At 42.2% G+C, this 72089-nt stretch overlaps 1 protein-coding gene across 4 annotated transcripts; it reads right to left on the reverse strand.

Annotated features, from left to right (window-relative positions):
* Window positions 1-1459: 1459 nt before the first annotated feature.
* Window positions 1460-56523, reverse strand: Cd47 (CD47 molecule). Of its 4 annotated transcripts, XM_041672886.1 has the most exons (12): window positions 55980-56523; window positions 44587-44934; window positions 43480-43563; window positions 28528-28617; window positions 18787-18894; window positions 17592-17684; window positions 16594-16686; window positions 15029-15121; window positions 5452-5483; window positions 4171-4195; window positions 3510-3542; window positions 1460-1670 (listed from the first exon to the last, which is right to left on the reverse strand). In XM_041672886.1, exons 1-12 carry the CDS (start codon window positions 56023-56025, stop codon window positions 1666-1668), a joined length of 1050 nt encoding a protein of 349 aa, XP_041528820.1. In that variant the 5' UTR covers window positions 56026-56523; the 3' UTR covers window positions 1460-1665. The 4 variants fall into 4 exon arrangements, with proteins under 4 accessions (XP_041528820.1, XP_041528823.1, XP_041528821.1 ...); XM_041672889.1 differs by lacking the exon at window positions 43480-43563; XM_041672887.1 differs by lacking the exon at window positions 3510-3542.
* Window positions 56524-72089: the final 15566 nt, after the last annotated feature.

Consider the following 72089-nt stretch of genomic DNA (forward strand, 5'->3'; position numbering starts at 1 on the left):
CAGCGTGGTCAGTTTTCTGAGAGGCCTCAGCAGGTCATAGGTTTAGGTTTGCCATGGACAAACCACTTGGTCCCCACATGAAAGATGACAGGAAGTTTGGCATACAAGAGGCACACGGAAACATTCAGTGGACTAAGAAGAAATAACCATTAGTAATGCAAACACAAAATACAAATGCCTTCGTACACAAACAGGAAAAATTACTGGTGGTTTTTTTTTTTCTTTTTAGAGGGCATTGGTCAGCAGTCAAAAAAGCTTGGCACATTACCTAGTTTTAAAGTGATCAAACATTTGCATCAAATATAATTCCACCGAATAAGGACCTTTGTTTTTAAATGTATTTACTAAAAGCACAAAGTTAGCATTTGCTCTTCTGTAGATGCTTCCCTTTTGTTGGTACAGAAGATGCATGTGCCTACCTTATACATGTGCACATACAAACACGCCCACAAACGGGATAAAAAACAAGTGCTAATAATCTAAAAGTACTCCATGCGATCACAACTGTCAGGACGTTGGTTTCTTCTAAACCGGGTAGGGAATGTGGTGGTTTTGTTTTACTTTTCAAACTTAGGGGAAGAGGAGGAGGCAGAGGCGGGATACAGGAGGAAGGTGATGAGTGTTCATCATGCAACAAAGAGACAACAGGCGTAAAACCTCCTCCCCCTGGCCTTGCTAGGGCCTCATGGAGACACGTGTTGCCATGCAGGAGACGCATAGTTCAGATCTCAGTCTTGCTTGGTCATGCCTCCGATCAGAAAACACGGCAAGAAACACTGTAGATTTTTTTTTTTTTTTGCCTTCAAACCAGAGGTCGTGAATACATATGTTACAGCCATAGCTATTTTTTGCTGAAGAGTGTGAGTGAGCACAGTGCTTTGAGAATAAGTCTGGCTCCTTTCTGTGACTGACACTACTGTGTCACAGGACCCTGTCTGAAGAGGAGAAAAGGTACTGCATCTTGTACCGCAAACTCAAGTAGCAAGACAGGACAGGGTGCAAAGAAATCCACATTTATAAAGAAAAAAAAAGAATCCAAAATCTGGGTGCGCATTATGTCAAGGGGGGGGACTGTGGATGGAGGCAAGCCCCAAGAATGAAGACACTAGTGCTACTGATATCATAGCACACATAGCGGGCGTACAGGATTTGCGCCGCCAAATTCATTATTCTACTTTAGTCTCTGTCCCTATGATCTGGAAGTGGCAGTCACATTATACAGCTAGCAGTATGAATGACAAAGCTGCTGGGAACCTGAGTTTACTAAGGCTTGCTGGATACCACTGTTTGTCATGGGTATCTCTGTGTAACCATCAGGTTAATGCTAGGCAAGTCTGATACAGAATTGATTTAAACCCAGTGTCCAGAGACTCGAGGATCTAGCCAGCATCATTCTTGGAAGTTGCCCCTGATTCTTTTGCCCCTCGTTGAGTAGAAACAATAGAAAAATGGATTTCAATTGGTTACACAACACAATCATGATTCATTTATTGAGTAAATTACAGCTGCGTTGATCATCATCTATGGGCCAACACATCTTCCATAGATGAAAGTCAGTTACTGCTGTTTATGTTTTCTTCTCAGAGTCAGCAGGGCCAGGGTGCTTAGACACACTGTGTTCCTTCGCATCTGACTCTCCAGACACAGTCCATCAGTGCCCCTCACTTATTCTGGAAAATAGAAACATTGATATGTTGTCACCGCTCATGTCTACTTCCTACGCATTAAGACATGTTCTGTTTCTAAACGTGAAACTCTTTCAGATATATTATATCAAAAATAATGAGAATGGATCTGTAAAGGTCACAGGGAGAAATCAGGCAAATCACTCCTCTTTTCAGTTTGCTAAGCAAAATGCCAATGACAAATGAAAATACAGTGAACACAGACTGATCATCTCGGCTTGCTGGGTTGGCGCCACAAAAGGCGAGCGCGGGATGTTGGTTTTTCAAAGCAGAACTTACTGATCCAAGAATAGTATTCTATCTCATTCACGTTCGATTTACACCTTTCAGTTAAGAGAAATGAAACAGACTTGTGATCTGGCGTAGGTAAAGGGATGGCACCTCGAACCTCATCCAGTGTGACAAGGCACCCAGAGAGGACGTTAGAAGACTGGATCCATCAACAGACATTTGAAAAACAAATTGTCATCAGCTCAATGTGGCCAAAATTCAGGGCATTTCCAAGGTCCTCACAGATCGCATGTGCTACACAAACAAACAAAAAATCAAAACAGCGATTCTTTAAGCTATCTCCTGATGAAGTGACTTAAAAAAAAAGTCACATTTTAAAGAAAATTAACCAAGAGGCCCCGGAGGATTTTGCACTGGTTCTGTGAAAATGGGGAAAGGTTTATTTCTTTACTTTTTAGTCCACTTACAGAAAAATGACTCCATGGTAGGTAAAAGCCAGATTAGAATATTTGAAAACAAGACACCGAGGGTAAACATGATAAAAAGCAGGCCTAGCATTCTTTACACTTACTCCCACTAAAAGCACCATATTTAGGTAGCAGTGGCTTGTGTAACAAAACACACATTGAAAAGCTACGACAAAAGCCTGTAACTAGGGGACCATTCTGGACTTCCCGTTAAACACACGCCTGAGCACCATTTTAAATTTAGCTCATCCAACACGATGGAAGTATTTTTTTAAAATCTTACTCCGAAGTTAATTGTGCTCTGGGGAAGATGGCCTCCTGTGTTACTGCACCTCTTTGTTGTGGAGGTTAACTGGAAGGTCACAGGCTTTACAATAGCAACGTCTGGAGCATGGAATGGTTTCAAGGACCAATGGTGTGAAGACATTTTTTAAAAATAGGATAAATACAAATGTAGTCCCCAAATACCCATGGAGCTAGAGAACCACAGTATATGAAGGATAAGAATGCGTACATTAGGGGCAAGAGTCAGACTTCTTTGGTTAGAATAAACAAGTACATGTGTTGGTCATATTCAGGAAACATTTTGCTATTGAACTGATGTTCAGAGAAAAGGGAAAGGCTTGGAAGAGTAAGGAAGTCTTTCTCTTTCTCTTTGGTTCTTTCCCACAAGGTTGGAGTTAAGTTCTTGCTTAGGAAAGCAGATATATCACCCCCAGTGTCACACACATGCAACAAAATCATCTCCATGAATGTAGGAGAAACCTTGCCAGAGTATCTATCTGCACACCTCATAAAAACATGTTAAAAGTTCAACAAAGGGACGCATGACCTGAAACGTGCTTATCAAAGGTGGCAACTGCTCTGTGAGGGACCACGAGGTTCCAATTTGTGAGACCCCACAGGGTTTTGTTCTTACCCACCTACAGAAAAATGACACCATGGTAGGCAGAAGAAAAGAATCTAAAACTAGATCTAAGTTTTAAACATCAAGACATGTGGGCATTCATGAGAGACAGTGCCCTTTTTATTTTCTAAAGAAGTTGTCATTTCAAGGAGCTCTTTGCTTTCTTTTTAAGGTCCATGAATCAATCAGCATACAACGACAAGTGAATTTCATACTTACCATCATTCATCATTCCTTTTGATTCTTTAAATGCTAAGGATTAGTAACAAGCAGGCAATTAGTAAAAAGTTAGTATGGCTTCATAGAAATAATCTTAAGATAAACAAATATGCAAGAACACAACTATCCCCCGGCTAGACAGCTAGACTCATGTGAGACTATCATTCTTTGGGATGCATTTCTTGGGCTCACACCCACAGCATCCACAAAAAGCAACAGACTTACTGGAGAATCCCAGGTCTAGATTTACACAGGAAGTAAGTGAAACATTTTGGTATTAAGCCAGGTGGCAACCTGTATATTTGTTTCTAAAATTGACAAATTAGAAATTGGAAGCCACCGAGATTTTTCTCTACTGAGGGTGAAACACTTGACATTGACAAAGGTCAATGGTTCCCTTGCCCAGTGTCACTTTGCAAAAGGAAGCAACTACTATAGCACAGGACAGTGAGAACGTTACAAAAGCAACACTAAGAATTTCTGACGAAGAATCAAGAGATTAAGGCAAGAGAGCATACGAACCAAAAAACAAGCAAACAAACAATACTCCCAAACCAGATTCTTCCCAAGGCATGCATGGGTATTCTAATGCCTTTAATAATCAGTTCAGATTATGATCTGCTAATGGACCAAGACTACTAAGTTTATAATAAACACATACCGTTAAGGGGTTCCTCTACAGCTTTCTGGAAAATATTTAAAATATATTTATACAAAATACATGTTATTTTATGGCTTTTATGTTAAAACTTACACTATCATTGAACCTGTATTATAAGTGGAGACTCCTAGGGTCTAATAGCAAAATAAGACAGCAAAAGCTAATGAAACAAGGCTTCCCAAGGCTAGTTAATAGTTTAATAACAACCATATTATTCTCTTAGTATTTTTTTCTGTGCAAAATTTCCCGCTCCACCCATCATTCTCAGTTCAAGAAATCCCATGGAAGTATTAATGTACAAACACGCAAATTGCAGCAAGAGATAGGAAATACAGTTAAATAAGAGATGGCAGCGAAGCAGCATCATCTTCACATCATGCAAATTGAACTTAGTAGCAGCAAGAAATTGTTAGGATTTAACGGTCCATTGATCAGGTTATCTCCATGAGGCACTAGGAAAGCTGCGGGCTGCTTGTGAGGAACATAGCTAGGACACTACTCTCATCAGAGTAAAGCGCTGAGGTAAATTAACACATTCCATCCCTGACTGCCCTTTGGGTGTGTTCTGTGAGGAGGCCAGATTTATCTGTCAGCCGTTATTTACAGGAAGCTGAGTACAACTTGTGAGAACTCTCAGGCCTGTCACTATGCTGACTCAATACGGTAGTTTGTATTTCCTTTCCCCCTAGTAATCTTCTCCTGAATTTGCTCATTTTCTTAGAACCCCCTTCCCCCACAAAGAGCTTATGAAAGCAGGAAAACGCAATGAGGCCTCTAGCACACTTCGGGGGAGAAGAGTGCTGATAAAACGGGGAATCGTTATTTGGAACAGATTTCTTTTCCAACAGCATACACTTTATATCTTTAAATGAAGTCAGCTTAGCACAACTTCTCTTCCTTAAGATCATGCTTGAAACTGTCGCCTATGAACTCACGTCAAGCAACGCCAACAGTTGGGGAGACATATTGCAATCAGCTTCCTTCTGATGGAAGCTATGACCACATTCCTTCTCAGAGACTGTCCAATTCTGGATGTATAAACTAAGCACAGTCTTACAGGGTCATTTCTCCTACATCTCAGGTATATAAAGGTGTCAAGAGAAGTCTTACAATAGAATCAGCCCCGCTCACTCATGCACAGGCCCTGAAATGACTTCAGCATTGTCTTAATTGGATGTCACATTAAACAGAAAGCAAAACAGTTCAATATTCCAATTATCAACCTCTCATTTGAATTCATCAAGCAATCATTCTTAATTCATTTAATAAACTTGAACTTACCCTAGGAGGCTGTATAGTCCTCTGGTTGGAAGCTGGTATAAATAAAAATATTAATTTAATAAATAAAATAAATGAAGTAATGCAATACTTAATTTTAAGCTAACAAGTCCAGGGCTAAAACTAGAAGGTGCTAGATGCTCCAGTGAAGGCGTCCGCTAGGTGTCTGTTCGGAAACTAGAGGACTCTTGATTATATACATTAACAGGAGAAAGGGAAGCAAATAAGAGCCTACAGCAACTAATAAACACAGACTCGCTCATGTGCATGATCTCTCTCTTGTCAGTTACCCGCTACACATCATGGTGGAAGATCTTGTCAACTACTCTCTCCTACCAGGGTCCCATCTCTGCCTACTACTCAGCCGGGATGGACAGAACATGACAACGAGTAACTTCCCCGGGAGACTATCTCCCACAGCACACTGTTCTTGTGCCCAGTCTAGGAGCTTTCTCTTCCTTTCTCTCCTTTCCAGTCTTCAAAGCTCTAGAAAGCTAACAAACGACAAAAGAAAACATGATCCTGCCAAGCTTAGAGCTATCCCTGACAGTTAGTGTCAGGCCAACCAGGTCCTCTTCTGTGTATTCCTCCTTGGCATTCTGAGTTGTTCCCTTGGCTGCTTCTGACCAGATTAGCTAAAGAAGGTACAAGACTAGGGGGCAAGACAAGAGGGAAAAGAACAACTCTGGATTGATGGGAAAGAAAACGTCCTTATAAAATCAGGCAAGGGAACCCCAGAACAACTACAGCTATCCTGTCACACACTCCTGTGTCCCCAAGACAGGAGAACATGACCAGCATCAGTCTTTCAACGACTCAATATTCTTTTACTAGCCATAATTTCCTACCATACCCCTCTATGTCAGTTCAAGAAATCCAAACTTCTCAAGATAATTTTTACAGTACAAGCATTCAAGAACAACAGCAGAATGAAAAATATACTTTTAAGATGGGGGTGAAGCAGAATCATTTCCAAGTCATGTGGCCTGCTGGAAAACAGGTTCTACTGATACCCTACTGGCTAGCAGACAAAGGCGAGCCCAGGAAAGCGGAGATCCCCCCACCCTGCCCATGCTGACTGGGACCAGGCTTTCTCAAACAGAGAAACTGCAGCTGACAGGCCACTAAATATTACATTACTGCTAGAATTAGAGAAGGATAAATAAGACTAACTAGAAACTTGGTGATGGGAAGGAGAGGTAAAAATAAACAAGTAAACAAGGAAGAGCTTGGAATACAGAGCTCCGGGTAGGAAAAGTACCTACAGGAAGAGAGTAGCTATGGAATGCATCACAAAGCAGGGAATGGGAGCAAAACATAATCATCCTTAAATTATATAAACTGAACTCAGTCACAGGGATAAGTAAGTGTTCAGCTATAAAAGGCATTTTATACACCCTCCACTGAGGATCAGGGAACCCTGGGAGGAGAGGCAGACAGAATATAGGAGCTGGAAGACAGGAGGCAGGGCTACAGAATGCTGTCTTCTGGACATGATATACACATTTTGATCCGGAACTCAATACAACTACACTTGGCTGCAATGTACTTAAACAAGAACGAGCCTATCTGAAGCCAGGCACGGGTGGCGGAGGGACCCAAGAGCCTAAGTTTCCACCATCAAACCAATGACCAATATTAGATTCTAAGAACTGGAGAATTACTTCCTCAATTTAGTAAATACACATGAACCCACCAGGCTCCAACAGAGAGTTCCAAAATCATGGTCAGACAGAGGGCCCTGGTTAAACTCACTGGGTCTTCCAACAAAACAGTAACTCATGAATATGGCAAAGAGACTTTCAGGGGGGTGAGTGGCCTAATGGGGGCAGGAGATAGGAATGAGAATGTGTGTGCAGTTGTGTGTGTGCACGTGTGAAAATGTCAAAAGACACATTTAATAATAAAATGTAAAAGAGATTGAGATAGCACTCTAGTGTGCACATATATTGAAAAACAATAGAAAAAGGATGTATAACAGAGAGTATGTGTGGAAGGCAGATTTGTGCTACTCTGGACCTTGGTCAGAGAAGATTCTTTCTGCAGCTGTTTGGTTCACACAGACTCATAACTAGTCAGAGAACTGAGAATCGGAGACTGCGAATGTCCAGCCACAGATGGATCTCTACATCAGCCTCTCTGCTCACTGAACAGACTGGAAGAGAGACTAGGAAGAATTTAAGAGCTGGAGGATGGGGAGGAGGGCTTTGAAATGCTGCCTTCTGGACATGACGTCACTGACAGACACACCAACTCACAGCACAGGCAGTTGCTTACACAAGAACTGAGCAAAGCTCAGGCCAACCAGAATTCCAGCATGGTTGGGCAGGGGCTCATAGGACCTCCACCCCTAGATGAAGAGTTACTGGAAAGTATGGTCACCGAGGGACAGGGAAACCAGTTTTCTCTGGGGACATGGCTCCACTAATTGGACTCAGGAGACTATGATTATCATCATTATTATTATTGGCAAAAATACTGCCCATGCATGTGGTCAGCACTAACTGGACTTGGGAGACTACTACTACTACTAATAATAATAATAAATTTTAAAATGATTTAAAAAGAAAGACATGAGACAGGAAGAAAATAGGTTAATAGGTCCCAGGGACAGTAGGAGGGAGATAGTTGGGGGTTTATATGATCAACATACATTGAATACATATATGAAAATTTCAAAGAATATATAGTGATCAATAACCATAAAGACTTTTGGAAAAGTCATAGGGAATTATTATTTTATGTTTATTACAATTATGTGTGTGTATGCACACATATAGTTTAAATGAAGCCATGCCAGTTGGGGTAACAATGTCCCCCTAGAGCCATACTATGTACTCAAAACACCACTACCAGGCATAGGAAACATCTTTCCAAGTTGCTCATCAGGGGAGTTCAAGGACTCCCAAAACATTATAGGCTGTTGAGGTTACGTCCTCAAAAATGAAGTTAAGATGTTATAGCTGAAGACAGACACACTTTGGATAGAGGACTTGGAGAAATCAAGCTCGACCAACCTAGTAGCCTCTTTCTTATGAACCACAACAATGACCATAACAGCGAGATATACTCGCAGGTGTGATACTGGTACTTATGTACTGGGGATAACCAACAGCTTTATCATATTGACTTTCAGGCCTGCTCAATAGGAGGGAATTCATGCTTTACATTGTTAAACCTAGTCAATGACTTGTAGCTGGGGAGGTGGAGGACCCAGAAGTGAACCGACTATTGCCACTTCCCCTAAAGCAAAACAGTGTTCTAAATGATCATCCTTGTACTCAAAGATAAATGAGGCTCCCACCCCCTCATTAAAAAACCTTTGTTCTGAAGCAAATTGAGGTGATTTCAGAAATATCTGGTCAATATGCAGAGAACAACTAACCATTGGCTCAACTACTCAACCTCAACTACCTCATCTACAACATAATCCTTATGCCTACAATTTAGCAGAGAACAATTTAGCTTACTCTCTATACCTATATCATAATCCCTATACCTACATCTTAGCAGAGAGCATTGGGTGCTCAAAAACCCTATGCCTACAGCTTAGTATACAGTTCAGCAAACATTGAAGAGGAGGGAGCAGAAAGACTGTGAAAGCCAGGTGACTGGGATGTTTTCTGCAACATTTTGTATAATGGCACTTTATAGAGTGTCTTTCACATGATAGGGAAGCAGCAAACCATGAAATCTCAACAATATGGTTGCCTAAACAGGAACTGCAGAATGACAGCTATCAGTTGACATGACAACATAGAAGAGGAAAAATATCACAAGGCTCTGCCCCTAAATTAAGAGCAATAGGCAACTCATGACTTCTGAGAGAAGGCAGATCAATCTTCTCTGGGGATAAGGCTTGTGGTAGATGATCGAATCCCAAGGAGTCAGTCATAAACACATAGACGTATGAGCACCACTTAATGAATTCAGTAGGTTGTGCTTATAAATTTACATTTACATGAATGTGTGTGTGTGTGTGTAACAATAATAATTAAAGAGTATAAGGCTATGAATTTGAGGAGGGGCACCAGAAGAGCTTGAGGGAGGAGAGGTAGGGCAGGAATGATGTGAATATAGTACTCATATAAAATAAAAGAGTACTACTTAAAGACAGAGATTAACGGGCTGCATCCTAACGATAACTCTTCGGCTTTTGCTGATGTGTACTGTTAAGATGATAATGCTAAAATATTCGGACCTGAGGATGACTAAATAGCAATGAATCTTTCCTACTAGTAAGTAAACATCTTTGAGAATGAAATCAATTAAAACTTCCGTTTCTTAAAAAGAAGTCACTGGCACCTGCAAGATTTTGGAGTAACAGTCAATTCTCAAGAAGAAATTTGTTTGTTGATTTAAGAAGGACCTGAATTAAAGCTCACTATTTAGAAAAAGGAAGAGAAGCTACACACACACAGACACACACACACCACACAAGTACATACATACTGCATACACACTTCACACACAGTAAACACACACATCACACACACATACTACATACACACTCCACACACAGTAAACACACACACCACACAAGTACATACATACTGCATACACACTTCACACACAGTAAACACACACACCACACAAGTACACACATACTACATACACACTCCACACACAGTAAACACACACACCACACAAGTACACACATACTACATACACACTCCACGCACAGTAAACACACACACCACACAAGTACACACATACTGCATACACACTCCACACACAGTAAACACACACATCACACACACATACTACATACACACTCCACACACAGTAAACACACACACCACACACACATACTACATACACACTCCACACACAGTAAACACACACACCACACAAGTACACACATACTGCATACACACTTCACACACAGTAAACACACACATCACACAAGTACACACATACTACATACACACTCCACACACAGTAAACACACACACCACACAAGTACACACATACTGCATACACACTCCACACACAGTAAACACACACACTACACAAGTACACACATACTACATACACACTCCACACACAGTAAACACACACACCACACAAGTACACACATACTGCATACACACTCCACACACAGTAAACACACACACCACACAAGTACACACATACTGCATACACACTCCACACACAGTAAACACACACATCACACACACATACTACATACACACTCCACACACAGTAAACACACACACCACACAAGTACACACATACTGCATACACACTTCACACACAGTAAACACACACATCACACACACACATACTACATACACACTTCACACACATTAAACACACACATCACACACACACATACTACATACACACTTCACACACATTAAACACAAACATCACACACACACACCACACAAGTACACACATACTGCATACACACTTCACACACAGTAAACACACATATCACACACACATACTACATACACACATCACACACCCATACTACATACACACTTCACACACATTAAACACACACATCACACACACACATACTACATACACACTTCACACACAGTAAACACATACATCACACACACACGCGTGCGCATGCGCAGTGTTTCGCTCTGGAAACCATATAAATATCTCAGTAGAGAGTCTTCCCAAGCTGCTCTAACTTAATGCACTCACCACGAGCAATGGATACCATAAATTACTGCTGAGTTCTAAGTTTTGTGTAATGCACATGCCCGACTACTAAAAGTGAAACATAAATCAAATTTTGAAAAACAAAACAGGGACCTTTAATGGTGAAGATAAGATAGCTGCTAACAATGAAGAATGCAGGGCAGGGTGCCAGTGACCGTAAAGGACAAAGGAGCAGCCCCCACTGCTATCTGCTGAGAGCAATGGGGAGGGGCAACTGCACTGCCAATACCGAAGCCACGTTCTAGCCTACTCCATGAAAGCATCTATGCACCTGCCCTCATGAGCTCTGCATCTCTGTGAGAGCCATGGGTGGCTTTAAATGAAAGACCCTCATTGTGGCGGTCCTCGGGGAATGCTTATTCCTCACATTCAAGCAAAAAGGTAACCTCATTTCTAAGTGGTAGAGAGTGAAGCAGCCGCCCCAGCAAACTAAACTGAGTTAGAACATTGTGAAGGGCCATCAAGACACTGAATCTACAACGCCAAGTAGCAACCCCTATATTTACACTTTATAAAGCAAAGGTGCTATCTACATTTCTGGTTGGTAATATGAAGGATTGTTGCTTAGAAGTTTTCTCTGAGATGAAAACCTCCACCACCCTGAGGAGTAAAGAATCAAAATTGCTTCTGGAAGTCCATGAAACTGGCCAGATTCATGAGGCGTCTTCCTCTGCACACTTATATGAGCAGTAAAGATTACAGCAAGTCACTCTCAGAGAGGCTGACCTGGAAGAAGAAGCTCAGACCCACTGAGCTCTCTCATAGGACTCCCCAACCCACCATGCTGCCTGAGGGTTGAGTAGGGTTTCAGCTTTCATGGGCTATTTGTCACCCATGCTGGGGGGGGGGTTGGTTTTGAGACATTCATTCCTGCTCCTGAAAGTAACCCCAATAAACTCACTGGTTCACCAAATTTGATTTTGGGGTTATTCATGTTTTGACCTGTCACGTTTTTCTAATTGGGAAGAGGAGATTTTTCATCTCCCCAAGTATACTGCAAACTATTTTAAAGTTACAGCTCATAAACATGTTCACCATAAGTAATACCAAGAAGAGTTTTTCTGTGCTTCCACCGTCCTTAGCAGCAAAACATGGCTGCTAAGTTCTCACTGCCCAGTCTGACTTGCCCAGCTCATTCTGAAACAAAACTACAAGACCACCGCACACTATGAAGGACACTAGCCAGTCACGTCCTCAGGCTTTATAGAACTAGCTGCATGGGAGTTAATTTTTCCTGACTTAATTCTCTCCAGTGGGGATATAAGCCACGTGAAGGAGAATGGAGAGATGACTGGTCAGTCGTTGTCGTGTGTCATGAGCCTGGGCAATGGTACTCATCTTTTTTTTTTTTTTTTAAATCAAAATCCATACTTGCAACGATTCTTGCTATGTTACTCACTATGAAATACCTGACCATATGCCATTAATATATTTTTAGGCTTTCAACTCCTCAGGAATGATTTTTCTAGCGATTTGTATATAGCCCATACACAATGGACAAGAAAATATATCTGAATAAACACACACACAATATATGTGTGTTTCTGTATCATTTCAGAATCCTGAGATGTTGTGTCAGGCCTGGTTCTGACCACTACCAAGTATCTGCTCTAACACTGCACTAACAGGTAATGGCTTTAAAAACAACTCTTGTGCCACATAAAATAATGACATCATGCGCCCTACACAAAACCAGGCTCTGCTGTAGGGGTATAGTTAGTTCCCTTTCATCTTTCTTACGTGCTCATATTAAGCTATTATAATTTTTTGACTTCATAAAATTAAAATACTTCTCATAAGAAAAAAATATAATTCAAAAACTATATTTGCCATAGAAAGCAAAAGTTAAAATCACATTCCTTAAAACCGCAATTAAGGTTACAAATTTAAACTCAGAAATAATGAAAAATATAAATGTTATCATTCTCACAGGGATATTAACTCCTTTAGAAAGAGAGCTTTTTTTTTTTTTTTTTTTTTAAAGTAAGGATTTTACTGCATTAAAATCAAAAGTCACCCATTTCTACAACGGTGTCTGCAATGAGCAGAAATTATTTTGGAAACACAACTTTCACTTCCTGGCAGAAATGCTCAAATTTGCAACCTTAATGCTACATATGTTCAGATTTACGCAGCCAGACCACATAAGCAAAACATTCATTGTCCTAGTCTACCACAGTATCTAGAAAGCAGCCATCCTGTACCTTTTCTTCTTGCCCTTCAACTGAGCGAAGGTGTCTCTCTCCACTCTGGGGTCAGACAAGTTGATGTAAAAAGTTAATTTAGGATAGTCTCAAAGTGTCAATAAAACTGGGAGAAATTCTTAACTTATATACAGTGTATTTGTCTCGTAAATCACCACCAAGAAAGAATCTTTGGGTGCTCTGATTTCACTTTTACCACAACAGTGAGCAACTAGAGTGGCTTTACCGGCTCCATGAGGACATGGGCCATGGAGAAAGGGCGGGAGCAGAGGCACAAATCTCAGGACAGATATACTGAGCATCACTCATGACCAGTTATGAAAGCCTGGGAACAAGGATGCAGTCTAGATAGAGAGGGGGAAAGAAGAGCGGAGAGCTGACCGTCAGCAGAGAAACCTATCCCACTGCATCCTTATGTGAATCCTGCAGGTCACATACTGGTCTTAGCATTCACGGGAGCAACCAAATCAGCACTGTCAGCCTTCAAGTCCAGACACAGGCTGATTGGAAGACTAACAAAAATAGACTATGCATCAGAATTCATGGCGTCAGAGTCAGCTCCTGAGCGCCAGCCTGCTACAGATGTCTTAGTTGGGTTTTATGGGTTTATGTGGCATAGTGTCAGGAAAATTCAGTAAGCAACAACTAATACTTCTCAACATAAAAACTAAAAGCAAGTAGACTTTGGAGTATTTTAGTTGTTTACATTAAAACACTAACTAAAGAGAAAAGAATATGTATATGCAATAGATCAATTTTCATGGTCAGAAGTTAAACAATGAAGTTCAAAATTAAAGACAAAATTTCTTTGAGTCTTAGGTAAATAGTAGGAAAATTTTATTGACTATAATAACTAACTTTTGTATTAATTTTCAGAAAATGTCCACCTGATACCACATTGAAAATACTGATTTGTTTCGATGAGTTTTAACTTTGGATTTTCTTATTATGCAGTGAGGAGTTCGAACTGCTTCCTTTAAGGGAGACCGTCATAGATCAGGTGGCTGGGGACAGGTGTGGCTTAAGTAAGGCACACTCTAGTTTAGACACCGTGAAAAACACCTATCTTTGTATACACGTACACAATAAAAATGCAGAAACCACAGAGTTGAGACTGGCAGGTTAAACACCAAATGGCAAGAGCAAGTACCAAAAACCAACCAAAAACTGACTTTAAAGGCTGAAACATGTAGAATTTAAAGATCTCTCTAATAAATTCCACTGGTTTAGCACTCTTAGAAGTGTCTTAAAGTAGTGCACTGGAAGTCACTGCGCATTAAGTTACAGAGGTGACACGTTTCATTTTCAGTTTCTGTCTCCTCATGGCTGTCTGTACATACAAGCAGCGTACACAAAGAGCAGAGGGACCAAGAGCTCCACAAGAGGACCCTGGAACAAGGAATGAACCTTTTATAGCAATTCAAAATGGAACCTTCAAAGCTGTCTTCTTCTGCTTAGAAAATACAGTCTATACTTTCTAATACACAAAGCCATTCTCTTCCTTAATTTGCAATTCAAACCGCGTGAGCGCACATGCCTCCTCCCTCGCTAACTGCCATCTCTCCAATTGTATTTTCTCGTTTTTGGAGACACCAGTCGATTTCCACCCTCACCTGGAGGAACTGACTAAGCTACTTTTCTAAGTTATGTATGTGAAAATCTTTGCAGAGCCTTAAGAAGTAAGATCAACTTACCAACAAATTTCATATAAACTAGGCCAAGTAGTTCTGCTAGAGCTATGATACCCAGACCTGAAATCAAAAGGGGGCCGTGCACTGGCTCACAAGCTGTAAAACAGACAAAATTTTGTTAGAAATGCATATAAAGTAAACAGATTTTAATTTCAAAGAATCAATAATAACTAGTAATATAAGATTTTTTTTAGTGTATTTGGTGGATCTAGGTTCCCGACTCTGTAGATTTATATACTAGGCAAATAGTGCTACCACTGAGCTATACCCCAGCCTATGCCAGCTTTAAAGATAGCATTTCTGTTCTAATGATTAGTAGAAACATTATCTACATGCATACAGTTAAAGAATGTCTTCATGAATAACTCAGTAAAATAGCTTCATTATTAAAAAACCATTTTTACATAGTGTGCTGTTATATCAAGATTAGTGAAAAACAGCGTGTAAAGGCCAAGGTCACTTAAGTACACCTGGTTATTTGACAAGTTCTCCCACAGATATGGGCACTATAGTTGGACTATTAGAACAGTCATGCCACAAGCCATATACAGGCAACCTTCTTTTAGCAAAAGGGAAATGCTATTTACACTGGTGTGGGAGCATATTTGTGTGTGTGGGGGGGGGGGTGTTGAAAAAGAATGGCTCACAACTCCAAACGCTGAAAAATGGGCCGAGACACAAAATCACCGCTCCCTGATGGTGTTACCAAACAGAGTTTGCCAGTTTGCTACAAAAATTAGCTGTACCTTAACCACACAATGCAAAAATTACAGCCCTTGGTATTTAGCCAACTAGAGCTGAAAATTTACATCCACACAAACACATGCTCATTGATGTTTACAGTAGCTCTTTGCGTCTGTCACAAATAGAGGAAAGAACCAGGATGGCCCCTCAGTAGGTGAATGCAAAATACTAAACACATTATGGCAACAATATTTTTCCAGCACTAATGAGCTATCAAGCTATAAAAAAAGACATGGATGAAACTTAAGACATAGTTAAAAAGGAAGGAAGCCCGCAAGAGAAGGCACAATGTAAGCTCTGTGTTGTGTGTGGACACGATCTGTGCTTTTCGCACAGCATAAATCTAGCTCCAAGGCATTTCGGAAAATGCGAAGCTGTGTGGAAAGTTAAAAGGTCAGGGATGACAGGGGTTAGGAAGAGGGACAGATGAACAAGTGGAACATGGGGATTATTCCATGTGATACCACAATGGGCATACGTGTCGCTGCACATCCGTCACAGCCACAGAATGTCCTGTGCAGCACCAGCGACCAACCATGATGCAAGCTGTTAATTTGGGTTGGTAAGGATGCCATGTTGGTTCACCCACTGTATGGGTGTGAAATGCTGAGGGAAGCTGTGGGTGGATGGGAATAGAAAAGGGTGGGGTATATGGTAAGTCTCTGTACTTTCCACTAGGTTTTTCTATGAATCCACAATTGTTATAAGAAAAGTCCATACAGTTTCAAAAAGAAGAAGAAGATAAAAGACGACAAAAGGGAAGAGAAAGTAAGAGCTCTAACCTGACTGAAACAAAACCAGACACACAAAAGAATATGACTCACCCATGATGCAGAGACACAGTCCAACCAGAGCAAGGACGTAGCCCAGTACTTGAGTGATCAATATGGCAATGGTGAAAGAGGCCATACCAAATGCTGAGGGAGGAAAAGGACACAATAGGAACGTGTTGAGAACACACAAGAAGCAATTACTCCTACTGGCATTTGACACACTCAAAGATGGACTGCCGTTCCTCATCGGATGTCACGTTTTCCAGCTAACCTTTCTACAGGAGCGCCAGCTCCAGAATCACACACTCTGAAAGCCTATATTGTCGGTCATCTGAGAGGGACTGGCAGTTTTTTACCAAATTCTCAAAACAATGTTGCTGTTACATTTATAAACTGTAGAGTCTGAATGACTTGTTATGCATGGCTTATCCACATGCATACAACGGTTGTGGGGATAAATTGTGTGTATGTGCGTGTGTGGAAGATTTGTGTTTTCCTAACTAACCTTTAAATATAGCCTAAGGACCTAAGACTCAGTGCTACATAAGACTCCTAACAATAACAAAAGTATAACCTAAATGCACAAAAATTGTACTGATTATAGTTGGAATAGCCATACCTTCCAGGGTCACCAACAATAAGAAACTACGTTTCTAAAATCTGTGACTTATAGCCCCATCTGATAGAACCTGTCTTCTTATTGCAAAGGGTTAGTAAAAGAGGAAAAAGAATGCTTTGAATACTGACTTATAGCTACAAAAAACTAAAATTAGAATATGCAAATAACCATTAAAAATTATACAGCGCACTTTAAATTTACAACAATTCCATCAAATATGCAAAAAAAATTCTTTTCGTAAAATAATTGTTGAGAAGACCTAGCAACCTGAAAAATCAATCTGTATAAGAAATGTCACTAAGCATACAATGGACAATCTAATAAGCCAATTTCTATTGAACTTTTAAAACCACACAAGAGTATTTTCACTGAAGTATTGTTTTTTTTTAAGGGAAATGGCAAAAATCAGACTGTAAAAATAAACACTCACCTGTCATAAACACATTGTACTGAAGCGGTATTAATATTCCTATAGAGATGACAATGAGGCCAAGTCCAGAAGCGCTTTTTACAGGATTTTCTCCTGTTATAAATAAATACATTTTTAAAATACTTTCTTATATACTTCTGTGTGAAGTTATATACTTATTCTACTAAATGTTTTAATCTTAATACTACCTTATACACTGCATAAGGCTTAAAGATGTTTTTTCCAAGTTCACACAAAATAAGTAGTTCTTATTTTAACATTGAAGGCCAAGCCAAAGGATTTGTATCTCAACATGATGAATCCTTTATTTAGTTTTAACTCTTTAGCTGACTTAAATCTTCCAGATGATGAACTTGCCCTTGCCGTCCACCGTCCATTCATTCTCAGTATTCAGCCTGTCCCCAAGCAAATCACCTGCTCTTTCACATCGTCTTCTGAGTCCTCAGGCCCTCACCAGCCCTGGATGCAAACCCGGCTGCCAAATATGTGTTCTAAAGATCTGCCTGTACCTCAGCCTCCCTAAGAGATGTAGTGGTGTTCTGCAGTCTGCTGTGGTGAATCCTAGCCTTTGCTTTTCTTCCCATCTGCCCCCTGTCACAATTTCCTATTTGTATTTCCACCTCTCAGCGACAATGCCCACTTCAGAAAGACATGTGTATTTCCACATCTCAGCCAGTGAAGTCTACCTCCATAGTGGATTTAATAGGTGCCCTAGTTATAGTCCACCTTCCTGATCCTAGAAACTGAGTGCTACCCCATGTGGCAGAATAAATACTGAATGGGAAAAAATATGCTACTAAGTCGAGGATGTAGAAGGAAGACCTTACCCAAACTGAGTGAGTACCTGAATACCTTCTTCCTGATGAGTGTCAGGGCAGAGAGTAGAAGGGAGAGGGACCTCTCACAGACACAGTGGACACAGGGCAGGAGGAGGCAGTGATGGGGCTGTTCTACAAGCTGGGCAGTTCCAAGCACTGCCTGCGAACAGGAAAGCTAGAAGAGGTACGGCAAGGGTTCTTCCCCAGAGGGAACTACAGCCCTTGCGAGAGACTTCAAGTCCTCCAGAGAATTTCTATTGCTTGAGACCACATCATTTGCCACAATCGGTCACAAGAGCCCTTAAACCAATACACGACCTTTGGGATGCCTCTCCCATCAGTCCCACAGCCCTGATCCTGGTACCCACGCAGGCTACCTGGTATGAGAAGAATGGCTCCAACAATGACGATGACAGTGAGCACCGTCCCGGCGACGAGCAGCAGAATGATTCTTTTATTCGTTCGAGTGGACTTATATTTAAGCGCTTGAAAGAAAAACAAAGAATTGCATAAGTCAGTCACAAGTGATGCCATTTTGGTAATACATGAGTGAGGGAAACTGCCAACTCCGCATATGCGAGTAGCCTCAGAAGCATAACTCCTCACCAAGTCACCTCCTACCCCCTGCGTTTCTGTAAGCTATGGCCATGTAAATGTGCATTCTAAAGGTGGAGGTGACATTTATTCCCTGTGCTTGATACAATAAAACTACATATAATAGGCTTTCTAAATTGGAGCATCATTAAGTCTTTTTCACATTTTCCCCTTAGCACTGGATCTCTGCAAAGAAAATTGCAGAATCTCTGCACCCCACATACTAGATGCCAGTAAGGGTTCCCCACTTCCCTAGCCATCAATAAAAATGTTTTCAGACATTTTCAGTGTCCCCAGAGGAGCAAAATCATCCCAAATAACAGAGAAGAGGACACACAAGGCTGATAAGACAGAACTACTTAAAAAGCAACACTGAGAAAACGAATACACATTTTTAAAACTTAGTAGGACATCTAGAAGTTGGAGTCATTAACTTGAAAATGGAGATAAAAGAACATTAAGCAAATCACATCCTTGCAAAACTCCTACGGAATTAAATGCCTAAAACTTTCAACTAAGATACTGAAATAGAAATAAGATGCCAGGGTTCAAGAGGATTCGTGGCAGACATCACTGGTCCTGATGCAGGTTCATCCTCAGGTGCCACTACCCTCCCTGAGACCACAGGCTGTGATAGAGCATCACAACATTTTCTTTTGATCTCTGTTGGCCTTTTTATTTGGTTAATGTTGAAATTATTTTTTCACCAGAGAGATAGATACGAGAGACGGGGGGGGCGGGGGGAGATCATTCAAGGCCACCTGAGATGAGGCTGAAGAGAACAGAGCCCCAAGAGGTGAGACTGGAACACTGCTGCCACCTACACACTGGTGTCCTGCTTGCTGGCATCCTGCGGTTTGTGCTGGTTTGAATGAGAAATGCCTCCTGTAAGCGCATACATCTGAGCACTTAGTGGTGCTGTTTGGGGGAGGTAATGGAACTTTTGGGGTATGGAGCCTTGTTGGAGGAAACAGGTCATTAAAAGCAGGCTTTGGGCATTTATCTCCCTATTTCCAGTTCTCTCTCTCTCTCTGCCTTGCGTTGAACACTGAAGATAGGATCTCTCGGCTTCATGGCTGCCATATATTTCTGCCATTGTGGACTTTCCCTTTAGAACCATAAGCCAAGATAAACATCTCTTCTTTAAATTGCTTTTGGTCATGATATTTTATCACGGCAACAGAAAAGTAGCTAATACAGTGGGGAATTATTTTTAAATGTTGTATTTGCTTTTAATTTTCTTCTACTGAGATGATGAACAGATTAAACATAGTGAAATTGGAAAAGTACTTAATGACCATAATAAAAATCTATCACGAAGACACCTGAAGACTTTTATTGCTCTCATGTTCTAGCTTATTTTCTGGGGTGATATAACACTCTTTCCAAAAACACAGCTTAGGAGAGGGAAGGGCTTATTTTACCTTACTGATCACAGCCTTTCACTGGGGAACCTCAGGGCAGGAACTCAAGCAGGAACTCAAGCAGGAACCATGGAGGAACACTGCTTGCCAGCTCATGCTTGGCTAGATTTCTTCCAAAGCCCAGGAACACCTATCTGTACAGGGAATAGGGCTGCCCGCAGTGGGCTGGGCCCTCCTAAATGAATTATCAATCAAGACAATTCACCACAGGCCAATCTGATCTGGGAACCCTTCAAGTGTCCCTTCTCAGATGTCTCTAGGCTGTGTGTCCAGCTGACAGTTAAAGCTAACAAGGACAACCTCCTACCCACTCTTTTGATGACAACCTCAGTTCTAGTCACTTTGGGAGAAGACAGCGGTCTAAACAATGACGAGTCACAAAGCTGAGTGGCTGACACTCCTAGGACACAGAGTGTATGGTATAGCAAGATCTCGGGCTTTGGTTTGGTTGGTTACCTCTATCCAGCCTTAGAGCTCACATAATGACTATTCAGTCCCACCCTGGCCTCCTCAGAAGGAGGAGTTTTTACAGCTTCCCTACTTTCAAATCTCGACTATCAGCTAGGAAGAAAGCAAGTGTTTGGGTCACAGAAGACAAAGACGTATTTCAGAAAGGCAGAAACACGTATTTCTCTAGGCATATGGTTAATTTTCTACTTAATCCCATATATGCTGCTCTCTAAATAAAGCATGAAAAGTCTGCAAAAGTCAGAACATAAAAGCTGCTTCAAATGTATCACACAATCAATCAAGCATTCATTAGAGACACTTCCAGGTTTAATAAAAAAAAAAAACATGAGAGAGAGAGTCATTAAAAGTAAAAATAAGAGTTTGAACAATACATAAATTCCATCCTGTTCAGGCTGAGCAGGCAGAGCTGCTGAAAGGGAAATAAAGTCAACAATAGCAACAAAAATAAAACACAAAATATTACATCAAAAGGTCTTGTACGTGTTGAAGGTAGCCTCAGTTCTTGGTGGCTGGTTGAGCTACTATTTTCCAGGCTACCTATTTTGTTCTTAAACAGCTACTGTAGCAAATAGATTAATGGGTCTTAAGTAATCCCAGGCAATGGAAGAACATCTGTGTGTTCCTGAGCAGACATGCAGAGGGAATCTTTTCTGGCTCACATTCTTTGCTCACAATGGCTGCATTCAGCCAGGCCCCACAGCAGGGAGAGAAGGTATCTGGCTGGTCCAGTTATCAGTGTTCTCAGCGACAATGAGATTCCACAGAAATCTCATGTTTTGTTTTTTTTTTTTTTTTTTTTTTTTTTTTTTTGCTGGTGATTTCTTCTTGTTCCTTAATAAGTGGATTTACTCTTAATTTCCCAATTTATCAAGTCATTAAACACAACAAAGACAACATGGATGCAAGTAATTTCCAGAACACTTGGGATGAAATTAAATAATTTTAGGATTTCCTTCCTTCCTTCCTTCCTTCCTTCCTTCCTTCCTTCATTGAGACAGAGTCTCACTATTTAGCTCTGGCTGTCCTGGAATTCTCTGCGTAGACCAAGTTGGCCTTATATTCACTAAGATTCACCTGTCTCTGCCTCCTGAGTACTAAGATTAAAGGCCTGCACCACTACACCCAGGTTAATTTAATATATTTTTTAAAACAGACTTTTTTTTTTATCAAACTTCGTAGTATAATTTTATAGCTTAGCAAAATAATCCACATGATTTTAATAACGTGCATGCTTTAAAAGACTCCCCTCAGCTAAAATAATGAAAACAATACTTACAACACAAAAGAAATAAAACACATTCTTTTGTTTTGATCTTGGAGACAGAGTCTCACCATATAGGCCTGGATGGTCTGGAACTCACTTTGCAGACCAGTCTGGGAGTAGTATGTGCTGCCATGCACCACCCAGAATTTACAGTTTTACCAAAAACTTTCTAACTTTACTGCTACTGGATACAGGAAAACCAAGCATGGGGGAAACCATATGGCAGGATTTTTTTTTTTTTTTTTTTTTTTTTTGTGATACAGTCTTACTATGTAGCCTACAATGTCCTTGAATCTGCATCCCTCCTGCCCCTACCTCTCAAGTGTTGGCATTGCAGGAGTGCACCACAGTGTCTGGTACAACGTGACAGTATTAATCATGATATTAGGTATTCTTCTAATTCAAATATATATTGTATAATTTCACGTCATATGTAATATAACACTATTGACTCTATCAGGTTATCAAGTGTTAGATGGGCTTATTCACACATTTTTGGCATGAGTGTATTCTGCAACATTCCCTTTTAAGAGTCCAAATCAAAGAATAACTAGCGGATAGCTTTATTTGACAAGAATTGAGTGACTCCAACCCAACCAACCCATGGAAGGTAGAGGTCTAGCCTAGTCTTAGTTTCCTGTGTACTAAACCTTCCAGTGAGCAGAGAGACTGCATGCTCTTCCAGAGACCTGAACAAGGAGCTAATGTTATGAACAGACACAGTTTTTCTGGTCTCTGCCACTGACACAGAGCTCATATTAAGATGGCATCTGAGTTGTGGCTGATGAAACCTCGTAAAATAATCAGGCCAATTTGGTCTGAAACATAAAATCAATCATGTTAAACGTTTATGATCCTCTAAAAATTAGATACAGAACACCCACAAAAGCCCACACAGACTGTATGTTAAGTAGAAAAACCCAACGCTTGCTCAGACGTGGCATTCAGACAGTCCCTAGCCACAAGACTACGGTGAAGAGACAGAAGGTAGACTATCGAGATAGAATTGATATCAGATTAAGAGTAAATGATAAAGGGAGATAAAACCATCAATTCAATTTTTATAGTGTTTTTATTCTGATAACTCTGGCAAAGTAATTTAGAATCCTTTGGCGTCTGTTGGGCTCTAAACCAATATTATTTTCAACATAATCTGATAAAGTACATATGATAACTTTTAAAAATCAAAGCAAAATTTGATTTTTAAAACACACAGGCACAGATGAAGACCTTGTGGAAATGGTGCTGGAGAAAAACCAACAGCCAAGTATAAAGTCTTTTACTGGCTATGAGTGCGGAAGATAACTGTTACAGAGTCCATGTCCTAGCCATGTTCTCTGAGGAAGTAAGTTTACCAAGATGAATACCACCAAAGAGCACACTCCCTGTCCATAGGGCACAACAGAGGGGAATGCCCAGCAGGCATCTACTGACGACAAATTACTCTGGTACAATGGAAGGCTCCAGAATTCCAGAATATATTCAAGAGCAGTGATGTCTGGTGTTTGACACCAGAAAGGAACTGGTGCCTCTACCCCTGTAAGAGTAAAATGCTGTGCCAAAGTTTGGCCCGATTGCTCTTCCAGTAAAGCCATTGAACAACATGCAATCATAGGAGCTCTACCGGAAAAGACTCAAGCGCAACACTATTGAATACAATTACACTTAGCATTTGTGATTAGGGCCACCGGCCAGGTCAAGGCTGACTTTCTGCAATAATATTTATCAGGATGATATTTTGTTTTCTTGCTTGAATAGAACATAGTGCTTGTCCTCATTTCTTCAGAATGATTTTTCCTATTCACTGAGAAAAATCCCTGTACCATCACATCTTTTCCATGTGCGTCCAAGGCCTTGTTGCTTTCATTAAGCTAGGCTCCAGGGACTCAGTGAGACCTCGAGGTTCTTGTGAATGACAACAGTTTTCTTTGAATTTCCCAACTATGACCTTCATAGCAACATTTGCCCAAATACCACTAAGTAATAACCAAAATATCCATGAGGGAATCTTAAATGGAGATGAGAAAGAAACGGAAATGAAGATGCTTAGAATACACAGAAATAAATCCCAGAAGCCCTCACTTTACACAGTTCTGACATGCATGGATTCCATGGTTTACCTATATACCTCAAGTCCTCCAAACACAGGTGGAAGTTTGATTACCAAAATGCAACATGTGAGTAGTAACCAAAATATGCTTCCTGCTATATCTATAATCCAAAAATCACAGTATAATATATATATAGAAGCATCATCATGCCACGACTACTGGAGATTGTTGCTGACAGTCACTGCCTGCTGCTTCTTCAGTTCATGCCCAGACAGCCAAGTGTGTAGTTCTAGCTCCCCGTCTCCCAGTGATAAACCCACAGGTATAACGCATTACCAAAAACGGAAACTGGTCAAGAGATGTGGAGGAGCCAGGAAATGACAAGTGTGAATGCTGGCTGTGAAATCCAGATCATAGCGGAGTTCCAGAGGAGCCACTGTGGCAATGGTGACATTATCACAAGGGAGGCCGCTCAACAGACAGCCCAGCAGCTCAGGGAAGGTGAACTCTAGGACATGAATGAAAAAGTAAGGGCCATGTAACAATGAGAATGTCCCTAAGGATAGGACTCTGGTAAGCAAAAAAATAAACAAGACATAACAACAAAAACATCAAATAAAAAATACACCACAGAACTCGGAGATGTTTCACTGAAAGTATGAAGATAAAATGTTGCAGGCTGACATGAACTAAGAAGGGAGCCTGACGATTTGCTTGCTCTATTCCCGTGATAGGGCAACACCAAAAGCGTCACTCAAACTTTACTATGACACTTTAAATACCGACTTTTTAATAGTCTGATTCGCCATGAAGTAATTACTAACGTTACTATTATTTCCATGTTCCAAAAACTAGGAAAGTTTTATATTTTCAAAGACTTTTGCCTAAGACAGGTTCTTGCCGTGTAGCTCTGCTTTGCCTGTACTAGCTCTGCAGTGCTAGGATCACAGGATGGCGCCGCCAACACAGCTTGTTTTGACAACATATTTCGAAGGCCACTGCATGACAGTAATTTTCCTTCCTATTATCAAGACTGTTTTGCAGAGCTCAGCTTCCATGCTCAGGTTCATGGTCATGCAGCTGAGTGCAAAGCAAAAGATCAGTTGTCTAGGACAAGGGTTAAAGGAAAGGAAAACAAAGAACAGATATGTCTGTACAAAGAACCCAGACAACAGCCAGATCTTTATAGACAGCTGGGCCTGTCTGAACCACAGCAGCCTGGCAGATCCACAGCACCGTGCGCAGCACCTGAGGGCACCCATCAGCCAGCTAAATGTATGAAGGAACTTTTGTTACCTCCGTGCATGTGAAGAACCCTAAAAATCAGCCAGGAGCCTGTGAACAACAGGACTGACTGGGTTGGGATCTGCCTTGCGGTTTCTACTACTGTGACCAAAAACAACTTGTGAAGGCAAGGGTTTATTGCAGCTTAGAAGTCTCAGGTCCCACCCTGTCTTCAGAGACCTGGGTTTCTTTTCGCAGCAGAACAGATTTGCATACAGTGCCAGAGAGACCACTGGGAGACATGTCCTGTGGTAGAGTACGGACCAGGGTGGAAAGTTAAGAGGAACCAAAAAACCAGAACAGAAATCTCTTGGGTCTGCGTTACCATTAATGCGCGACCTCACAAATGGGATAGCAGGTGAGAACCAAGGAGCCTTTTACAGGGTGGAAGGGACTGAGTGACTGATTGACTGACTCAGGTGACGTACAGGACAGGCAACTGTGCCATATTGATTGCACTGAGCGGCATGTGGCGGCCTCAGAGCCAGCAGGCATGGACACTCACTTCCACACCTCAAACCTTTAGCTCAGCGCTCTGCAGTCACCAGACATCCCGCCAGTAGGTCCGGGCGGGGGATAAAAATCAACACGAGCCCAACATTCTGCTCTAGCACTAGAAGCTGCACAAGTCAAAGTGGTACACTAGATACGCATCCATCCTTCCAGCATACAAACTCAAAACAGGCACACAATCTAGTGGCTAACAGCACTGCCCAAAACCAGGGTTACCCAGAAACCACCGCGTGACTGTGGACAAACTGCCTGTCTCTTCTCTTCGAAACAGGAACAACAACAGTCAGGGCACTGACAGAGGCCCTGTGGGAAATGAATGGAGGAGAGCACTTGGCACAGTGAGTGGTCGCTCCTCAGAGCAAGAGCTCCACAAATATTCAGCCGCTACTATAACAACTCAACTCGAAGTGTGAGGCCTGTCTGGCTGAGTCAAATACAGAGGTTTGTCTTCCGCACGCCCACTGCCCACTCTTACTCCCCCCCCCAAAGCTCCCCCTTTAAGATGAACCAAAATCAAATATTTCCCTTAAAAATAAGTTCATACATATACTCTTTGAAATGCAACTGGCATAATAAAAACATTGAAAAGAATGTCCAAGCTCACTAATACAACACTGATAATTGTTTTTCTTTCACATATCAAATTAGCGAAGGTTTCTAGAACTGTACTATAACACTGTTGGGACCCTGAGATGAACGGGGACATTCTCTGAGTGGGAGAATGTAATTGAGGGGGTGGATCTGGAACACGCGGTGGTGGAGTTTATCTGTAGGCTTAAAATATCACTGCCACCCAAAAGCTCATATACTTCCATCCGGTTCACAGTATCTCCTGATTCCCATTAAGACGAAGTTGAATAGGACATGACCCAGCCGTAACAGGGGAACACAAACAGCCATGGCAACCCTCTGAAGACAACAGGACATGGGGATGCACAAATACACAACCTGGATGAGCACATTTACAGTCTCCTTTCATAGAAGGAAAACAGAAAAACCAGAGAAAGACAGAAAGGGAAGCTGGAAGGTTACTAGAATCAAACACAGACAAAAAACCGAAACAATCCTTCCTTCTAGCCTTCTAGATATAGAGCCACATATGACTTATTTTCTCGATAGCTTCTTTATTAATTCATTCCATAGTCAGGAAAAATCATTTGTTTTATTCTGTACAAATATGGGTGATCATAAAGAGAATCATTTCTGATCCATTCCACTGAAAATGGTGTTTCTAATGATGACATCACAACCAGGAAACTTCTGTCAACCCCAATTCAACAGCACTGCTGTGAAAACACTGTCTATCCCTTAAACACTGTTTCCTGCCTGAGTCACGTGACTCAGTCCTGCCTGCCTGGCTCTGCCAATGTGGCTAAAAGCTCTCCTTAATGCCAGTAATTATGGGGCAGGGCCTGAGGCCGTATCAGTTCTTTCCTTACAATAAGAGGCTTTCTGGAAGTCTCAGGTAACTTCCAACAGCACCTCACTGTCGTGGAGGAAAGGGCTTGGGTGTCTCCTTGTTCTCCTCTTTTCCATTTACACACAACCCAGGAACGTTGTCAGGTCACATCTGTTTTTACGCCTCACTGAGGACACACACAACCTCGCCCTTCCTGGGAAAGAACTTCATGAACGACCCAGCAGGCATCCTCTGGGGTGCATCACTAGCCTGTGCCTCTCTAAAGGCTGCATGCAAATTTAGTGAGCAGTGTTTTCTCCTCACCCGAAGAGGTGTTCCCTGGTCTTCAGTGGCTACAGCAGGAGGCTAAGAGGGTGAGTAGATCTTATGTCTTAAACAAGTCTGAAAGTTTAGTCTGTCACCTCAGAACTTCACAAACGTAGTCGATCTCTCTTACTGCACTGGTATGGAAATACTGAGGAGAGACTGGCACATCCCTAGTGGAGTGGTATATTATGTGGATACTAGTGTGTGTAGATTAGCAGTTTACCCTGTGATAATAATCCTAGACTGAGGCCAATCAGACACAGCATCAAGTTTGGCCTTCAGAGGTTTGGTTACACGGCTGTAAAAGGCAAGATCACGGAGGACAACCCCCATCAAAGGCTGCAGAGCTGTACAAGGCACACAAACAGGCCTTTGTCTACAGAAGACAAGCTTACACCCGAGAAATGGGGCAGAGCATCCCAGGGCCCCAGAGCAGAGCAATCTGTCTTCACACGTAAGGAGCCTATGACCATCTCTTTACCAAATAAAACATTTGCAAAGAACCGTGTCACGGGACGTAAAATGTTATAACTAACATTTCTACTCGTCCCTCCCACAGAGGTCTCAAAACTCCACTCACAACCAAACACCTTAAACTTAAATCCAAGCTGTAGCAAAATATGGGAGACAATATATGCTTTAACAAAACTGTACATAAACTGGTTATTCTTATACATACTAACACGCTTCCCAGTGCAGGCTAGTCAGATAGACTATTCCACGGGCAAAGCCGTAGAAATAACCATCGTATCACTAAAGCACACATGAAAAAAATCCATTTGAATACTTACTTAAAATACCGAATTTTCCCCAGAACAGGAGTATAGCCAAAATTGGGAAAATAACAATGAGGATCTTTTCATTTGGAGAAAACCATGACGCTGTGGAGAAAGAAAACAAAAACCATAATTAGTGTTTACCATACTCACTGCTAATGCTCTCAAATATATCCTTGTTACTCTAGTAGAAGATAGAAACAATTAAACCTGTAGGCCATGGTTTACACACACACACACACACACACACACACACACACACACACGCATGCACAGAGGAAAAACACAGTTCATATGTGCAATTGTGTGCAGTCAAGGCTAACATCTGCTGCCTTCCTCAACAGTTTTCCATCTTCTCTGAGTCAGGGTCTCTCCCAAACCTGGAGATCACTGATTAGACTGGGTCATGGACATTGAGCTACGGGGGCAGAGCCGGCTCCATGTGTCCAGTGCTGTGCTCTGGCCTTGTGTATGGGGGCTGGGGATCACGTGTAACGCAAGGCCTTTACCCACTGATCTAGTCACCCGGTTCCACAGACCACAACATGTTATTTAGGAGGCCTCCAGCTCTGGACTTAGACACACGTCAATGCACTCCCCTGTCCTGGGCTCTGCAGAAGGGCAGGTGGCAGTGGAGAAAAGGATCTGGCCACACTACCACGTGGGAAAGTCAACTGTGACTCAAATCTATGTGATGGCAGACAGTGGCTGAACACCTCCGTGCTTGAATGACACAGGCTTCATTTGTTGGACGATTTCTACTACTAATGAAAATTAAATATGTAAAGGCTTAAGGCACGTGCTCAGTAACTGTGAATGGCAGTTATCGTGTGTTTGTTTGCTGAATACCTGTGTGTGCATAGTGCCAAAATCACCATTGAGGAGCAGTAAATGTTCTTGTAAAGCCTGACTGGGGGACCAGGTGAAGGAGCTCTGGGGACTACTAGGCCCTTCTGCTGATGAAGAAAAACACAGGTGTCCCTAGCCTTTGTTCAAACTGACTCTCAAAGAGAAGCCTTAACTCACAAGGCAGAGGCTTCAAAAGGACAGGTGTGTATAAACAGGAGGGACCTGAGGTTATGAAGGAAGCAGTTCAGGTGCATAATAAGACTCCAAATAAGACCTGTTCAAAAGTTTTAAAAAGTGTTATGTCAGACTGTCATTGATAATCTCATACACTGGAATTGTATGTATGAGAAATGCATGTTTTTCTCATAGCAAAGCCAAGTACACGTACTGGAAGAATTTCAAAGTTGCCTGCACCAGGGATGTGTGCTAGTTAAAGGGCCCCCTTGCTCCTGGCTTCTGTCCTAAGCAAGCACTGACACTCTTCTGAGGTCAACCCCATGTAGGCCTCTGCCCTTGGTGTCAATGTGGGAGTTCATGGGCTTTCATTCAAAATGACAGTTATGTGCTTCTTGCATTAAGCTTACAAACTAAATACTGGTGAAATGCTTATATTAATCTCCATAATGTAACAAATTTGTAAATTCTATCTTGGAGATATCAGTGTTTCAGAATCTAATGTTCTACCCTATTCACAGTAGATTCAACATATTTGCTGTTGAAGATAACACATATTCCAAATCAGCAGGTGAAAAGAACCCGATTTTCTTAAAAATGTAATTAATTAATCAATTCCCTGTGCACATGCATGTGTGTGTGAAATAACATATTTCAGAATTGGATTCTCTCCTTCTACCATGTGTCCCAGGGATTGGGTTCATGTAGTTGGCTCTGGCACTATCTTTCCCTGCTGAGCCATCTCCATACCCCACACTAAATTAAAATGTCTCTCAGTCCTGCAGGACGGATTACAGGATCACAGGGAAGCTGACTTGTCATAAGGTCACAGCCTCAATGATGCAAGAGAGAGAACCAAGCGACCGACAAGCACTACCCTGGGTTCAGTTTCACTCGTCACATTTGAAGTCGAAACGGAGAACTGACCAAAGGAAGGTGCTCAGAGTAAGGATCTAGCAGCATCGGCAATGGCTGAGTGAACCCAGCCACAGAACAGTGACAGCCCTTCCAGCAAGGGAGAAATCGCAGCACAGCAAGTCCCAGCTGGACTGAAGGAAGATGTGAACTGTGACCTCAGCAGATCCCTGGGTGTCTCTGTGCACCAAGCAGTTAGGTAGCAAGCTGGAATGGTCACAAGCAAGCAGCCTGATACAAGAGGAATCAGGAATGAGCTGCTGAGCCAGTCAATGACTACTCAAGGACTAGAAGATTCTATGAAGAAATAATGAGAAATGAAAGAGGACAGTTCAATGACAGAAAGAAAGCAATACACGGCAAAAAATAGAACGGTCTAAGAGTCTCAGTCGGAATATGTAAGAATCTCCTGGGGGTTGATGCAAACCTCACAGACTTTGCCCTCATTACCACACCAAAATGTTAGCATGTTCCCTGGTGGTGAGGATGGGGGGTGCTGGCGGGGAGGAAGCCTACTACCCTCTGTTTAAAATGACTGTTGCTGGATTTCTGCTGGAGTCTAGCTCCTGTAGCTGGCATGAAGGTGTCATCTTTCTCTAATCTCTGATGCTCGGGAAATGCTGAGTCACTGAATTGGACATTTAAAAAAAATCAATGGAGCTGACTCAATTGAGCCAGGTATGGTGGTGGTACACTTCAATAGGTTGAGGTAGGAGAATCATGAGTTCAAGGCCAGCCTGAACTATATAGCTAGAGCCTGTCAAAAGAATGCTAGGGGAAAACCTCCAATGTTTTATATAAACCCACTTAGATGTCCATTAAGCTACTGATTTACGGGAGTGTCAGGTGCCATTAACTCTTCCTCCCCAAGGGGAGTGAAAGACTAGGCACTTCTCTAAGATCCATTTCAGCTCTGACTTTCTACAGCATTAAGGAAATTAATTAAGCATAAAATGATCTAAGAACAGTGTCTCAGTATTGGGAAAGATACTCCAAGGGCATTCACTTTGATTCCGCCCACGCCCTGACTGACAACTCGCCCCTCACGCTCGCAAGCTCCCATTCCTCATCAGGAAGATGACACACAGAAAGATGGACTTATTACTAAAAAGACAGAAATGATACTGAGGAAGGTGTGGTAAGTGTTTAACCATTGCTTCCAATCTGTTATTGACACCCAGGATGCCACTTCTGCAAAAAGGATCTGGCTAAAGGGGTGAAGGGACCACTCCTCTTCCTCAAATACATTTGCAGCATACATACACATATACTTTAAGTGAAATTTCCCTTCTGGCCTGATAATGCTCTCCACAGAGGCCATAGACTATGTATCAAAAGCACCAACACCAGGCATAAGGATCCCCCTTTTGAGTTGTTGGTAAAAGTTGCTTAAGAGACTCCCCAAAACATTATGGGCTACTGCTATTGTATGTGGTTTCCTCCCAGAGGTGGAAGGTGAGACCCTATTGCTGAAGACATTATGAACTTCAGACAAAGGGCTTAGAGGACCTGGGCTGGATCTGGCCTGGAAGCCTCCTCCCTGAGGTTAACTCTCATGGTACTAGAAGGTGCCTGAGAGCTTCCAAAGGAGGGAAGCAACTGATCCTTGATACCCATGAACCATTACAACATGGCAAATAATCCTAGGGGTACAATAGGGGCATGTATATCTTGGTGGTAAGGGAAAGCTCTTTAAATGCAGCTCAGAATGAGGGAAATGCTGCCTGTACTGGAAACCTACCCAACTACACAGGGCTAGAGGAGATCTGGATCTTCCGTGAACCTACAATCCACTTTAATAAACTAGTGTAAGCTCTGAAAACACTCTAATATCTATCCTTATATACACATATAAGGGATCTCACTTCTAATTACAGAAACTTTTCTTTGCAACAGAGATCACCATGAAAATCACAGCTGGTCAAAATGCGGAAAACAAGAGGTCATGTGATGAATGCTCAGTCCCAACAGATGTAATTCCTGTGTGTAAGCCTAGTATTACTGTTAAAGTGGGTGTGGAAAGATTTTTAAAAGCCAGAGAAACAGGCAGTTTTCTGTGAGAGTGTGTTTCATAGAAACTATAAAGAGACTACACCCATGAAGTCTCATCAACATGGCTGCCTAAACAATGGCAACACCATTGGACATGCTAACCCCAAAGTTAAAGTTCATGGAAAAGCTCACGGAACTGGTGTAGGAGGTCCTTCTGTATTTGTGTTGCTTCATTGGTTATTAAAGAAACTGCCTTGGCCTAGTTGATAGGGCAGATCTCAGGTAGGCTGGGAAGACAGAACAGAATTCTGGGAGGAAGAAGGCAGTGTGGCAGACACCATGGTTTTCCTGCCCAAGACGGACACTGGTTAGACTCATGCAGGTAAGCCACAGTCAAGTGGCGATACACATCAATGGAGATGGGTTAAACTGATATATGAGAGTTAGCCAATAAAAGGCTGGAGATAATGGGCCAGGCAGTATTTGAATTAATACAATTTCCATGTGGTTATTTCGGGGGTTAAGCTAGCCGGGTGGCAGGATGCAGCCCGCTTTCTCCTCATTACATGGAACCACAGCTGCAGACGAAGAACTGGCAACTAGAGAATGCTGAGGGTGAGTGGGAGAAATAGTCTTCTCCAGAGGAGAGTTCCTCAATTGGTCATATTCTATAAATAAGTTCTATATATTAGAACTATATATTAGAAGGATTCGGTAAGATAAAGAGTCCCTTTCCCTGGCTTTGCACATGAGCAGGGCCACATTGCAAAGATTAGGTGAACCTGCAGGAGTGGAGAGAAGACCCTCCTGGCAGACACCAGCAAAATCAGGACCTCAATCTCACTACATCAAGGAGCTGAATTCTGCATCAATTATGTGAGCTTGCAACAGGATCACAAAATCCCAACGAAAACATAATGTGGTCAATATCTTCTTTTAGCCATAACTGAGCATAGGGCAATAGTCACATTATGATCAGAACTAATAAATGTGTATGGCTTGAAATTTCAGAGCCGATGGCAATTTGCTATCCAGCACCACAAACACTAACAAAAGAACCCTGCAGAACCTTCATGGCATCACTGTGAACTGAGTTTATAGCAGGATGACAAGAGAATTGACAACAGTGTTAAGGTGATCTTTAAACACAAAATCCAAATAGCTTAAGTCCTTAGAATAAATTAATTATTCTTACTTTTCTGTACCACTGATAACAGAAGTATTAATAACTAATTTTAAGTATTACCATTTACATATTTATATAATATTTTCATAGAAATCATGGATTATGCTATTTTTCAAACCAGGGATATCTAGGTTAAAATCCTGGATGTGTGATTGACCTTGGACACACTACTTGACTCTCATTTGTTTTCCATACTGAGAAGAGATAACACCTACATCTGTGTCCTAGAGTTCTGAGAAAAGCTCAGCACATGACATTAATAATGCATCTGGGGTGCACTCAGATAAGCGGGAGGTCACTCCATTCTAGCTGTCTGTCCTGCAAGCACTTCCTATAACTTTGGAGCAGCGTCTTTCTCATCATGGAATGCACACTGCTCGCCTCAGCACCTGACCCACAGTCAGTGCCCAACAAATCTTCGCGAAGGAGAAATCTTACTTCTAACTCTGACATTCCTGTGATGGAGATGGCACCCTCATTGTTTTCTGATAAAAATGTAAGAACCAAAGATTCCGAGAGTGTGTGACCACTGAATGCTCAGCCGAAAATGGGACACTGTATCACCATCTCCAAAGCTCAGAAACTAGCACCGAAGAGGGAACAAAGGTAATGTACGAGTCTGAGGACAGGGCCTGGTATTGTGGTGAGCTGTCTTCTATGCACGACAGGGCCATTGTTCTATTGAACTCACAGCAGCTATGATTCCATGCACAAGATCGGCACAAGATTAGAGCGTCAGAGAATGTGCAGGTAGTTAATGGCTGCTGGAGTTGGGGGAGAGACTCTCCTGTGGTATTGTGTCACATCCTTGCATGACCTCGGGGACTTGACTTGACTGGGGTGGCAGGAGAATGAAGAAAACACAAACACACGGAGACAGACAGACAGACAAAGACGCTGGGGTTGGGTGGAATGGGCTCTCTGGTGGAGAAACCTCAGGACTCTGGAAGCTCAGAATGTTTGCTTTATGCAGTTGAATAAGAAGGCAAGGATATTATCTACAACTAAACAAGGAGGCAAGCATATTACACACGACGAAGCAAGGAATCTGCGCTATTACATACAGATAAACAAGGGGTAGGTTTAGCTAATCTGGGTAGGAGCAGTTTCCATAGGGGAGCGGTCTTCAGGCTGTAATATACCAGGGGGAGAGCCGAAAGTTACGGTGGACATTCTCTGCACACACTTTCAGCATCCACACATGGCCAGATGAAGGCTTTGCCATTACTCTGAGCTTCACACCCCCCTCCCCGAGGGGTGGAGGAAGGCTTTGCCATTGTCCTATGGGTCTGAGGCTACGGACCTTGATATGGCCATGACCATGTCAACAGCACACCTTCACTCAAGACTTCATCACTAAGGTGTGCACTACACCACAGTGTAGTCACTGGCAGGTCGTTCCTGCTCTTGTAAATAAGCCATCACTAATATTTCTATAAGCAACCCTAATAAAAGCCATTGGATCACATACACATACTAAAAGAGGTCATGAAAGTGGATGGGAGGCTACTCGGGACGGAGAATGGAGATCAGTGGAAGTGGGATGACAGGGAGGATAATGGGCGTGAATATACATGACTGAAGACATCAGAATGAAACCCACTATTACAATATATATATATAAATAGTATGTGTTTAGTATATCCATTAAATATATATTTTAAAGATACACACACACACATAAATAAATTAAAAATAGATATTGAGGACCAGGTAAGCTGATTCTCTTTTTTTTTTGGGGGGGGGGGATGATGACATATAAGAAAAAAATCAAAACTAAAAGCTCTCTCTAAATTCAAGTCCTGCGGTCATATAGTGTTTACAGATAGTTAGGCCCCTTGCTCCAAAGCAACAAATAGTCACCATTCCCTATGTTCTACTGAGTGGAATTCAATTACATCCTGGGCAATTTCTATTTCTCATTTATGCTTACATTTCCAAAAAAAAAGTACAACACAGTAAAAATGATTTCTAATGCAGAAGTCTCCAAGTCCACAAAATAAGTATCACTGTAATAACAAACATATATTCTCTCCCAAATAATTTTGTATGCCAAGGTTTATTTTATTGACTTCTTCCTGCACTCAAAAACAGCTCCAATAACAAAGAAACAACCTACAAGATGGGAGAATATCTTTTGCAAATATATACTGGACAGGGAATTATCACCTAGAACCTATAAATAATTCTAAAAATTAAACATTAAAAAGTTCCCAATTCATCTAGTCAAGAAATGGGCTAGTGAACTGAACAGAGAGTTCTCAGAAAGAGAAGTCACCCAATCAACAAATCATCCAAACCAACCACTTAGCAAATGAGCTTCTGACCCCAACAGTTTTCAGAGGGAGAACAACAAAAAAATCCAAGAACATTCGAAGAAATGTTAAATATCTTTGGCTTCGAGATTCCTTCTCATTCTAGCAGAACGGCTACCATTAGGAAAACAAACAACAAAGCTGGTAAGGATGTAAGGGAAATGGAGCCTTTATACACGGTGGGGGAGTACAATGCTGTCACGGGCACAATGGAAACAAAATGTCCCTCCAGAAACTAAAAGTAGAACTAATATAAGATCTGTCTATACCAGTCCTAAGGAAACCTGAAGGATTTGTGTACTCACAATAACCAAGCTGAGGAAGTAGCCTGCATGTTCATCAATGGATATAAATGTGTGTGTGTGTGTGTGTGTGTGTGTGTGTGTCTGTACACACAAAATGGAGTTTTAATCAGCTGTAAGGAAGAATAAAATTATGACATCTGTAGGAAATTAGATAGAACTGGGAATCATTACGTTAAGTGAAAAAAGCCATACTCTGTTGTTTTACACAAATCATATATACTTGAAAACAATAAATATGTATATATAAAACATGAAAACAGAAGACTATGAAAAGGGAGAAACAGGTCTAAAGGGAGGGAGAGGCAGGAAAATGAGGCTATGATGAAATATATGTGACATGAAAGCAGAAATGGAGACCAACTATGGAAAAGAAATGGACCAGCAAGAGGAGGTTGAGATCAGAGGAGAACAATAAGGGGACAAATAAGAACAAAATTAAAGGTAAAGATCCTCCTGTCTCTGTCTCCTGAGTGGTGGGATTAAAGGTGTGTGCCACCACCACTTGGTTAACATAAAAAGTTTTACAGAAGAAACCTTGTGAAACCTAGAGAATGAAATAGACATCCCAACCCAAGAGGCATGTAGAATTCCAAGCAGATGTGACCAGAGAACAGCTTCTCCATGATACATCATAGTCAAGATGTCAAAAGTATGAGTGATGAAACAATACTAAAAGTGGTACGAGAAAAACACCACCTAGCATCCAATGATGGGAATATTGGAATAACCTCAGACCTTTTCTCAGAAACCCTAATAGTCAAAACTGCAAATTTTATGATAAATTTCAAGTTGTAGAAATAACTATGAACCAAGAATCATATACCCAGCAAACTTATCTTTTAAATTGATGGATAAAGAGATTTTAAGACAAACACTAAGATGATTACTGACAAAGAAGTCAGTACTGCTAAATATTCTTAAAGAAAGACTACACAGGGAGAATTTGAAAGGCAGCCTCCCTTTAAAAGAACACTGAAAGTACATGCTCTATGAAAGGAAAAGAACAAGGATGAGGAAGGAAAGAATTAACTACATGCAACACAGCTAACTGACAACACTAATAAGAGGAAGGAAAAGAAACTCCAACAATAGAGCACTACAGAAAACCATCTAACAAAAATCTTAAGAAACAGAAAACTCCTTTCAGTAATAACTTTAACTATAAATGACCTTAACTCACTAATAAGAAGAAGCAGACTAACAAAATGGATTAAAAAGCAAGAACTACTATCTGTTGTATCTGAAGAGCGGGAAACACACACAGACAGTTATTAAACAAAAAAAAAAAACTTCAGAAACTGATTATTAGAGTATGGAGAACGAACAAACTACCAGGCAGGCAGGATCCATTAACAAGTTATCCTCATTCATGATAAAGAAGACTCCAAACAAAGACTAATCATAAGTGATAAAGAGAAAACACATATCAATAAAGGGAACAATCCATCTAGAACTTCTAACAACTATAAACATTTATGTATTGAAAACTAGAACCCAGAATTTTACAAACCAAACACGAGAAGGCATAAAAGGCCATGTAATTTCAGACATAATAACAGTGGGAGACTTTAATAGATACTGTCATAGTTAGACAGGTCTTCCAAACTAAAACTAAGCAAAGAAATTTCAGATTTAACAGATATACAGAGACTGTCCCATTTAACAGAAAAGAAATACACATTCTCAGCAACACATGAATTATTTCCAAAACTGATTGCATAATCAAACTTAAACAACAACTGTGATAATTCCTTGTCTCTTATCAGAACACCAGGAAATAAAAGTAGTAATCAACAGGAAGAGAAACCACAAAAATAGTCAGACAAGACAATGCATTTTTAAGCCAGAGAGAAAATTTAGAAATTGCTACAGTCAAATGAAAATGAGAACACAATCTACCAGAACCTTCAGATACAGACAAGGGAATCAGCCCTAAGACCACATTATACACAGTGACAAGCACTTATGGTAACAAGCGAGAAACATCTCAAATAAACAACACAACAATGCACCTCGAGGCTCCAGACAAGCAAGAGGACAACCCCAAACATGGCAGAAAATAATAAAGACTGTTGAAGAAATAATGATTCAGGGATTAAAAGAGTAACACCCAATGTCAATCAAAGTCTTGGTTCTTTGAAACAGTTAGTGAGATTAATAAACGTCTAGCTAAACTGGCAAAAATGAAGAGGGAGAAGACCCATATTAATCAAACTATAGGAGAAAGATATTAAAGCAGACTCCAGTGAAATCCAGAACACCATTAAAGAATGCTTTGAGAATATATACTCTAAAAAGCTAGAAAAATCTAAAAGAAAGAAAGAAATTTCTAAATACATATTATCTGTCAAAATTAAAAGACAGAGGATATAGGTAATTTAAATAGTCCCATTACAAGTAATGAGATTGAAGCTGTAATCAAAGTCCCCATACAAAGAAAAGTCTAGGTTAACCTGGAGTCACTGCTAAATTCTCTCAACTTTTCAAGGAAGATCTAATTCCAACAGTCCTTAATTTGTTCCACAGAATAGAAAGGGAAGGAACACCACCAAACCGATCCCACAAAGTCATTATTATGCTGGTATCAAAGACATGAAAAAAGAAAGAAAGAAGAAAGAAAGGAACTTACATACAAAACTTCATATTTCTGAAATTCAAATCTCTTAAACTTAAGAACACATTAAGAAGATCTTACATCATGACCAAGTGAGCCTCATCCAATGGATGCAGGGGGTGGTTCAACATATACAAATCATTAAGTGCATAACATATAAGTAAACTTTAGGACAGTGATTATATAATCACCTCAAAAGATGCAGATATCTGACTAACTTCAGCACGCCTTCATGGTAAAAAGTCCTGGAGACATTAAGAATATATATGTGTGGCAAATAATCAAACCTAGAACCAATACTATAATAAACAGGCAATAGCAGAGAACATTTTCTCTAAAATCAGGAACGAGACAGTGATACCCACTTCACTGTTCTGATTCAATGTGGTACTGGAAGTTTTAGCAGCAAGACAGGAGAAAGACATGAAAGGAGTAAAACCAGGAAGGGAAGAGGTCAAACTAGCCCTGTTCGCACATGAGGCTATATTTGAAAGACCATACACAATCTACCATGAAATCCTTGGATTTAATGAACACTTTTAGTGAAGTTGTAAGATACAAGATAAATATATGAAGATCAGTAGCCTTAATAAATACCCACCATGAACTCACAGAGAAAGAAATTAGGAAAAATATGATACTTTGTCATTCAATATGGTTAGGAGTGAACAGGGTGACAAATATCAACAATGAAAACTTCAAAATATGGACAAAAGACATCAAAGAAAATGCTACATGATGGAAAGATCATCCCATGATCCTGGTGCGATAAAGTTAGTATCATGAAAATGTCTCTATTATCAAAAGTGATTTACAGATTCAATGCAACTCACATCAAAATCTGATGCTATTCTTCAAAGAACTAGACAGAGAAAAAAAACAAGGTGAGTGTCCACATGGAACTACAGAAGAGCACAGAGAGCCACAGCAAGCCTAAGGAGGGAAGCATGGCTGTAGGTACTGTGGTTATGACTTCAGAGCACACTACAGAGACACAGACAAATAGAGCAAACATACCAGACAGGGAGACCAGCGGAACAGAACAAAGAAACCAACAAAGGTGTCAAAATACTCAGCTGAATAAAAAAAGACAGCCTATTCAAAAGAGCAGTGACAGCAACACTGGATATCTCCCTGTGGAACCTTCCGAATAAAAGTGGATCAAAGACCTTAATTTAAAAGTTAAAACACTGGAACTGCTAGAGGAAAATTTAGGGAATACATTTTAAGATAAATGGTTAGGCAAGAACCTTCAGAACAGACCTCTAATAGTGCAAGGACCATCTCCAAGAATCAACAGAGGGAACTACGTAAAACTGATGTTTCTGCACGGCAAAGGAAGGCTACCAGCCAAGGAAACAGACAGCCTGCAGAATGGGAGAAGATCTTTAACAGCTAAATTCAAATAGGGGGCTCATATCAGAATTTACAGAAAGAAAACTAAAGAATTAAAAAAAACCCTGTCAATCAATTAATAGGTTATTAAATGAACAGTTCTCAAAAGAGGAAACACAAACGACCAACAGGTATTTTTAAAAGTGTTCAATGTTTTTAGTCATCGGGGAATTGCAAATTAAAGCTACTGAGACACCATCTTATCCTAATCAGAATGACTATCACCAAGCAACCTCACAAAAGATAGTCACACGGATGCAGAGAAAGAAGAAACCTTATTAATTCCTGGTGGTAGGGCAAACAAGTACGACCATTATGGAAATAAACATGGAAATTTCTCAAAATATCTGAACAAAGAAGTACTGTACGACCCAACTATAACTCTTAGCTATATATCCAAATGATTGCATATCCTACCACAGAGACACATGTACATTCATGTTAGTACCGCACTACACACAACAGCAAGGAAATGGAACCTGCCTAAAGGAGAAATGAATAGATAATGAAAACATGGTACATACACACAATAGGATTTTATTCAGCTGTAATGTATCAAACAATGAAGCTTGCAGGAAAATCGATAGTTCTGGAGAGACAAAAGATGCATGCTTTCTTTCAAAGGCAGCCCCTAGCCTGGTTTGTGTGTGTGGTGGGGTGTACCCGTATACACATGGGTAAAGCCTCAAATGCTACAAAAAAGACCAAGACATAAATGATGAAAACAGGTGATCAGAAAAGACAGGGAGTAGGTATAAGGGCACAGGGGACATGAAAAAGGCAGAGACAGGGGGAGGAGTTACAAGGATGGGATTAGGAGTACTAGAGGCAAGGATACAATGGGGAAAGAGAGACTAAAACATACTTTGAAAATACCATGATTCTCTTTAATACCTTGTATGATAATTTAAAAAGTAAGATGCCACTTCCGTATTTAGGAGTTCTTACTCTGACACCAACTTCTTCTTCTTTTTTTTTATTTATTTATTAAAGATTTCTGTCTCTTCCCCGCCACCGCCTCTCATTTCCCTCCCCCTCCCCCAGTTAAGTCCCCCCCCAGCCCGAAAAGCAATCAGGGTTACCACAAACTATTATGACATTTGCTTTACAAAACATAAAAATTATTTTAAAATGGAAACCAGCGAACAAAGATTCTAGAATATTTATATTTTTCCAGAATATATATATATTTTCAATAATATATGGTTCCCAATTTGGCAAAAATATAGAATTATATGTACTACATATATTTGTAAAAAAAAAAAAAAAGCAAGATACCCCACGATTCTTAAAAAGGGGAAAGGCTGCCAAACAGTGGCAGCAGATCAGAGCAAAGATGCGGAGAAATCCAGCCCCTCATACTGCTAGCAACAATGTAATGAACACCAACTCTGGAAACCTGTTTATGGTTTCCTCAAACACTGGATGGGTAATCCCAAACTGAAAAGGGTCACAATCTTGCAGAGGTGAATGAGTAAGCAGACTATGAGAATTCCATAGAATACACCTTTAGTGAAAAACCCACTGGGTTAATATGTGTCATGGACATGTGTTACTTTGTCAAACAAGCAAACAAACAAACACAATCAAATACAAGAAACCCACTGTCTCAAGGGCACCATGCTGAGTGGGTACACCTTAGCAGATCATCTGTTAACTGTTTCATTGATGATTTCTTATTGAATTGATGAAGTCACAGATACAGATAGCACATTAGCACCTGATAGTCAGGAGTACCTGAAAGTCTGGTGAGTGACTGAAGGGTTAGCCTTGAAATGCTGTGCTGATAGACCAGCTCCAAATGGCAATCACAATAATGGTTAGCTAAGTGTAATAAAACGACAGAGAACCTCCTATACACAGGACAACTGTGGACTTCCTGGTTCTGATACCACAGCACAGCTACATAGGATACAACCACTGGGGAAGACTGAATTGGGGATACACAGAATTCTCTGTCTCTGACTCATGCAATGCTAGCTATTAAATATATATTATATATTATATGCTATATAGTTATTAAATATATATACACAAATATTTTTTAAATGGGGAAAAAGTCAGAAACTTCAAGCTTCTGGTAAAAATTTTTCCATTCCCTACAACAAAATTTTCTTGTCTTATGACACAAAACAAAGCCTGTCTCTTAATTCTGTGGGAGTATTTGAAGACAGGATAAGACAATTACATGCAAAATAATCTGTCTCCATCCCAGACGCTGGGATGCCCTTCCTACTCACCTCCATTCCATTTCCGGCTTTTTCACTCTCAGACTCAGAGGTTTTATCAATTTTCTTCTCAGTGACCCACATTACCTTGCAAGTCACTGTTCCTATGTCTGTCTGGCCCTTATACTCCCAAGAACCTATCCACTTTCTCAGAAAACCTCCGACTAGGTATTGGATGACCTCTTCCTGTGCACACTGCAGACTGACTAGACTGTCCTGAAAGACAGATATTTAAAGAGAGAGCTCTTTAACCCAAATTAACATCAATCACAAAGGAACAGTCTATGTGAGATTCTGACAGAAAGACCTTTTAAATTCTTCTTGCCTCCTAAGCCATTCCTTCCTTTCTCAGCAAACTTCCAAGGAAATTTAATGAAAACACACAGAAATAACATCCCAAGGAAACAAGATTTCCATCCTCGTTTTAGAGATATGCAGCTTGGTCTCAGTGAAGTACCTTCCAGGAAGACACAGGTGAACAGTGAGTCCTGAATACGGTAACTCAAGACTGCCTGATTAGAGTAATCTCTAATCCTACATCAGAATATTTAATCAAGCCACCTTCCCCCTCCCAATCGACTACCAGACATTTTGTCATTTTAAAAGCGGGAACAGATGGAAAGTAGCTGACCTAATTCAGCTGTCCTGATCCCACCCAGAGCTGGTTCTCCAAGTGCCATCAACCCTGAGATCAGCCATACATCTGGTGCTTTAAATAGAGCTCAAGATGCACTCTTTAAAAACTGTTAAGATTCTCTGTATGTATTTTAAAAAAAGATCAGCCAGCAGAGCAGAAACTAGAAAACAAAGTGTTTACTTCAGATAACCGCGGTGCTGTCCACAACTCACCAACTCATTCATGAAAAGAGACTCTTTTCATGGCTCTGTCCCCAAGCCTGAATTCAATTCGGGTAGGGTGGATCCCCATTTCCCCAGTGTGCTGGCAAGTGGAGCAAGGTTGGCCACAGAAGCCCTCGGGAGTCAGCATGATTACCTAATGTGCAACCTCCTCTGTCCTTCTCGTCCCCTGCCGGGGTAGTGTGGTTAGAACAGTCTGCTCCGTGGCTAGAGTTGGAGTCTATAAGACCACAAAAAGATGAAATAACCAGGAGGAACTACACAAATTAATTGAATAATCAAAAAGTACATTTTTTTTTTAATGCAAAAGTTTATTTTGGTTTGATGATGTGGGGTCATGCCCTGGAGCTCTGGGCTGTCTGAAACTCACTATATAGTCCAGGCTTGGCTAATTTGCAGTGATGCTCCTCAGTCTCTCTAGTGCTGAGATCAGTCTTGGGCCACCACCCTCAGGTGATGTACATTAGATGACAACAAACAGAACCGCCTATTATATTACCTCAATAGAAAAGTCCTATGACCAAGAGGGGGAGCCACACAACATTCAAGAGAAGGAAAAGCAATAGTAGGTAAGACAGAAGTAAGCAGGACAGAACTCCCGGAAGCCACCAGTCAGTATGTCAGCATTTATTAATGGTCAGCTCTCTTTTGGTTCAAAGGAATTTCTACTTCACTTTTCTTCTTTCCTCCTCTACTTTCTGTTGCTCTTGAAAAGAGGTCTCCTGTTGCCCAGGCTGGCCTCAAACTTGTTATACAGCTGAGGCTGGTCTTGCTCCTGCGTGATGGGGCTAATAGATACGAGCCAAGCCATCTGGTCACTATTGCGCTCTTTTTCTAATAGGGTCAGTTTCATCAGGACACAGGAGGCCTTTTGATGGGTCCTACTTTTTTACTCAGTCTGTTTTCTCCTGCTATAACAGTACTGGGAATAGGTGATCTATAAGCAGCTCAATTTGCTTCCTAGTACTGGGACTGAAAAGCTCCACCCCACGGCATTGGCACCGCCCAGCCTCTGGTAAGGGTCTTTGTGCTACCTCACAACGCAGCAGAAGGGCAGGATGGTGAGTGTGTATATGCCAAAGAGAAAAAACCAAGACTTCCATGCTTGCTTTCTCAGGGGATGGCAAACCCACCCACCTGAGAAATGCCCTAATCTCTCGTAGTGACTTCCACCTCAAAGCACTCCCACAGTAGACATGACATTTCAATGCAAGTTTCCGTACAGGCAAACTGCATCACTTACCCATGCGGTGTTTCAGCTCTATAACTGTTTTGCCTTCTCTGGATAATTCTGTGACTTCACATGTGTAGTTTCCCACAACGGCCTGAGTCCTACCCATTTTCAAAGAGGCATCGCCTTTCAGTAAGTCTGAGACTGAGATTTTCGCACTGCTGAAGTTGGTCTCTACGGTAGAGTTGTTTTTACTTCCGTCATAGATGAAAATATATGTTTGGTTTAACTTCCACTTCACGTACATTTCTTCGGTGCTTTGTGCCTCCACATTAAGGACCTTGCAAGGGATGACGACAGTATCATTGCACTTGGTGTATTCTACAGATTTGACTTTACTAAACAGTAGTTGAGCTGAACCTGGAAAACATGCAAAAATATTTCATTATAATCGGTTTTATATGATTCATATATATACTATGGTATATTATCTTAGGTGTACTACAAACCCTTAAGGTAAAGAAAAATACTTCAATTGTTCATGTAAACAAGCAGTATAAGAACAAGGTGAAAATAGCAACAATTATTTGTATACCAGCTAACAGACTGTAAGTTTTCTTTATTCAATTTTAATAATACAAGGTATACATCACTACGCATCTTGGGGATAAATTCACCAATTGTGTTGGAAAATGCAAGGTATAATATCTAGCTTTGAAAGCTCTGAAACCATCATATCTGCTTGCTGATGTATGTAGGAAAATACTGTCCTTACTATGGGAACATTCTGAACAAAAAGCCAAGTATTATATTTGGGCTCAACTTCTATATACTTTTTCTAGATGGAACTTGCTAAAGTGATATGAAATTTATCTCTACACTCAGGCTGCATAACCAAAAAAAAAGTAGCCAGTTCTATTATACTTTAATATACAAAGCAACTCGAATGAATCAAATCTTATCTTTCCAAGAGGATGGAAAGTCTTAGAATACTAACGAGAAAAAAAAATGTTCTCAGTGGCTATTTCCTACTGCAAAAGAGAGAGCAATAGACATTTTGTATGCAAGTCTCAGAAAGGATTACACACAATTGAATGGCATTTTCCTACCCCGACATTTCATTGAATCTACAGAATAATTTTGAAATGTAGATTACAGGTATTTCTTCCTCCAATAAACCATAAACTACTCAAAAATCCCAGAAAGAAGAAACCAGGAACAGATGCTGCTAACAAGTAGAGTATACTCATCGGGTCTTCTCAACGGCATAAGGCACCAGCAGCAGCCTTGCCACGGTGCCTGAGTGACTAGAGTAAATGGTAGGGTCACCATTTAACTCAAACAACAAGATACAGAGATACTCCTGCTGTATTTCATAATTGGGCCATTTATCAAAGCTCTTATCCAAGGAGCTTGTTGACTTTTCTTTCAAAACCCAAAGTACCAATGAATATAAAACATTAACTTTGTTAATCTTTAATACTTCCTCCGTCTGTGTAAACTAGAAATAAAGTCAGGGGTTTAAGATGTTATTGTAACAGTGTGATTATTAATAAATACTCATCGAGTTAAATATAAAGACATATACTGGAATACAATCTGGACTGTGTTCAAGAAAACTCAGGCACAAGCCGCCTGCCTGGCACACTCTGGAGTGTAGTCTTGAGTAATTCATTTTTCTATAGCATGGTTTAATAAGGAGGATCAGAGCAAATGATGGGTGGCTTCTAAGAAATGTTCCCTAAGCAACAGTCCACCCCACAAACACGGGGCAGTAGCGTAAAACAGGACATTGTGGCATCTCCTGTAATGAGCTGGATCTTCTGGAGTGTTCCTGGCTATGTGCCACTGGAAGCAGCCTTGGGGCATCCACGGCTCACCTTTCCCAGTTCTCTAGACTCTTAGCCACCGAATATTAGGAAGCCCCAGGCAAAACCCGACTGTCCAATTATGTTTTCTACACCCTTGGAGTTTTGAGTTATTTCCCTGGAGAAAGAGCCATTGAGGGCAAGGAACCATATTGAATGAAGAGAGACTGAGGCGGAGGGTGAGGTCCCAACGAGATAAAAAGGCAAGTGTCAGAATAAACCTGGGAAGATTTTGAAACAGACAGAGAGTTCCCAGACTGTCCTGTCAGTGGGTGCTGGGGACTATCTAGGAGAACTTCTGCAATCATCACATTCGAGACGGGCTCTGCTTCTGCAGACTTCAACTTGGGTATCTACAACTGTGTAAGTTATTGGAATTGACGGTTATGAACAAGATTTGTCTTGAGAGAAATTTTGTTTTATAAACAACTTATACCTCATGGAAGAGAGTTCCAAACAACATCACTTAAAAAAAAAAAACAAAATAAAAAAAAACTGAAGATACAGACCAATTTTATATCCATCAATAAATTGTTACTGCGTTCTTGCTTGCCTATGTGTCTGCTCTACCAATTTGCCTTCAAATGTAATTTTGTCTACTTTCTGATTTGTTCTTTAAGGATTAAAATTAAAACTCTGATGTATGTCCATTTTATAGCAGCATGAATCATTTCAAAGTTTAAAAATTATATTCATATGAGTCATTTCAAAATTATTCTTCTCTAGAAGACACAGTGAATGGCTCAGCATCCTGTGGGATTTTCTTCCCCCAGAAGACCCCAGGTAAGAAAGAGGTGGCTGGGAAACAGCCTACAGGTTTGTAAGTTGTTATATATATTTCAAGGAACACATGGAGTACTAAGTATATTGTGTTACTTCTTGCAGTAAAAACATCTCATAGCTGAAGCAATTTATGCAGAATAAATGCTATCAATAGAAGGGAAAAGTAAACTTGACCTGGGTAACCAAGGCAACCTTCACACTAATAACTAGTAAATAAGAGTAGCCCAAAACATCCCTCCAGATGTTAAATGCAGATTCTTTATGTACAAACATGCTATTAAAAACATTAAGTAACATCATCTGATATGGGCTTTTATCTTTTGTCCATTGCCTCTCAGTGGAATAGCAAAGTGTGGAAAAACTAGCTAACCCAATGACCATGAATAATAAACATAAAAAATTTACATATATAAGATATGCTGTAGCAGTCTATTCTACAGAGTAGGGAAACTTAACCAAGGACGATGCCAGAGTTACAAGCAAATTATCAAACAAGCTGGGAGGGTTAGCTTTTATCAAACGCCAAAAATAGTAGATGTCACAGCTTCGATGAACACAGCGCCAACAGAAACCCCCCAACTCGGTCCTGAGCACAGCTGTGCAGTGGCAGAGGTCTGGTCCATATGGTACAGTAGATGTGCTGTAACAACGTGCTGTAGTTAAGAATAACCTGGACGAAACACTGACAGGGCGGAGGGATATGACAATGGAAAAGTGGTACGTATCTCGAGGCGCTGAGAATCCGCATTATGGGACATGTAAGCAGGTGACACAACACAAGGTCACAAGTGGGGCTCTTTTGGTATGAACTAAGTGCTGTGGAGGCCAGAAAAATCAACTGTCTAGCAGGTTTCTAAGAAAATTTACATTGCTACTGGAGAACAGGAGATTGTCCTACAGACACTGCTCATCAGGGCCCCTAATGTTTTCAGACATTCCTTGTAAAATTTATTCCCTTTTAATGACTCTTAAACAGTTCGCCTCTTCTCAGCCTGTACTCTCCAGCAGTCTCCCCCCGCCCCACCCCGCAATTCAAATTGAGTCTTTCTGGGAAGCCAGAAGCTCAGAATACTGCCCACATAAACTTACCTGCAGCCTCAACTATCAATAGGGTTTTTTTTTTTTCCTCCCTTCTAGAAATAAATTCCTTCACTCTCAGCTTGTTTCAATGGCTGACTCTAGTCTCTCATAGTCTATCATCTAGAGGAGTCAAGCCACCAGCCTCCATACCCCCTAATTCCATTATGGAGTGTTTGTTTTTTAAGTCATCTTTTAATAATTGTATATGCATCAAATTTAAAAGGTCCCACGCACTCGCCTCTATTTCCCAGCGTCCTAAGATAATGATCTCTGTGCACTTCTTGACCTCAGTGCACTCCCAGACTCTGTGTCAACAGGACTCCACTCCAGGTCCTATTACTCTACCATTACTACAGCTCTTGCTCAAATCACCAATGACATCATATGAACAATCCAGTTCACACAGTTCACTTTGTCTTGACTTCTCTATAATACTTGTGCCAGAGAGCAGCTCCTCATTTTTTTTCTAACTTTGTTCTTCCACCCCTAACAATCCTTTTGATTAGAAATTTCCTCCACCCTGCTCTATCTTTTAAAATCTAGCCTTTGGCACATTCATGCTCCTAATGTGTGATGGTTTTAATGAGAATGGATCCATAGGTCCCGATGCTTGAAAGCTTGGTCCCTAGTTGGTGGAACTGTTTGGGAAGGATTAGAAGGTGTGGCCTTATTGGAGATGTGTCCCTGGGGATGGGCTTTGAAGTTTCAAAATCCCAAACCATTCTAGTTAAGTCTCTCTCTCTACCTCCTGATGTCAACGTGCAAGCTCTCAGCTACAGCTCCAGAGCCATGTCTGCATACTGCCATCATGTTCCCCATCATGGCAGCTATGCATTCATCCCCTGTAATTGTAAGCAAGCTCCAACTAAACCCTTTTTAAAAATAACCCGCCTTAGTCATGGTGTCTCATCACAGCAATAGAATAGCAACTAAGACATAAGGGTTTCATGGACAGCAACCTCTTACCAAATACCGCCCCCTTACTCCAATAGTATTAACAATCAGCACATTGTCTTATTCAGCCAGACCCCGCCTTTCTCCTAAACTGTAGATTTTAATCAATGGTCGGTTAGGCATGCCAGTGAGAGTTACTACAATCCATTAAAAATTAATAATGTCCCCAAATTATCTAACTATATTTCCAAATCTTCACCTCCCTATAATATTTTACAGTTATTTACTAGTCAATCAGAGTTTGACCCATAAATCAAGTTGGAGTCCTCTCTGTTTCTTTAGCCACAGAGAAATCTTGTTAAGATAACCTATTCAATAGTTTCTAAACCCAAAGTCTTTTAACTGAGTGAATAATACCCTCACCCTTATCCCTTGAAGCACTGCCAGACCTCCAAACTGGCTCCCTGCCTCTGTCTCCCATACTGTTCCATGCCAATGCCGATGCATTTTCCACAGTCCTCAAAATAACTCTTCTAAATGCAAATGTGTACTCCTTTGCCCAGTGACACCCCACCACCCTCGTTCTCAAGCCAAATTCTAAGTGCATTAGCATGGAAAACAAACAAGGTTCTCTGAGATCCTTTCCGGCCTCACATCTTGTACTCTCATTTCCAGAGAAATCTCCCATCATAATGACCTTCCTACAAACCCACGAATAGGCAAAATGCGTTCTTATAAATAGCGCTTAGGACATACTGATTCCTAGCACTGGGAGGGCCACACCCTTCTCTGGCCGTAAAGTGTGTGCTGTGGTTAAGAGTACGTCCACTTTGGGGCCAGATCCCTCATCATAGCTGTGGCACCTTAAGGAACTGTTTAACTTTTGGACCTCAGGGTCCTTGTCTTCATCAGGTGAACAGTAGCAGTATCTACTCTACAGAGATTGTGCGGAGCTTTAATGAGAAGACAACAAGAAACTCTCATTGTTACCTTTCACATGCTTAGCAACCATGTAATAAAGCTGTGGCTACAGTCTGTCGGCTTCGCTCTTCTTGTCACAGCACCATGGAGATGACAGTTTCTGTCCCCCTGCTTGCTATCAACCACCACTCAACTGCTGTTGTCCTTTCTTACTGGCCTTTGCTCCCTGTTTTATGTATCTTTCTATTATTCTCAGAAGGTAGGAAGATGACTTCATTGGTATCCTAAGGGACTTTGCAAGCACCAGAAATGACTCAATACTTTTCTTATGAATGTAAACTTTGAAGCAAATATTAAAAAAATAATAAAGGAAGAAAACAAAGTTTGCAAGTTACATGGGAAAGGAATTACTACTTTTCATATGTCAGGAGAATTCCCAGTGCTTCTATCAGTCTGTCTGTGGATTTGCAAAGCTGCCTGTTGCAACAGGAAAATCTCAAGTCAGCTGCATATATGGATAGAAATATTCCTCAAAAAAGTCATATGCATATGCTTAAGAAAGGCCTTAGCAAGGAGATATCAAAGCTGCGGCTGAAGCTTGAGCAGAGATGTGTTGAGAAAGAAAGGACATGTTCCTTAAACCACCTAGACAGTATGTAGAGAAGAGAAAAAAATAACTGAAAGCTGGAAATTATTCAGGTGAACTCTAGGAAAGGCGATTGAGAAGATGGCTGAGAAAATCTGCAAAGGCTTCCTTGAATGTCATGTTGAAGAGTTTAGACTTGACAAGAGACGGTTCAACTCAGGTTTATTTTAACTTTAAGAAAGATAACATTTGACAGCAGCATGAAAGGGGGATTAATGGCAGGAAGGGGAGAAGAGAGACCTATTAAGAACCAACTGAAACAGTCCAGGTAAATGACAAGTAGAAAAAAAGGCCTTAAAAAATGGCATTAAAAATCAAAGCGGCAAAATCAACAGAAGTCAGATGTGGGAGGTGAGGGAGATAAAAAAGGAAAAATGAAAATTGGAAACTAAAATAGTCTGTGGAACTAGCTGGTTGTAGATTAATCACATGGAAAAGAGGCTGAAGATTTAGGGGAGTTATCCTTTCAGGGTTTCGGACTAAGCATTAAAAGTACCAGTGGTACAGTGAAGTGGTCATGTTCAGTAGATCCTACAGTTTATGACTTTGGATTTCAGAGGAAAGGTCGGAGCTATAAAGACTCAGGAATCAGCAGGAATATTGCTGGCAGATGAAATCGCTGGCATAAAAAAGACTGGCCACACAGGGTGCTTGTAGAGCAAACAGCAGAGAACAAAATTTGGGCACATCAATATTCGTGGAGATGATTATCAAAGAGAATAAGTCAAGGGAGAGAAAGAAGTGAGAGAAGCGGGAGAAGCAAGCAAAACAAGCCACCACGCCAATATGGCAGACTACAGGCAGGGCTAGAGTTCACATGGACAAAGGAGATGCTAAACTGGATGTCAAACACTGAAGAAGCAAACCAAGGACTCAAAAGTAGCTGCTTTCCATGTAAGGATGTCAACGGACGAGACCACGTGGGAGCTGCACTTGGGAGGTGATGAGACGCTGCAGTCTTGAGCCTTTAAATAACCAACAAGTGTCGAGGTGAGGACAAGGGCAAGGAGTTTCTGGATCTTTTCAGGCTTCAGTTTTCCTTTTAATTATGAGGTAAACCTTGATAACGGCTGCGAGCTAAGGGGAAGAAGTCAATGGGAAGGGCAAGATCTACATTATAAGACAGAGGAATAAGTTCTGGGAATAGGTCTCTGAGGTGGTGGATATAAAAGAGAGGTAGAGAGGCTGTCATCCCCTTGGGAAAGTGAACGGGGCTTCTTCTGGAGCTAGGTGAAGGAGGGGGCAAGAAGGCAATCTATGAAGCTGGGCGTAGCAGTGTTGGGAGGGCAGCTGGGAGGTGAACACCATCCTGCCACTTCTCACAGAGGAGTAAGTAGTGAATTGTCACCTTGGAGTGATGCTCATGAATGGGTTGGAAAGCCCCAATGGCTGCTGAGGCCACTGAAGCATCCATGATGAAAAACATGGGCGGGTAGAATGGAACCCTACAGCTCTGCCCTTAGAATCAGCCTCTGCAAGGAACAACCTGGGTCTGAGACTAAAATTAAGTCAGGGCAGGAGAAGGATAGAGTCCAAGCTTTTCTTGGTAGATGCTAAGATAAAGGGCAGGGGTCCAGTGCGGAGTCCATAGCTTAATTCAGTCTGACTCGAAGCGACCCTGCCCCGTTCGCTGGCTTTAAGTGTCCTTAGAAGGATAGAACCAGTAGATCTAGAATTACAGGGGTTGGGGCAGTTTGAAGTCAGTAACATCCTGAAGTCTGACCTTATCATGACCTAAAATGGACCCAGTGCTACTGAAAGATAAGCATTTTCTCCTTTTCATAAACCACACAGTGAGTAAGATGCACTCAAGATTGAAGTCTGTCTCTACGCCTTTAAGACTCTGGTGGAGAATGTAGTGGAGTGCAGTATGAGCTCACACTTGCTAAAAGTGAGAAAACTAAAAAAAAAAAAAAAAAAAAAAATTGTGCCCATGAATTCTCTTAACCTACCCCTTTCCCCAATCCGGCTGAAAAGACTCTAAATCTTATGCAATGCTCCACGGGTGTGGAATGAAATATCCAAAGAAGGGTGGAGCCTCTCATTGAAATTTCAATTCCATGTAACCACAAAGAGGGAAACTCCACACCTGGAGTCTGTCTAAGACAGCTGTTCTCAACCGGTGGGTCACGACCTCTGTGGGCCGGCACTGATCAGATATCCTGCATATCAGATGTTTGCATCACAACTCAACAGCAGCAAAATTACAGTTGTGACGTGGCAACAAAAATAATCTTATGTTTGGGGGGGAGGGTCATCACCCCAGTATGAAGAGCTGCAGTATGAAGGGTTGCAGCATTAGGAAGGTTGAGAACCACTGGTCGAGGGAAATAAGAACCACATTTGCACTACAGTGACTTTAGCAAAACCGAATCTACAATATCATCCTTGTTGTTTTCCCAACGAGTGACTGCACTCATATGCAAAGTGAAAGCAACTTTATCATCGAGTAGGCATTAGGCTAGACTGAGACACAAGCTGCAAAAATGTAGAATTTTGTATTTTATCTAAAACACTATGACAGGAAAAACCTCAAAGGCAGGTAAAATGGTCCTCCATACATGGTAGCACAAAAAGAACATTGCTGAAATAAAAACATGAATTGTGGTGACTTTTGTATTTGGAACATGTATCAATGGAGGGGTAGGTATCTCTTCTTTTTGCCTTTAGAAAAAGGTCTTCCAAACTTTTACTAGAGCTTTATCAATGAAGTTAAGCTATCTGCCAAAACTCAGGTGACAGGAGAAGTGTCCCAGTGTAGACGTTGCATGCAAGGCACAGCCGGCTACTCTAGCCTGCTGCTGCAGCCCACAGACCAGGGAGCGTACAGAGGCACTTATTCATTCAAAATGCCAACTTGCTCTTCAAAATAATACATTCTTCAAGATAAAAGAAAACATTTTTACCTGAGCAGCTACATGACTGCTATATTTAGATAATAAAACATTTTTAACTCAATCATGTGCAAGCCTGACTTTTAAAAGTCACTTGGAACAAAGAAAGATCATTCAACCATCACAGAAATTATTGGTTCATACATACGGCTGACATTATTTATTTAAGGTTGTATTTACTAGTTAGTGATTACCCGGAAACTGTTATGCTCTTAAAGGAAATGTGATTGGACATGCAGGGGAGGAGTAGGGACATTCATTCCAAATCTTGTAAGCCATCACAGAGGGCTGCACTTGGTTTTAATTGGCTGAAGGGGGTGTTAGAAAGCCCTGCACACTCCCCTTTTAACCACAGAGGTCACTGAAACTGCCAGGATTACAATGGCATGCCCCCTGGCTGCCCGTTTCATTATAACTGAAAATGAAAATGAGATCCACCCCAGCACAAATGAGCGTTAGAAATCCATGACTTTCATACTTGCTCTAGATTCTAAATCTACTCTCTTGGGTCCTTGATAACTGCCTGTGTTCTCAGACTGTTAGCATGTTTTCATATGTGTTCTTTTCAACCTACATACGATATACACACAAAAGTCCAATTTATCATTGACAAACATTCATTTCTTGATTTACTTATGTCTAACAACTCAAAAGCCTAATGCCTGTATTCTGGGTTTGGATTTCTGTTTTGTTTTGGTTTTTGTTTGTTTGCTAGTTAATAGCAAACACAATAAAACAGTGCAAGTTCTGAATTTTGCCACTTATTGTAGATTCAGATCTGTTAACATTGGACAAAATGAGCGTTTATTAATGTGATCATAACTGTTGCTAACATAGGCCTAACACAATTCCTATCACCAAAACTACCGTTCTAACAGTTTTGTTTTTTTTTAATCTACTTGAAAATAGGGCTTAAAAAAACACAGTATATGGCTTATATTTTTACTTTTCAGACAAACAAGCTTCACCTTCCATCATCTGAATCAGTAACATTGTGTTGCAAATTTATACCTGACTCACTATGAAATCTCTCTGATTATACAACAGGTATTTGGAAACAGTGTTACAATGATAGCAATGGCAACAAGCATAGTAAAGATGACTGAGATCGGAAAACACCTACTACTAGCAATTTAGATAACATGGATCTTTATTATTATCAGCTACAACATGCAAGACACTTGGGGAGGGGAAAGTGATGAGCAGGGAATAAGGGTATCTTGGAACCAGTTCCCAGACACGGGCCTTTATGAATGGCACACGGAGGTTAACCATCAGTTTAACGCTGAATTAATTTATCATCACTGTAAGTCAAATTTAACATTTGCTGTTTTCCTTGCTTCAAGCCTGTTCTGATTCTTACAAAAAAAAGTTCGCAGAGAAATCTACGGATACGAAGCTCGACGGGCAGTATATGGTCAAAAAAAAAAAAAAAAAAAGCCTATTCTTCACTCAGCTTTTACAAGGGAGATACACGTTTAAAAACAGCAAAAATACTTTACAGAAGATGGGGAGGAGGATGCATCTTCGGCATCTAAGGACCAGTCTGCTGCATGTGTGTTTTGATTTGTTATTACTGTCTTTAGAACACTGGCAACATCTGAGTAAATTCAAAAGAAAAGAAAAAAGAAAAAAAACGTTTCCCCAAAAGAGGGGGGAAAAACAACTTTATAATAAGGAATACATTAAAGTGCTGGCGGGGAGGGGGAGGGTGGTGGCGGCGGGGGTGTCAGGAGAAAAGTGTTTCCAGGAAGCTTGTTTTTAGGATTCAAAACAACAGCCACCAAAATATGCAGCCAGAAAAAAAATCTTTGAAAAATGCTGGTTGGGAAATGAAACTTAGGTTCAACGCGTCTCCTCTGCTCCAGTGCTAACGCGGTAGGGCAAAAGCCTTTCTGATCGACTTCACCAAAATGCGCACTTCATCACAAGAGGCCCCGGCCCTCCCACTCCAGACCTTCAGCCCCAAATGCTACGTGGAAGCACCGAGAAGGGAGAGGGGTTCAAGAGGAGGGGGTTCCTGGCAGCTGCCCCCCTCGCTTTCTTTGCAGTTCAGGCTTGCACAGTTGCGGTTGTTCCTAGTCTTTCCTACGTGTGCGCACTGGAGAGTGAGAAGCTTCAGCCCGCTTTCCCCGGGGGGGAAAAGGGGGACCACGGAAGGAGAGCGGAAGAAGGGGGGAAGGCAGGGGCGCCGATGCCCCACGGGGCCCTCCCACAGGGGCGCTCGGGGTGCGCAGGGCCCGCGCATCCCGCCACCCTCTCCTCTCCGCTCTTCTCCCGGGCGCCGCCTGACCGACGGGGGTGCAATCCACACTCTTGCGGGGGCGCCCGGGTGCTGCGCACCAGTCCGAGAGCCGCCGGGATCCCCGAGCCACTCACCGCAGCAGCAGGAGCCCAGCAACAGCGCCGCCACCAAGGGCCACATCTCCGCGCCGTCGCCGGGGGGTCGCCGCCGCAGGTGTCTGGAGCCGCCACCGCCTCCGCTGTCTTCAGGGGAACGACCAGCGAGCAGCGCCGCAGCAGTGACAGGCTGGAACGGCCGCCCAGGCTGCCCGGATGCGCGCGCGCGCGTGTCCGCCTCCCGGAGCCCGCTCCCACGCCCCGCGAGCGAGCGAGCCGCGCACGCGCACTCCGCCCCGCCTGGCCGCCTCTGCTCGTTGACGTGACGCCAAGCTCACACCCAGGCTCTGGGCAGGCTCCGGCGGAGACCTAGCCTGCTCCCGGGCTGGGCGAGTTGGATTCCCTCCCTGCTCACAGTCTCCCCACTCGGCAGCTCTCTTCCGGCTTTGTGTTCTGGGCCGGCCTGGAAGACAGAGCGTGGGGCACACGCGCTCTCCCGGACTCACGGCACGCGCCCCTGTGCAGCCGGGCTGTCCCCTCTCGGTGGCCAGCTCACCAGGACCTCAGAGCCTGCCCAGTCCCAGTCCTCCTCCTCTCCAGGTGTGGGCGCTGCTTCTGCTTTTACTACGTTCCCTCCCAAGGCACCGCCTCCTCTTCTGCAGCCCTGGAGCCCCGGGGCGGGGGCTGTGACCAGGGCCAGGCTCCCGTGGAGCTCCTTCCTTCTGCCTTTTCCTGGCCCTAGGCTCTCTCTGGCCTGACTTGTTCTGGAAGCAGTCCTTGTCCATTCTTTTTACTTTGTTGGCTAATGTTTCCAGCCCCCATTCAGGCTTAGCCAAACAAGTTCCATGCGTGATAAGTAGTTTAAAATGTGACGAGCAAAACACAGCGGATGGGGTGGAGGTGAAGGCACGGACACAGGGATTGTGGCAGACAGGCTCTAGTGTGAATAGATGGATCCATGACGCTACCAGCGGTATTGAGAACCTGGAGTATGTCGCAAATTTGTCTAGACCTCTTTCCTGTTTGGGTTCAATTCTTGAACGATGGAATAAAAAGCAAATGTAGCTTTAAGCCACACCCTTCATCCTGAAGCAAAAGTTCTTTGACATCTGCCTTTATCTAAATAATAAGAGGTGCACAGTCTGCCCACTCCCTGGTGATATTGGCTATCACACTATTGCATTTCTTCAAATCTTCTATTCGAGCCATCTTCTAACTATCCAGTGTGACAGTAATACAATTCGGGATTTAAAAAAAAAATGCCACTGTCTTTGATGCTGTGACAATGTGTGTGTTCTTATTTCATAATATTTCCCTAGGGAGACACCCTAGGATAGAGTACCAACAGGAAACCAAAGGAAAATTTTTACCAAATTCGATCTTGAACCAAAAAGTTGGTTGAGCTTTCAGTAAGGGATTACTTCCGGTCCAGCAGCACGGAAGATCTCAAAGCAACCGCATCTGAAATTTTCAGGGCAGCATGAATGCCGCCCTCATTCTTCTGTTACCTTCGGATAGGCTGTGCACTCTAGCACCTACTTAGAGTTGGCTGAGAGGTGTAGGAGTGGTAGCTGGAATCTCAAAGGAAAGTTCAATGGCCCTCCTCACATCCTCCTTCCACGAGGGAACTTCCGCTGTCAGTAGACCCTACCTCGAGAGTCGCAAGTAGTCATAGCTGTTCTGAAGAAGACGATGGCTGTTATGCTCAAAGAATAGCACTCAACATCCTTTAATATACAACTTTTTCGTGTGTGTGTGTGTGTCTCTGTGTCTGTGTGTGTGTGTGTGTGTGTGTGTGAGAGAGAGAGAGAGAGAGAGAGAGAGAGAGAGAGGGGATTTTCTCCACATTAGCAATTCCATAAAATTAGAAAGTCTTCCCATCTTTCCACTGATCTAGGCAAAGGAATTATATAGTAAGTGTATAATATATGTGTTGATGTGACTTGATGGTTAGAGTTATGATTTGAATGGCAGCCTGGTCAGCCTGAGGCTATCAAATGAACCGGTTGATTCTAGTCTACTCACTGCTGATAGGGATACAAAACAAGCTACAAAACAATCCTCACCCACCAGACTTTGAGCATGAGGGACACTATGTATCAGAGAGCAGCTGCTTGGCCAAAAAAGGCTGTCAGCTGTCCCTGGAAGCAACTATCCCGGTAGAGCTTAAGAGTGACTGGGAAGGACTGTGCCCAACTTGCAGAGATGGATATCCGGTGATGTTCTGGTGCTGTGCTAGGAGCTACTGGGGCCGTGTGCTTAAGTCTTTTTTGTGTGCAGAAATTGGGATGAACTCAAATCAGGTGGATCAGAGCCATCTGGGTGATAACTGTCCTCTCAGGCATTTGAGATGGGACATGTTGCGGTTGGAGTGGGGGCTATCCCAGAAAAAAAAAATCCACAGAAGCTTGCTCAGATTTGATAGCTTCTCTCTGAAATAGCTTTAAACTCCAACTCCAGAACCTAAAGTCCTTGAGAGTTCTCTTTTAATGAATCCAAGCATTTGTCCAGACTCTGAGCTCTGCATGGGACAGAAGAATGGTATACATTAGAAATTTTGAACATGTGTAGCCCACATTGACTATGCTAACTAAAGGAATCTTCACACAAGCCATGGAAAGGGTGTTGCCATGTCCAGTTTAGATGAGGAAACAGGAAAAGAGGCACAACGGGCAGGTGTCCTGTAGTTACACTTGCCAATGCTCTCTGTAGAGCCAACCTGGGCCCTTTCCCTGTACTTTCTTTTAAATTCCAGACATGTGCTTTTCCCTTTGTGTGCACAACAGATCACTTCTGACCTTGTAGACAAGGAATGTGGAGCATGGTTACAAGCTCAGAGAAAGGGCTATGATCAGAAAACCAGCTACCCCAAGACCAGTGGGAAAGTCACAGCCTTCTTTCCCAATTCATGACTAGTTCCTCTTCTCTCACCTGTCTTAACCTCACATCTCCCTTCCTTTTTCTCCCAGCATTACATCTGCCCCGACCCTGTCTAAAATCTTAAATTGATACATTCACATACTTTCTGTTGCCTTTCATGTAACAAATTTCTTGCTACACTTAGGTGAGGCACACTATGGCAAGAGAGACACAGCTATATCTCAGGTTCCCCTAAAATCCAGCTGACCACTCTTGAGTGCCTAGCAAGACATGCTCTGTGCTTTTGGTAGGGCAAGATGCAGTTTTCTTCCCAAATGGACCTACTACGATCTCACAGAAGACCATAGCCCAAGAGAAGGCCATCTAAGTCAAATGGCCATTGCTGAGTCTCCATGTTGTTACCATTGAAATGATCTGTTTATGTGGCTGTCTTTTTGATTAGTGCAAGCTCATTCCTAGACAAAATGAGAGAGCCTTTGGGTCATTCACACTGCCAGTCTCATTGCCAGACACAATTATTGCTCCAGGAATGGTCATTGAAAATATAAAGGGGTGTTCATAAACATCTGTGAACCAATTCTTGCACTAAGCTTAAAACCAATCTGACATCAGACCTTCTTAGCATCACTGAGTTCCTGCATCTGGCTCATTAGTGACTTTTTATCAGATTTTTGCAGTTCTTGACTGTGTTCTTGATGCTTCTGATTATTTATGTATGTGTGGGTGGTGCATGTTCATGCATGCAAGTGCACATGTCTGTGCCTTTGTGTAGAGATCATAAAACAGCCTGGGGTGTCATTTCTCAGAAACTATTTAGAAAAAAAACAGTTTATAGGTCAAAAATTTTCCCAGACATTCTGATTATTTTTTTCAAATGAAGATTGTTATATTTTTAACATGTCTGGCCTGGAATTTTCTATGTTGGCCAGACTGACTGATCAGTGAACTCCAGAAATTGTCTCTTTCTCCTCAGTGCGAGGATTAGAAGATACCATAGAGAGATCCTTGAGCTCACAGATAATCGCTAGAAAAATCTGGAATGTTAAACAAGCAGGGTTGTCATTCCAAAGGAATCTATGATCTTTTTTTCCACCCAAAATATTGAAAACGGAGTTGGCCAGTAGCCTAGGTGACCCCTGTGCAGCACAAATAATAAAAACCCAAAGACAGATATTGGGGCTCAAACTGAAGAACAGAAAAGCAAATCAGCCAAGCTACTAGAAAAGTCTTACCTCTACCAAGGTTGGGCAACAGCAAACAGAGGCCAGAGCCTCTGTCTCCTTCTGCTTTATATTCCCCTTTAGTGCTGGTATTAAAGGTATGATTCTGTAGTATTGGAATTAAAGGTTTAAGCCACCATCACCTGGATCTGTTTCTGCATTGGTCTTGTGTAACCCAGGGTGACCCTGAACTCACAGAGATCCATCTGCCTCTGTCTCCCAAATCCTGGGATTAAAAGTGTATGACACCACTTCCTGGCCTCTAGTGACTTATTTTTACCTTCTGATCTTCAGACAAGCCTTATTTATTAAGATATAAACAAAACATCACTATGCCCGTGTGCTATCTGTCGGGACGGGAGGTGGCTAATAGCCTAAGTGTCCTCTGCGTTATCTGCATGGCCGAAACCACACTAGATCCTCCCCCAGATCCTCTAGATAACACATGTAGCCTATCTATAGAACCCATCTTTATGGAATAAGTGGCATGTTCTTTGAAAAGAGTTTTGATGTAATTATGCCCCATTATGCACATGGAACTGTGTACCAGGAAACTTTTTTTCAGGATTGTACTGTACTTAAATATGTCTAAAACAAACTGCCCAGTGTCAGACTCTCAAAGTTTGAACCAACACTGGCTACTGAGTCCTACTGAGCCAGACTTTCTTCTTGCCTCACACACATGGTTCCTTTGTCAGCTATGATGTTTGCAAAGTCCTCCCATGTCTGTTTATGTTGACTGTGTTGTGTGTGTATGTATCATGATTTATTAAGGGGGCTTATAAGCTATGATCCATGCATCCCAACAATGACAATCTCCCAATAGAAAAGCCAAACTGCTAATAGTTGTTTAGACCAGGAGATTGGATGTGGCATCAGTGTCGGCATGGTGCTGGAGTCCCAGGCGGGTCCTAGAGGGATGCTGGTCTTCCGTCTGTATTGGGATCCTGAAAGAGTGAGTTCTAACACCAGTAGCAATCAAGAAAATCCCCAAGGGTATTCCCAGCTGCTTGAGTTTCAGGTGATTCCAGATGTAGTCAAGTTGACAAGCAACATTAGATATCACATGATGATTCTGGGGATTGAACTTGGGTCCTCGTGTTCACAAGCACTTTAGTGACTTGGCTTTCTTCACAGCCCGTCTGGTCTTTGCAGAGGGGGACTATATTTTTTTAACACCCTGGCCAATGTCATCCCAGCTCACTTCTTCTCTCTGATCAGGAATTTATTTACACTAGCAACAATGGATCGCTCTTGTACTTTTTCCTTCCTGTGCACCATTCAGGCTGCTCCCTCTACTCATGTGTTCTTCTGATGTTCTCCTCTCTCCTCACCCAATGGATACCAAACCAACCTTCAAGGCTGAGATTAAACATTACCTTCAAGAAATCTTTCTTAACCCGATACTGTCTTTAGCCTAACTCACGATTTCTTTACAGATTCAATTACTTGTCCCCTGACTTCTGGTTCAACTTGTCAATAGATATTTATTTCTCTAAGTGTGTCTCTTCTTCCACCACATTACCTCAGAGGAGTTTATCCTGGGTAACTTTGTATCTCTGTATGAGCTACGGCGATGCAGAAAGGCAGACCTGATAGACTGTCCTATACTTCTTACTTGGAGTTTGTGGAAGATTGGTTACAGGATTTCAGAAACTATGAATTTTCGGGTCCTATATATAGAGAACCAGTCAAGGTTCTCTAAAGGAACAGAACCAACAAAATAAATATATTCCAAAAATAATTTTATTAGAATTGCTCACATCACAGGGACAGGGTAGCCAAAATAGAGAATGTGTATGAATTTTATGAAAATATACCATTTATGATGATTCATCTGAACTGGATCTGGAATCAGCTAAAATCACAGCTCTGGGCAGATCTGTGAGGGTATTTTTCAGAAGGACTAACTACGGAGGGAGGACCCTCCTGTAGAGTGGGTAGCATCTTTGGACTACAGCCCAGTCATAGCCAGGTCACAGGAAAAACAAAGGTGCTTTGCCTACCTGCTTTTGCTCCTTGCTGGTGAATGCATCTACTGTTACTACTACTGCCCTCCTTCACTGCATCAGAACCCCATGCCTTTGACCTTCTGACATGGATTAAAGACCAGAAGCTCTCTAGGAATCCTCCAGGCTTTCAGTGCCAGATGGGGACTGCTGAGACATCCAGCCTCCTTGATTGCTTAGCAACAGGTTTCTCAACACAAATGATGTATTTGCATTTAACATATTCTATCATCTCCAGATGCTCTAATACAATATATGTAACACGTAAATACATGTAACATATAACATGCAAATACTATGTATATAACATATAAATTGATGTTATCTTGTATTTGTTAGAAAAGTAATGAGAAAAAATCTGTACCTATTTGCAAAATCACAATATTTTTTATGAATATTTTCCACACAACGTTGTTTGAATGTGTGACTGCAGAACTGTGAATACATAGAGTCTAATGTGTGTGTGTGTGTGTGTGTGTGTGTGTGTGTGTGTGTGTGTGTAGGTAGGTGCATAGATAAGTAGATAGAAAAATTGCTGTCTGGGATGATGGATAGATAGATGGTCAGATAGATGGGGGAATTTATTGGAGGGATTGTAGATGCTGGGAACCCCCATAATAGACCTTCTGCAAGCTAAGAATCATGAAGCTCGTAGCATGATTCATCCCAAAGGTAAGTCAATGATGTAACTCACAGTACAAAGCTGGAGATCTGAAAACTTGGTGGATTTCTGGTGTCCTTGCTAATGTCTGAAGGACAGTGCCTATGGAGTTCTGATATCCACATGCAGGGGAAGTGAAGTGTCCTGGTTCCAGAGCCCTTTCTCTTCCTTTTTGTTGGTTTTTGGTCTCCAGCTGATGCCCACTCTCTCGACTTGCATGCCAGTCTCTTTTCAAAAGCAGAACTAGGAGGAGCAGAAACTGCTTCGACGCAGGGCCAAAGACCCGAGAGAGGTCTCTCCTGCCACAGAGGTGGTGATCTGATCTTCTGTGCACTTCCCTCTGTATGACAGACACTAGCAGATGCTTGATTTTCCCTTGGCCATGCAGTATTGTGATTCTTGTTCCTGCCTCTGCTCTTCCTGCTGCTGCTACTATTCATGCAGGGAACCCATACTTGTAGAAGTATAAAAGCACCCAAGAGAGTCCCCTTCCAAGTAAACTTTAAAATCAAAGAGCACACAAGTCTTTGAAAACTGGTAGTGTTTGGGGTCTAGAAGCCCTTTGGTATCTAACTCCACCCTTTGAGGTTGGATAACATACATGTAGCTGATGTATGCAAGGTTATTTATTTGTCCTTTACTGCTGTAGCAAAGAGTAATGAATGTGTGAATGTGAAGAGTTAAAATCGCACATTATCTGGAAGTTCCATGGAACAGAAATCCAGGGGACTCAGCTGGTCTCTCTGCTTGAGTCTCACAAGGCTGAAATCAAGGCCCTGACTGGGCTGCAGTCCCTTTTGGAGGCTCCAAAGAATAATCTGTTTCCAACTTCACCGAGGTGGCAGACAGGCTGCAGCCTGTGTAGGAGGGGGGTCCCTGCTGCCTTGTCTACTGCAGTCTGGAGTTCTTCCATCTCTAAACATCTCAGAACTCACACTGCACACGGATTCCTTGGGGTCTCATATTGCCTCCGTCTCCCCTCTTCTTCCCGTGTCTTTAATTTCTAAGCCTACTTTCTTCCTTTTCCTTTTAAGTCCTCAAATGATTGGATGGAGCCTAGTTGGTAATCTAGGATAATCCTCCTTTTGTAAGATCTGTAAGCACCATCTCATCCACACAGTCTCTCTTCCTTTACCAGACAACACATTCATATTCTCCTGGGGATCTGGGTTTAGAAGTCTTTGGGGGGAACATTGTTCTGCTCATTATACATAGGTTCTTTTTCATATATGTCCCGTATTAATTCTCACAACATTCTTCCCAGAAGAGCATAGTCATACCTACTCTTCATGAACAGAAAGCAACATTCTGAGAGTCTCCTATCACAACTAGTAAGTGGCACAGCCAGCCTTTGAATCCTGTCCCAGAGCTGAGATCCTGCCCAGTCGAGGAGTGAAATCCAGGGGATCCATCCACCTGCCACTCTGTTTTTACCTCTTCTGCTTCAGTGGTGCCGCTTCTCAGCAAGGTTGTCACTGTCCACTGGAGATGCGCAGTCACCTCTGACGGACGTCATTCGTGTGTTTTCTGTGTCCCAGAAGAAAACAGATGGCATGCTTCAATGAAATTACTAAGATATGAATAACGGGACTGTTGACAAGGCTGTGGGTGGAGTCACAGAACACCAAGAAGACAGGCAAGCCACCTCGGTAGGCACCAGTTGCTGTGCCCTCGCCATGCAGGGACGCAGTCATCAGACACCTGAGAAAATGTAGAAACTGCGGGTAGGGCATGAGGGGCTGGACCAATGACCTTCACAGCAAACAAAGCCAGCCTGGCTTTGCACAGAAAGGGTTGTAAGAAAGACTCTGACCTCTTTCTTTGTGCCCAGCTCTCATTACTGGCAAGTCTCAAACAGAACCCAGAAGTAAAGGGGCTGTTAGTGCAGGTGAATTTCATCAAGGTTATCTTTGTTGGCCCAGGGCACAGGCTAGAGGGGTAGAAAGAAAGGGCTTGAAGTTAGCCATCAATCAGTCCGGCAGGACCAAGCCCGCAGCCACTCTTTAGGAACTGGCGGTGACACAGACTCACTTTGGCAGGGGTGCTGGTTCCTATGGCTGGCAAAATAAATTACCATAGATGAGAGGTTTACAGCCAGAGATCATTGCGTCCACTTCTGGAGGCCAGATGTTCAGAGTCAGGTGTTGACTGGGCCCTCGTCCTCCTGAGTCCTGGAAAGAAACCCTCCCTTGAGTCTTCCTAGCCCCTGACAGAGGGTCCTGGCAGCCATAGCTTTCCCTGACTCAAACTGCATCACTCCAGTCTCTGCCCCTGCCTGCACATGGCCTTTGTCTCCATATCCTCTCTCTTCCTCACATCAGGTGACAAATCACTGGTTTTAGGTTCACTCTAAGTTCGCTATCACCTCAAAACCCTTAACCATATACAACTGCAAAAGACCCATTTCCAAATTAAAGCCATAGTCTAAGATTCTAGGTGGACAGGGATTTGCACAGTAGCTAGTCATAGCTAGCAAAATGTGTTATTTCCAAACAGAAGCTTTTGGTCCCTAGTATGCAATGTGCCTCCGCCACGGTGATCAGCAAGGCCCTGAGGATTGCTGCTCCCTCAGGCTGTGTCCCGGGGAGAGGATGAAACAGAAGATGGAACCCCAGCTGACCTGCTGAGGAAGCACAAGAATATAAATAAACATGTCATCTTTCCTGGCAGATGTCTCGTGCAGTGTTCAACCACAGTCCTGCTCTTCAGAGATATCCCCAGATGAATAAAATTCCCTGCTTCCTTCTTTTTACATACAAACATTCTCAAATAAGCCAAACCATGGCAACTGTGTAGTTTCCTAACGCTCCTCTTCTAAGGCGAAGATATAAAAGACACTGACTTTAAAGACTGCTGAGGGTCAAGTTCTCCAGGGCAAGCAGCATGGATGTTGTCTTAGTTACTTTCCTATTCCTGAGAAGAGATACCGTGTGGTGGTTTGTAAGAAAATGGCCCCCAAAGACAGAGGCACTGTTAGGGCCTGTGACCTTGTTGGAGGAGGTGTGTAGTCTTGTTGAAGGAAGTGTGTCACTGTGGAGGTGGGCTTTGAGGTCTCATATATGCTCAAGGAATGGCCAGTAAGACAGGCCAGTTCCTCGTGCCTGTGAGTCAAGATGTAAGAACTCTCAGCTCCTTCTCCAGCACCATGTCTGCCTGCCTGCTGCCTTGCTTCCACCATGAAAATAATGGACTAAACCTCTGAACTGTAAGCTAGTCACCACAATCAAAAGTTTCCCTTTAGAAGAGCTGCCATGGTCATGGTGTCTCTTCACAGCAAGAGAAACCCTAAGACAGTGACCAAGGCAACTTATAATAGAAGGAGTGTGTCCGGAGCTTACAGTTTCAGGGAGTTAATATATGGCCATCATGGTGAGGGCCATGATAGCAGGCAGGTAGGCATTGCTCTGGAGCAGTAACTGGGTGCTTAAGTCTGATCTGAGAACTGGAGGAGGCAAGTGGGAGGTGATTAACTGGGGATGGCATGGGCTACTGAAACCTCAAAGCCCGCCCCCAGTGGCACGCCTCCTCCAATAAAGTCCACATCTCCTATTCTTTCCCAAATAGTTCCACTATCTTGGGACCAAGTATTCAAACTTATGAGCGCATGAAGATTGCAGGCACGCAACCCACCACAAGTGTTCTTTGTAGCTGACATTTTGGACTCATAGTCCTATCTCCAGTTTCTGCTGGAGTTTCACCATCAGCAGCCAGGAAAGTCAGGAGAGGACTCCCTTTCCTGTTTATATCAAGGCTTTCTGGATGTGTCCCTCCTACCCTGCTGTGTTTTCTTGTGCAAAAACTTTCAAAAAACAGCACCGCACAAAGATCACTCACCTGTGAGTTCTCTTGAGTAACTCTACCGATCGACTGAGCCCCTCTCTAAGTCTGGGCCAGTGGCTGTGGGCCAGGACACACAGGTTTGTCAGGAAACCACTGTGAAAGCAAAGTGGATGAACTAGGTCCATACTTCCTGAGGAGACTCCTACATATCTGGGATTCGGAGAAAGGTTGGTGGCTCCATGTCTCTTTAACCTTTTTTTATCTGTATTGAATGAAACACGGGCTTGACGGCCCCACATGCCAGCTGCTCCTGCAGGGGTTGAAATGTTTCCCTCTCTCCAGCCATCACAGCTTCCTGCACCACGGCGGTACAGGAAGCCAGTTGGATGCACCAGGTGACCTTAGAGTGTGGTGCCCCAGGGTGGCACCTACATCAACAGCAGTCCTGAGAGTTTGCAAGAAATGCTATTCCTGTGCTGCGCCCAACCGCCTAAGTGAGACGTCTGGGAGGGCCCAGCAGTTTCAGTTTTTGTGAGTCTTCCAAGGGATTCTACATACAAACCTGTGACGTCCTCTGCCTGAATGTAGAACCCACAAAGACAGATGACTTACCTTCAGAGGGATATGAAGTCTTCAAATGTTCTGGCTTATCTCTGCCCTTTGTTTCAGTGGGAAAGTTCTGTTGTGGTGGGAAGGGGAAGTACAGACCCTGAGCTCTACTTGTCTTCTGAGTATTTTGTACTTTCTGTGATGTTGTGTGCTTCCTGCAGCCAGTAGCTTTTAAGTTGGGCGGGGCCGCATATACTATATATGCTGATGTAGAGCATTTGTCCGCTCTCTCTCTTCCGGCTGCGTATTTGGTTGCTGTTCTCTGTTTTAGCAGAGCATTGTGATCTGTGCATCTACTGCCTAAATAAATAAACCTCTATTATATTCAATTCTGAGCTAGTGTGGAATTTCTTTTAAGCATCCTTCTTCACTGCAGGCTATAGATGTCAGCTGTTTTTTTTTTTTTTTTGTTGTTGTTGTTGTTTTTTTTCCGAACTCGGTAGGCCACCAATGAGGCCTCTCTCTCTTAAGGACAGCAGGGTCTCCAGCATCTCATGTTGAAGGAGCTGATCACATGTCTGGGCCTGCAGAAACCAACATGCGCTTCCATATAGCATGAAGAATCCCTCATCTCTCTCTCTCTTTAGTCAGTCTCGATTCAGGGACTGGGAGACAGGGATTTCTGTATTTACAAAGTATCTTTTTATGTGTTCATCAAGAAACTAAGTATCTGAAATCTGCACTCATGTCTCCTGAGTTTCCACTTAGAAGATGACATTTTGATAAAACATGGAAAGCTTCTATGGGCAGCACCCTTGTCCAGAGAATGGAATAAAGAAAACCCAGGATCTCCTGAAGATCAATACCCAGTCTACCCGGTAGCAAACTCAGAAGCCTGTGTGTGTTGTGTGCATGAGAACAGAAGAAAACTGTGCTCTACTCTAACTGGAAAGAAAACGTGCTCATTTCCAGCAATCGTGGGGGCCAGAGCACCTGGAGCTCCTTCTGAGAAACTAGGCCAAACCGCCTAACCTGCTCTGCCTTGGAACGTTTGGGAGAGTTCTAGACAGGTCACATGTCAATATTGGTCCCCTAGAGATGAAATAATACACTGTGCTTGCGTGAACATACATTGCTCTTCCTCTTTTGTTCAGGAGTCTCTCTTGTCTGACAGTGCAGGGGAGATCTGCTTACCATTTGTGTTCCAATATCTGACTGCTACCCAATTAGTCTTTTTTTTTTTTTTTGGACTAAACCTATGCCTATACAGTTTCCTTTGCCTCTCCCAACAAGTGTTTGGTGCCAGCAGGATTGAAAGCTAAATGAAAAGCTATCAAAGTTCTAATGGGAGGAATCGATAGTACTATATGTAAGTGCGTGCATACATCACAAACGACAGGCTTATTTCTATGCAAGTTAAGATGTTCCCAGCACCTCTAATTGACTCCCTGCCTAGCCGTGGCATTCACGCTCTGAGGAATATACATGGCTAGGCTCACCTTGCCGAGACAGGGTGGATAGCTAAGGATGGGCTGTGGTTTGATGTTTCTCCAGGGACCTTTCTGTGGCTGCCCTAGCTGGGCCAGACCTAGGGCCTACTGAAAATTCTCCCATCGCTTACCCCTTTGCACGCAGGCACTAAAAGCTGTTTAAATGCAAATTATTTTCCAGGCGTTAGAGACATTATTATTCATTAATATTTGGCCTCTAATGAGTTTATCAGCTGAGAAGAAAATGTGCTAGGGTCTTTAGGTAATAGAAACTAAGGAGACAGGTTTTAACGACGAGGAGAAGCATATAGAGTAAGTTTCAATGCACTGAGGAAAAATAGAGCTGGGGACTCAAAGCAGGGCACGGGAGACTGGTTACAAGGAATGAAGGAAGGTGAAGGAGGCGAGTGTGAACGTGGACATCGGACGCCGTCACAGAACTATAGGCTGCGTATGCCTGATGTGGCCAGCATTCAGAGCAAGACCATTTACAGAACCTTTGCTGGGATGTGGATCAGTGCCACCTGGCATGGTGCATCATGGCCTCCGAGGCCTTGCTCATCTGTCATGCTCAGGTCCTGTGGGTGTGTTAGAGAAACAAACTAGACAAAAATATGCCTTCGTGATGCTTCCAGACGTTCATTAAGGCAGACAGGGCAGAAAAAGCAAGGCCCTGCCTCAGGAACACACCTGGTTTATTTGAGGAAGTCTAGGCTTGGGTCAATGGGGGTCAGCATGACAGGTCAGCTAGATAAGAGTGAAGGAAAGTGAGGAGAGTAGATCAGGGGGTAATGGACGCTCCAGGTCACACAGGGCCTTCCTAGACCTTGGACTTTACCTTTTACCATGATGAGGGGTTTTGAGGTCAATAGTGGTCATCTCCCCGCTTACAATACAGCTAGAAGCCTGGAATGGTGGCTCATGCTTGTAATTCCCATGCTTAAGTGGTCGATACAGGAAGATCAGGGGACAGCCTCAGCTATATAGTAAGTTTGAGGCTATCCTGGGCTATATGAGACACTGTTCAAAAACAATAGATGACTATTGCACACGTTGGAAAACTCAGTAAAGAGACAGAGGTGGTGAATACTTTGAGTTAGGAGGTCTCTTCAGTGTACTGAATCATCTGTTGCTACACTGATAAAATCAGCTAATGAGTGTGCCCATGGACCAGTGAAACATCAGTCTCCAAATAGGCAGCTATTATATTTGAAATTACTGACTTCTGTGCTATTGCGATGGTCCAAAGGAAAGACTTATTATTTTATAAGATTACTTAAAATACATATATAGTATATATAGAAACATGGAAAGACTTATTATTTTATAAGATCACTTAAAATACATACATAGTATATATAGACACATGTATTATTTATGTATATAGATAGATAAATGGAGTTACCTACGCAAAGAGATGATATGCCCTCAGGAGCAGTAGACTATTTAACAAAAATTCCAATGCCAGGCAAGAGATATTGTTCTTCAAATTGTTGGTGTGTGGGGGGGTGCCAAGAGGCCCACAAAGGTGTCGCCTATTGCCATTGTCCTCGGCTGCCTCCCGAAGCCTGGTGCTAAGATGACAGTCACAGAGTTGGAGAGTTTAAACTAGCGCTGACCCGGAAGTCTCCTTTTGGAGGACTAACTCTCCTAGTGTTGGAAGCTGTCATGAAAACTGCCGGAGGAGAAAAGAGTGCAGAGTCCTATGCGGCTATAAATTCTAAGCCCACTATAGTGACAAGTCCCGCAACACACCACCAACAGCTCCATAGTGGCGCTTACACTGTGAAACCAACTGACCTCTCGTTGGGCTTACAGCTAATTCAGTAAGCGGGAACTCAGGCTCGGCACTGTAAGCCTACTGAAGAACCCATGACTGGAGAGGTCATAGACCCTAAAGGAGAACCTCAGTTGCTGTTTTCTAAGCTAATATAATTGCCTTCTAAATACTTATCCTTCTATCTATACGTAAGTGCAGCTCTTACCCTTCATTAAAAAAATGTCTTTTGGCAGCTGATGGGGGCTATTTCAGAGAGCTACAACTGGTCAGAATGACCCTGGGATGCCCAACACCAACTGGTTCGTCTGCAATACAATCCCTACACCTAAGACTCAGAAAATCATAGGAGAAGATGACGCAAAGATTGCAGAAGTCAGAGGACTAGGACAATGCTGTGAGACAGTGTCTTCTGGACATGACCGGAATGTTGCACCCACGAACTCTCAACAACGTAATTGCCACGTAACACCTGCTTAAGACTATATCAGTTAATATACCAGCACAGCTGGGGGAAAGTTCACAAGTCTGCACGCCTACATGGTGTATGTGGCATGTTATCTCTGAAACCTTCATGGGCAGCAGAGCGATGAGCTGCAGGAGGCAAGAAGGCATTTGGCATATCACAACTCAGTAGCCAGGATTGGTTCAAACTCCCAGAGTTCAACTCTGAGTGGTTTATTTTAAGCACTTTGAAACACACCCCAATCTGGTGAAAATTAATCTTGTGATAATTAACTCAATCCCGTGTGCGCAACAAAACATACATACATAAATCTCCTTGAGGAACAAAGTAATCTAATTCCGGATAAGACATGACTACATCGAGAATCTTTGCAAACTTCCTGGGACTCGTTCCATAAAGATGGGCTCTACAGATTGAAAGAGAAAAACTACTTTTTATAATTAGGGTCTAGAGGAGGGTCTCCAGCCACATGGTTTACACAAAGGTCACCAGTCCAGATGCCACGTCAGCTCTAGATCCCCTGGCAGAAAACAGGTCTGCATTCTTTCCCTGGAAGGAACCCTGTGTGCCGGACATGCCAGGTTTCCACGTGCACGTGTGCAAACACAAAGGCTTTTGTGTCCTGCACACTACAGGAAGAAATACAGGCAGTCAATGACTGCTGAGGGAGGGGGAGTCAGTTTTCTTCAGGGATGAGTCTAAGATCAGGCCTAAACCTGTGTGTGTGTGTATGTGTGTGTGTGTGTGTGTGTGTGTGTGTATAGGAGACACTCACTGGGCTCAATAGGCTGTATCTCCTGTGGGTGTTTATATGCACTTGGGTATGAAACGCTTCTTAAAAAAATAAGATAAAATATATGACTGCAGCTGTAGCAGAGAAGATGGAAAATAGGCAGGGCCAAGTCGTGCCTGCTGAAGGGAGAACCACATTTGCTATCGGACCAAATGTGGGGCAGAAGAGGAACTTGTGAGGTAAATGTAGTTTTGAGGTGTTTGGCCCCAAGCAAAGGTAGAGTCGGCTCTGCTGGGCGGAGCAAAACAAGGAAGAGAGACAATGGGGGAAGGGCTCCTAGAAATCAGTTTGAGTCATGAGAATTTAAGATGCCTCTAAGATAAAGGAATTAGGCTGGATGTTCCCCTATCCCTCTTCTAGCTCTAATAGTGGGTGATCTCAAGACCGTGAGAAGGTAACGCCCTGCTCTTTAGAAAGACCTTACCCACAGTCTTAACTGTCTTTCCCAAAAGCAGTTGGTGGTTATGCTGACTAGAGAAAAGGGAAGCAATTTCACTTCCTTCCATCATGTGGTCAAGATGAGC

This window comes from Microtus oregoni, unplaced genomic scaffold, assembly GCF_018167655.1.
Source record: "Microtus oregoni isolate MIOR12 unplaced genomic scaffold, Mior012 000023F_ref0000262, whole genome shotgun sequence".
Taxonomy (NCBI): Eukaryota; Metazoa; Chordata; class Mammalia; order Rodentia; family Cricetidae; genus Microtus; species Microtus oregoni.

Coding starts and splice junctions, on each gene's coding strand:
- Cd47 (XM_041672886.1), bottom strand. CDS start 56,025: ATGTGGCCCTTGGTGGCGGCGCTGTTGCTGGGCTCCTGCTGCTGCG. Junction 18,895..28,527: donor GGGAAAATTCGGTATTTTAA/GTAAGTATTCAA, acceptor TTTTCTTTCAAG/CGCTTAAATATAAGTCCACT. Junction 4,196..5,451: donor GGACTATACAGCCTCCTAGG/GTAAGTTCAAGT, acceptor AATATTTTCCAG/AAAGCTGTAGAGGAACCCCT.